At 37.0% G+C, this 72,089-nt stretch overlaps 1 long non-coding RNA gene across 1 annotated transcript; it reads right to left on the bottom strand.

The window, feature by feature from the left end:
• Positions 1-47,490: 47,490 nt before the first annotated feature.
• LOC122468018 lies at positions 47,491-59,977 on the bottom strand. The gene is made up of 3 exons (XR_006293130.1): positions 59,967-59,977; positions 59,378-59,383; positions 47,491-47,618 (listed from the first exon to the last, which is right to left on the bottom strand). It is a non-coding gene; the product is annotated as an uncharacterized LOC122468018 (long non-coding RNA).
• Positions 59,978-72,089: the final 12,112 nt, after the last annotated feature.

Genomic DNA, 72,089 nt, shown 5'->3' with positions numbered 1-72,089 from the left:
GATCTCGTGGTCCGGGAGTTCGAGCCCCGCGTCGGGCTCTGGGCTGATGGCTCGGAGCCTGGAGCCTGCTTCCAATTCTGTGTCTCCCTCTCTCTCTGCCCCTCCCCCGTTCATGCTCTGTCTCTCTCTGTCTCAAAAATAAATAAAAAACGTTAAAAAATTAAAAAAAAAAAGAATTGTTTGTTCTAGGTCTGTGAAAAATGCTGTTGGTATTTTGATAGGGATTGCATTAAATGTGCAGATTGCTTTGGGTAGTACAGACATTTTAATAATATTTTTTCTTCCAATTCATGAACATGGAATGTCTTTCCATTCCTTTGTATCTTTAATTTCTTTCATCAGTGTTCTATAGTTTTTAGAGTATACTTCTTTCACCTCTTTGATTAGGTTTATTCCTAGGTATCATTACTTTTGGTGAAGTTTTAAATGTGATTATTTTCTTAATTTCTCTTCCTGTTGCCTCATTATGGTGCATAACTGCAACATATTTTTGTACATTGATGTTGGTAACCTGCAACTTTGCAAAATCAGTTCTAGTAGTTTTTTGATAGAGTCTTTTGGGTTTTATATACATCATCATGTCCTTTGCAAATAGTGAAAATTTTACTAGTTTCTTGCTGATTTGGATGCTTTTTCTTTCTTTTGTTTTCTGATTGCTGTGGCTAGGATTTCCAGTACAATGTTGAAAAATGTTGTGAGAGTGGCCATCCTTGTCTTGTTCCTGACCTTAGGGGAAAAGCCCATTTTCCCCCCACTTAGGATGATGTCACCTATGGGTTTTTCATATATGGTCTTTATTATGTTACGCTCCCTCTTAACCTACTTTGTTGAGGGCTTTTATCATGAATGGGTTTTGTGCTTTGTCAGATCCTTCTTTCTGCATATATTGAAATGATCACATGTTTTTTATCCTTTATCTAAATTATGTGATTTATCATGTTGATTTGTGAATATTGAACAATGCTTGCAACCCAGGAATCAATCTCGATTGTGGTGAATGATTTTTTTTAATGTATTGTTGAATTTTGTTTACTAGTATTTTGTTGAGAATTTCTGTATCTATGTTCATTAAGGATATTGACCTGTAGTTCTCTTTTTTAGTGGTGTCTTTATCTGGTTTTGGTATCAGTGTAAAACTGGCTTCATAGAATGAATTTGGAAGTCTTCCTTCTTCTTCCATTATTTGGAATATTTTTAGAAGAACAGGTGTTAACTCTTCTTTATATATTTGGTAGAACTTATCTGTAAAGTTATCTGGTTCTGGAGTTTGCTGAGAGTTTTTTGATTACTGAGTAAATTTCTTTGTTGGTTATCAGTTTGTTGAAATTTCCCATCTCTTCCTGTTTCAGTTTTGGTAGTTTACATGTTTCTAAGAGTTCATTTCTTCTAGATAGTCCAATTTGTTGGCATAATTTTTCATAATCTAGTTATTTTGTGATATTGGTTGTTATTTATCCTCTCTCATTTATGATTTTGATTCTTGTCTCTTTTTTGTTCATATGTCTGCCTAGAGGTTCATTAGTTTTATTTTATTTTTTCAAAGAATCAACTCTTGGTTTCATTCATCTGTTCTATTATTTTTTAGTTCCTTTATCATTTATTTCTGCTTTAATCTTTATAATTTCCTTCTTTCTGATGTTTTTGGGTTTTTTTGTTATTTTTTAGCTCCTTTAGTTGTACGGTTAGGCTGTTTGAGATTTTTCATTCTTTTTGAGTTAGGCCTATATTACTCTAAACTTCTTAGAACTGTTTTTGCTGCATCCCAAAGGTTTGGACTGTTTTCATTTGTTTCCGTGTACTTTTTAATATTCTGGTTGAGCCATTTATTGTTTAGTAACATGTTATTTAACCTCCAAGTATTTTGTTCTCTCCTAATTTTTTATTGTTGTCGACTTCTAGTTTCATAATGTTGTCATCAGGAGAGATGCATGGTATGTTTCGATCTTCTTGAATTCACTGAGGTTTACTTTGTGGCTAATATGTGACCTACTCTGGAGAATGTCTCATGTGCACTTGAAAAGAATGTGTATTCTAATTTTTTAGGATAGAATATTCTGAATATATCTGTTATATACATCTTTTCCAGTGTGTTATTCAAAGCCACTGTTTCCTTGATTTGTCCATTGATGTAACTTGGCAGTTAATGTCCCTTACTATTATTGTATTACTATTGATTACTTCTCTTATGTTTCTTACTGTTTTTAGGTATTTGAATTCTTTCATGTTGGGTACATAAATAGTTACAATTTTTATATATATTGTTGGATTATCCCCTTTATTATTATATAGTGTCTTTGTCTTGTTACAGTTTCTGTTTTAAAGTCTACTTTTTCTGTGTAAGTATTGATACTCTGGCTTTCTTTTGACATCCATCTGAATGATAGATGTTTCTCCTCCTTACTTCCAATCTACAAGTGTCTGTAGGTCTGAAAAATGTCTCTTGAAAGCAGCATATTATAGATAGGTCTTGCTTTTTTACCCATCCTGTCACCCTATGTCTTTTGATTGGAGTAGTCTATTTACATTCAAAGTAGTTATTGATAGATTGTATTTACTGTCATTTTTTTTTTGTGTTGTGGTTATTTCTGAAGAATTTCTCTGATCCTGTTTGATGTTCTGATTTTCATTATTGATATATTTGGATTTTTCTCTTTATTTTTGCATATTTATTAGTGGTTTTAGATATATGATTACCATTAGGTTTGTATATAACTTCTGCATATAGCTGTCTACATTAAGTTGATGATCATTTAGGCTTGAACCCATTCTTTTCTCCTCCCTCACATTGTAGGAACATGCTGTTATATTTCAAATTTTTTTAACATATATTTAGAGAGAGAGAGAGAACATGAGTGGGGAGGAGGGGCAGAGAGAGAGGGAGACACAGAATCCCAAGTAGGCTCCAGGCTCTGAGCTATCAACACAGAGCCGGATGTGGGGCTCGAACCCACAAACTGTGAGATCATGACCTGAGCTGAAGCTGGATGCTCAACCGACTGAGTCACCCAGGTGCCCCATGCTGTCATATTTTATAGCCTTTTATTTTGTTCCTTTCTTGACTCATTTTTTACAGAAATATTCATTTTTACTGGTTTTGTGTTTCCTACCTTTATACTGTCACTCTGGGTCTCTCCTTTCCACTCAAAAGTCTCCTTTGTGGGGTGCCTGCGTAGCCCAGTCGGTTAAGCGTCTGACTTCGGCTCAGGTCATGATCTCACAGTCTATGAGTTCAAGCCCTGCAGCAGGCTCTGTGCTGACAGCTCAGAGCCTGGAGCCTGCTTCAGATTCTGTGTCTCCCTCTCTCTGACCCTCCTCCATTCATGCTCTTTCTCTGTCTCAAAAATAAAAATAAACATTAAAAAAAAATTTTTTAAGTCCCCTGTAGTATTTCTTACAGAGATGGTTTAGTGGACATGAACTCTTTTAGTTTTTGTTTGGGAAACTCTTCATCTCTTCTTCTACTCTTAATGATAGTCTTGCTGGAGATAGTATTCTTGACTGCATTTTTTCTTCCCTTTCAGCAAATTGAATATATCATGCCACACCATTCTGGCTTGCAAAGTTTCTGTTAAAAAATCTCCAGCAAGTTCTCCAAGGGAAAACCCATAAGTTAATGACTTCTGTCTTGCTGCTTTAATTTTTTTTCTTTATCACTATATTTTGTCAATTTAATTACAATGTATTTTGGTGTGGTTCTGCTTTTGTTTATTTTGATAGTTCTCTGTGCCTCCTAGATACGGATATGTTTCCTTCCCCAGGGTCGGGAAGCTGTTAGCTATTATTTCTTCTAATTCTGTACCCACTTTTCTCTCTTTTCTTCTAGGATTCCTATAATATGTTGTTATGTTTTATGGATTCACTGTGTTTCCTAAGTCTCATGTCATTTTATGTAATTCTTTTTTTTTTTGTATTCAGTTTATGTTCCTTTACTCTGTCTTCTAGGTCATTAATTTGTTCCTTTGTTTCTTCTATCCTGCTATTCATTGCACAAGTGTGCTTCTCATTTCATTTATTGAGCCCTTTATCTCTGCTATGTTATTCCTTATCTGGGTGTTAAGGGTCTGTCTCATGTCTTTCACTCTTTTCGCAAGTTCGAGTATCCTTATGCTCATTAGTTTCAATTCTCTATCTAGAATGTTACTTATATCTGTTAAACTTAGATCTCTGGCCATGACCTGTCCTTTTCTTTCATTTGGGATAAATTCCTTGGCTTTCTCATTTTTCCAAATACTCTGTGTCTGTTTCTCTGTGTTAGGAAAGTCAACTATGTCTCCTGAGCTTGAGAGTAATGGCTTTATGAAGAAGAGGTCCTGTAGTGCTCTGCGGTGCAGTGTTTCCCTGTTCCTTAGAGCCTGGTATTCCTGTAGTATCTCCATGGAGTGCTGTGTGGGCTCTGCTGTTTTGTCCTGGCTGCTTTATCCTTCAGGCCAGTTGTCCACAGAGGCTCTCTTTGCCTGCTGTTGCCAGTTTGGTCTGTGGCCTGAATGTAGCACATTTTAATTATGTGTCCTCTGGCGTATTTGTGAAATGAGACCGTTTGCCACCCTCACTGGAACTGAGGCTCCACAAAACTCCTCTGTTGGGAGACATGGTATGAGCAGGGGTATGGGCCATTCTTCTGGGGTTGGGGCCCACAGAGCTGGGACTGAGGCAAGTGTGACTAGCAAGGGTGGTCCTTCTTGGGGGGTCTTTGAATAAGGAATTTAAGTTACAAGTGTGGGTACTGTGGTGGTTCCTTCAGGTGGCCCTGTGCTTATACACAAGGGTAAAGGAGAAGAATGACACGGCCAAGTTCCTTTGATCCCAGAGACATCTCTCCATTAACACTGTCTCTGGGATATGCTCCCAGATAAGTGAGTAACCTCCCACCTGTGTGCCCTGAGAGCTCTTCAGATCACTGTTTCCATGCTGTATGTTCCCAGGCTGTTTGCCATTTTTCTCCAAGAGCAGCCTCAGAGCCCTCTCAGTTTTCCCCCAGGCGAGCACACGGATTTTAAAATTTCTGTCATTAAGCCCCTTTGGTTATAAGAACTCACAAAATTTGGCACCTCTCACTTTCCAAGCCAACTACTGCAGGGATTTGTTTTTCCTGTGCATTCCCATCTGTGTTAGTGTAGGTCACATGCTTCTCTGCAATTGTGGCTCCCTGCCCCTCACAGCAGTGGCCATGATCCATTTCCAACTTCTTACCTTCTTCCATGTGGCTTCTTCTCTCCATTTGGTTGTGGACTTTGTGCTGCTAGTCATCAGATTAATTTCTGGGGTATTTATGATGATTTGATAGTTGCCTAGTTATAGTCATGTGATGAGGTGAGCCTAAGGTCCTCCTACTCTGCCATCATCTTCCAACTTTCCTCTGGAACAAGAAACTTTTGAGAATGAAGGGTATGCTAGTTATCTTGATTATGGTGGTGGCTTCACAGGTATATATGCAGTTTATAATTTTTCATATCAATGAAAATACAAATACAGTAGATTCTAAATAAATTCTTAAAACATCATAGATTTTTATGGATTGCATCAATACTTCAACACTAGGTCACAGTAGTTATCAAATGAAAAGAGTAAAAAGAGTATTAGAACACAGGAAAAAATGAGAAAAGGAGAATTACAGGACAAATGTGAGCAGTATTAGAAAGAACAAAGTATTTTTTAAAGTGGGTTTTAAATGAATTTTTTATTAACAAAAAGATGTAAGAACATATCATACATTTTTATATGACCTTCAATATTCTTTGAAAAGCTTGCTGAGGAAAATTAAAAGTATTCCATATAAAATAATGACTTTTTTAATGAAAATGTGTTTTCCCATGATTAAAATTCTTTTTTTCTACTTCATTGATTTTCTTCTTGCCAACTGCTATCAATTCATTTTAGTCTGCAGTTAAAACTTTATCAAATGAGAAGGGCACAGTAGTTTCATAAGAAGTGCCAACTAAAAAAAATCATTTAATTACATTTTTGTAAATTTAAAAAATAAAACTATTTTCATTAAATTATCTTCAGACAGGTAATAGTATAAATCATTAAACATGCCAAATATTTGACTTCATTGCCTGTAGAACATTGCAACATCTTAGATGGAACCCATCAAAAAATATTGTGTCATTTAATATATACTTTGAAAATTTGTTAAACTGTTTACATTTGATTCAAAGTAAGATCAAATCAGAAAAAAAACTGTTCTTTAAACTATTTCAAGTTAAGGAAAAATTGTATTTTACATGGATATTTCATAGGAAAAATGTTGGAATTTGGGCTCCACATTGTGTTTTCAAATAATGGCCATGTCACTACTATGCCAAATTTGACTTTGGCAATGTACTTAATCCTTCTGCTGAACACTTTGTTTTTTGTTTTTGTTTTTTAACAGTAATCTGATTGACTTTACTAGTTTTAGGTTATGACTACATATAATTTTTTTAAAGCACCCTGCAATGATCATTTTATTCACTTAATATTTAACATATGGTATGTTTTGGAAGTCTTCTTAATCTTCACTTTCTTACTCAATTCATTAACTGACACTCTCCAATCTTCTGACAACAGCTCTTATGGCATTACTAGGCTATAATTTAACATCTAATATCCTTAAAAGTCTTCTTCCAACTATGCTCTTTATTTCCAAACTTGTTTTTAAATGTGTCAATTATATTTACTACATAAAGTGGTAAAATATGGCTGTAAAGAAGAAAAGGGTTTTGGCATTAATGAAAATTGTTTGGAAAAGCTACTTGAAAATATACATTATAGCATTAGGTGTGAACATGACAACTGTAAATGGGAGGAAGCTCTTTTATATATATAAATATATATATATGAAATTTATTGTCAAATTGGTTTCCATACAACACCCAGTGCTCATCCCAAAAGGTGCCCTCCTCAATACCCATCACCCACCCTCTCCTCCCTCCCACCCCCCATCAACCCTCAGTTTGTTCTCAGTTTTTAACAGTCTCTTATGCTTTGGCTCTCTCCCATTCTAACCTATTTTTTTTTTCCTTCGCCTCCCCCATGGGTTCCTGTTAAGTTTCTCAGGATCCACATAACAGTGAAACCATATGGTATCGGTCTTTCTCTGTATGGCTTATTTCACTTAGCATCACATTCTCCAGTTCCATCCACGCTGCTACAAAAGGCCATATTTCATTTTTTCTCATTGCCACGTAATATTCCATTGTGTATATAAACCACAATTTCTTTATCCATTCATCAGTTGATGGACATTTAGGCTCTTTCCATAATTTGGCTATTGTTGAGAGTGCTGCTATGAACATTGGGGTACAAGTGGCCCTATGCATCAGTACTCCTGTATCCCTTGGATAAATTCCTAGCAGTGCTATTGCTAGGTCATAGGGTAGGTCTATTTTTAATTTTCTGAGGAACCTCCACACTGCTTTCCAGAGCGGCTGCACCACTTTGCATTCCCACCAACAGTGCAAGAGGGTTCCCGTTTCTCCACATCCTCTCCAGCATCTATAGTCTCCTGATTTGTTCATTTTGGCCACTCTGACTGGCGTGAGGTGATACCTGAGTGTGGTTTTGATTTGTATTTCCCTGATAAGGAGCGACGCTGAACATCTTTTCATGTGCCTGTTGGCCATCCGGATGTCTTCTTTAGAGAAGTGTCTATTCATGTTTTCTGCCCATTTCTTCACTGGGTTCTTTGTTTTTTGGGTGTGGAGTTTGGTGAGCTCTTTATAGATTTTGGAGACTAGCCCTTTGTCCGATATGTCATTTGCAAATATCTTTTCCCATTCCGTTGGTTGCCTTTTAGTTTTGTTGGTTGTTTCCTTTGCTGTGCAGAAGCTTTTTATCTTCATAAGGTCCCAGTAATTCACTTTTGCTTTTAATTCCCTTGCCTTTGGGGATGTGTCAAGTAAGAGATTGCTACGGCTGAGGTCAGAGAGGTCTTTTCCTGCTTTCTCCTCTAAGGTTTTGATGGTTTCCTGTCTCACATTGAGGTCCTTTATCCATTTTGAGTTTATTTTTGTGAATGGTGTGAGAAAGTGGTCTAGTTTCAACCTTCTGCATGTTGCTGTCCAGTTCTCCCAGCACCATTTGTTAAAGAGGCTGTCTTTTTCCATTGGATGTTCTTTCCTGCTTTGTCAAAGATGAGTTGGCCATACGTTTGTGGGTCTAGTTCTGGGGTTTCTATTCTATTCCATTGGTCTATGTGTCTGTTTTTGTGCCAATACCATGCTGTCTTGATGATGACAGCTTTGTAGTAGAGGCTAAAGTCTGGGATTGTGATGCCTCCTGCTTTGGTCTTCTTCTTCAAAATTCCTTTGGCTATTCGGGGCCTTTTGTGGTTCCATATGAATTTTAGGATTGCTTGTTCTAGTTTCGAGAAGAATGCTGGTGCAATTTTGATTGGGATTGCATTGAATGTGTAGATAGCTTTGGGTAGTATTGACATTTTGACAATATTTATTTTTCCAATCCATGAGCAGGGAATGTCTTTCCATTTCTTTAAATCTTCTTCAATTTCCTTCATAAGCTTTCTATAGTTTTCAGCATACAGATCCTTTACATCTTTGGTTAGATTTATTCCTAGGTATTTTATGCTTCTTGGTGCAATTGTGAATGGGATCAGTTTCTTTATTTGTCTTTCTGTTGCTTCATTGTTAGTGTATAAGAATGCAACTGATTTCTGTACATTGATTTTGTATCCTGCAACTTTGCTGAATTCCTGTATCAGTTCTAGCAGACTTTTGGTGGAGTCTATCGGATTTTCCATGTATAATATCATGTCATCTGCAAAAAGCGAAAGCTTGACTTCATCTTTGCCAATTTTGATGCCTTTGATTTCCTTTTGTTGTCTGATTGCTGATGCTAGAACTTCCAGCACTATGTTAAACAGCAGCGGTGAGAGTGGGCATCCTTGTCGTGTTCCTGATCTCAGGGAAAAAGCTCTCAGTTTTTCCCCATTGAGGATGATGTTAGCTGTGGGCTTTTCATAAATGGCTTTTATGATCTTTAAGTATGTTCCTTCTATCCCGACTTTCTCAAGGGTTTTTATTAAGAAAGGGTGCTGGATTTTGTCGAAGGCCTTTTCTGCATCGATTGACAGGATCATATGGTTCTTCTCTTTTTTTTTGTTAATGTGATGTATCACGTTGATTGATTTGCGAATGTTGAACCAGCCCTGCATCCCAGGAATGAATCCCACTTGATCATGGTGAATAATTATTTTTATATGCCGTTGAATTCGATTTGCTAGTATCTTATTGAGAATTTTTGCATCCATATTCATCAGGGATATTGGCCTGTAGTTCTCTTTTTTTACTGGGTCTCTGTCTGGTTTAGGAATCAAAGTAATACTGGCTTCATAGAATGAGTCTGGAAGTTTTCCTTCCCTTTCTATTTCTTGGAATAGCTTGAGAAGGATAGGTATTATCTCTGCTTTAAACGTCTGGTAGAACTCCCCTGGGAAGCCATCTGGTCCTGGACTCTTATTTGTTGGGAGATTTTTGATAACCGATTCAATTTCTTCGCTGGTTATGGGTCTGTTCAAGCTTTCTATTTCCTCCTGATTGAGTTTTGGAAGTGTGTGGGTGTTCAGGAATTTGTCCATTTCTTCCAGGTTGTCCAATTTGTTGGCATATAATTTTTCATAGTATTCCCTGATAATTGTTTGTATCTCTGAGGGATTGGTTGTAATAATTCCATTTTCATTCATGATTTTATCTATTTGGGTCATCTCCCTTTTCTTTTTGAGAAGCCTGGCTAGAGGTTTGTCAATTTTGTTTATTTTTTCAAAAAACCAACTCTTGGTTTCGTTGATCTGCTCTACAGTTTTTTTAGATTCTATATTGTTTATTTCTGCTCTGATCTTTATTATTTCTCTTCTTCTGCTGGGTTTAGGCTGCCTTTGCTGTTCTGCTTCTAGTTCCTTTAGGTGTGCTGTTAGATTTTGTATTTGGGATTTTTCTTGTTTCTTGAGATAGGCCTGGATTGCAATGTATTTTCCTCTCAGGACTGCCTTTGCTGCGTCCCAAAGCGTTTGGATTGTTGTATTTTCATTTTCGTTTGTTTCCATATATTTTTTAATTTCTTCTCTAATTGCCTGGTTGACCCACTCATTCGTTAGTAGGGTGTTCTTTAACCTCCATGCTTTTGGAGGTTTTCCAGACTTTTTCCTGTGGTTGATTTCAAGCTTCATAGCATTGTGGTCTGAAAGTAAGCATGGTATAATTTCAATTCTTGTAAACTTATGAAGGGCTGTTTTGTGACCCAGTATATGATCTATCTTGGAGAATGTTCCATGTGCACTCGAGAAGAAAGTATATTCTGTTGCTTTGGGATGCAGAGTTCTAAATATATCTGTCAAGTCCATCTGATCCAATGTCTCATTCAGGGCCCTTGTTTCTTTATTGACCGTGTGTCTAGATGATCTATCCATTTCTGTAAGTGGGGTGTTAAAGTCCCCTGCAATTACCACATTCTTATCAATAAGGTTGCTTATGTTTATGAGTAATTGTTTTATATATTTGGGGGCTCCGGTATTCGGCGCATAGACATTTATAATTGTTAGCTCTTCCTGATGGATAGACCCTGTAACTATTATATAATGTCCTTCTTCATCTCTTGTTACAGCCTTTAATTTAAAGTCTAGTTTGTCTGATATAAGTATGGCTACTCCAGCTTTCTTTTGGCTTCCAGTCGCATGATAAATAGTTCTCCATCCCCTCACTCTCAATCTAAAGGTGTCCTCAGGTCTAAAATGAGTCTCTTGTAGACAGCAAATAGATGGGTCTTGTTTTTTTATCCATTCTGATACCCTATGTCTTTTGGTTGGCGCATTTAATCCATTTACATTCAGTGTTATTATAGAAAGATACGGGTTTAGAGTCATTGTGATGTCTGTATGTTTTATGCTTGTAGTGATGTCTCTGGGACTTTGTCTCACAGGGTCCCCCTTAGGATCTCTTGTAGGGCTGGTTTAGTGGTGACAAATTCCTTCAGTTTTTGTTTGGGAAGACCTTTATCTCTCCTTCTATTCTAAATGACAGACTTGCTGGATAAAGGATTCTTGGCTGCATATTTTTTCTGTCTAGCACCCTGAAAATCTCGTGCCAATTCTTTCTGGCCTGCCAAGTTTCAAAAGAGAGATCAGTCACGAGTCTTATAGGTCTCCCTTTATATGTGAGGGCACGTTTACCCCTTGCTGCTTTCAGAATTTTCTCTTTATCCTTGTATTTTGCCAGTTTCACTATGATATGTCGTGCAGAAGATCGATTCAAGTTACGTCTGAAGGGAGTTCTCTGTGCCTCTTGGATTTCAATGCCTTTTTCCTTCCCCAGTTCAGGGAAGTTCTCAGCTATTATTTCTTCAAGTACCCCTTCAGCACCTTTCCCTCTCTCTTCCTCCTCTGGGATACCAATTATGCGTATATTATTTCTTTTTAGTGTATCACTTAGTTCTCTAATTTTCCCCTCATACTCCTGGATTTTTTTATCTCTCTTTTTCTCAGCTTCCTCTTTTTCCATAACTTTATCTTCTAGTTCACCTATTCTCTCCTCTGCCTCTTCAAGCCGAGCTGTGGTGGTTTCCATTTTGTTATGCATTTCGTTTAAAGCGTTTTTCAGCTCCTCGTGACTGTTCCTTAGTCCCTTGATCTCTGTAGCAAGAGATTCTCTGCTGTCCTGTATACTGTTTTCAAGCCCAGCGATTAATTTTATGACTATTATTCTAAATTCACTTTCTGTTATATTATTTAAATCCTTTTTGATCAGCTCATTAGCTGTTGTTATTTCCTGGAGATTCTTCTGAGGGGAGTTCTTCCGCTTGGTCATTTTGGATAGTCCCTGGCGTGGTGAGGACCTGCAGGGCACTTCCCCTGTGCTGTGGTGTATAACTGGAGTTGGTGGGCGGGGCCGCAGTCAGACCTGATGTCTGCCCCCAGCCCACAGCTGGGGCCACAGTCAGACTGGTGTGTGCCTTCTCTTCCCCTCTCCTAGGGGCGGGATTCACTGTGGGGTGGTGTGGCTCGTCTGGGCTACTTGCACACTGCCAGGCTTGTGATGCTGGGGATCTGGCGTATTAGCTGGGGTGGGTAGGCAAGGTGCTCGGGGGCAGGAGGGGCAGGCTTAGATGGCTTCTCCTTAGGTGATCCACTTCAGGAGGGGCCCTGTGGCAGCGGGAGGGAGTCAGATCCACTGCCGGAGGTTTGGCTCCGCAGAAGCGCAGAGTTGGGTGTTTGCGCGGAGCGAGCAAGTTCCCTGGCAGGAACTGCTTCTCTTTGGGATTTTGGCTGGGGGATGGGCGGGGGAGATGGCGCTGGCGAGCGCCTTTGTTCCCCACCAAACTGAGCTCTGTCGTCAGGGGGCTCAGCAGCTCTCCCTCCCTTTGTCCTCCAGCCTTCCCGCTTTCCGAGCAGAGCTGTTAACTTATGACCTCCCAGAGGCTAAGTCGCGCTTGTTGTGGGAACACAGTCCGTCAGTCCCCTCCGCTTTTGCAAGCCAGACTCAGGGGCTCTGCTTGGCCGGTGAGCCGCCCCTCCGCCCCGGCTCCCTCCTGCCAGTCCGTGGAGCGTGCACCGCCTCGCCGCCCTTCCTACCCTCTTCTGTGGGCCTCTTGTGTGCGTTTGGCTCCGGCGACTCCGTTCTGCTAATCCTCTGGCAGTTTTCTAGGTTATTTAGGCAGGTGTAGATGGAATCTAAGTGATCAGCAGGACGTGCGGTGAGCCCAGCGTCCTCCTAAGCCGCCATCTTGCAAAAAAACCATCAACCAGACTTTTGCAACAGATTTCTGTACATTGATTTTATATCCTGCAACTTTGCTAAATTTGTGTATCAGTTCTAACAATTTTTTGGTGAAGTCTTTCTACATATAGGGTATCATGTTGTCTGTGAATAATGAAAATTTGATTTCTTCCTTGCCAATTTGGACGCCTTTTATTTATTTTTATTGTTGTTGCTGATTGCTGAGGCTAGGATGTCCAGAGCTATGTAAAATAACAATGTTGAGAGTGGACATCCCTGTCTTGTTCCTGACCACTGAGGAAAAGCTCTCAATTTTTTGCCATTGAAGATATTAGGCTTGGGTCTTTCATACATGGCCTTTATTATGTTGAGATATATTCCCTCTATCCCTACTTTGTTCATGGTTTTTGTCAGGAATGGATGTTGTATTTTGTAAAATGCATTTTTTAAAATTAAGAATGGATGTTTTATTTTAGGCTGCATATTTTTCTCCTTCAGACTGTTGAATATGTTATGCCACTTCCTTCTGGACTGCCAGGTTTCTATGGAGAGATCTACTGCTAACCTGAGTTGTCTTCCCTTATAGGTTAGGGATTTCTTTTTTCCTGCTGCTTTCATGATACTTTTCTTATCTCTGTATTTGAAAATTTTATTAAGATCTGTCTGTTTCCTTCCCCAGATTAGAAAAGTCTTCAGCTAGAATTTGCTCAAATAAAGCCTCTGTCCCTTTTTTTCCCTGACTTCTTCTGGGATTCCTATGATAAGAATACTATTACACTTTATGGAGTTGCTGAGTTCACTATGTCTACATGTACGCTGTAATACTTTTCTTCTCCTTTTCAGCTTCATGATTTCCCATAATTTTTTCTTTTATATCACTGATTTGTTCCTCCTATTCTTCCATCCTTGTTGTCATTGCCCCCAGTTTTGCATCTCCATTATAGCATTTTTTATTTCAGCATGACAAGTTTTTAGTTCTTTTATCTCTGCAGAAAGTGATTCTCCCATGTCTTCCATGTTTTTCTCAAGCCCAGCAAACATCCTTGTGATTGTTGTTTTAAATTCTGGTTCATATTTATGTCTATTCTGATTAGATCCAGGTTCATGACATCTTCCAATTCTTTCTTTTAGGCATCCATCTTGGCATTTTGCCTAGAACTCAGTGGACTGTGTGTTAGGAAAACCTGTACTGTTTCCTGCTTCTGAGAGTAATGGCCATATTAAGAAGAGGTCATATGCTGTCTAGGCCTGATGCTTCAGGAAGGTTTTTTTCTTGGTGTACACCGTGAGCACTCTGTTTTGGCTGCTCTTTTCCTCAGATGAGTCCTCTGCAGAGTTTCCCTTTCCTGCAGTGTCAAATGTTTGGGCTGGTCTAGCGTGTGAGCCAAATTTTTACTAGGCCTCCTTGTTTTAAAAGGCTAGATCCTATTTCCCCTAGAGTTGAAGCATTGTAGCCCTCTATGGTCAGTAAACTTGATGTGTGCAAGGGGGTGGATGGGTTTGTGCGGTCTTCTAGGGGAGGGGCTGGCTGCATTGATTCTCAGGGGGACTTGCCTAGGAAAGATTCACCAGCAGGATGGTGGGGCTTGGTGTAAGTCATTACAGCTTCTACTGAGGGTTCTGTGTTGCTCACTTAATTCTGGCTAGGTTGATAGGCAGAGGGAAAACAGTGTCACCCCACTCTCTCATCTTCAGAGAGGGGAGTTCATGTCCACTGTTGTCAGGAAGCTCTCACAGAAAAGCAAACACTCTCCCCTCTTTTGTCCCAGGCTTCCCTCAGAACCCTGCCTTCACTCTGTGTCCAAACCATTTGTCTGCCTTCGAGCACAGAACTCCTGTGTTTTATCTCAGGCATGAAGCTCCAGATTGTAGGGACCTAGTGCTACATAGGCCTATGCTGATCCTCTGGGGGAGAGTCTCACCATGCTATGGCTGATGCAGGTTTGTCCTAGAAATGGAGTTGCAGGATTCTGCAGGGCTAGGAGCTTACAGGAAAGCACAACCAAGTGCAGGTTAGCAGCCTTCAGCTGGTGCTTCAGCTGCTATGCTATTTAATGGTGCCCCTCAATGGTGCCTTACTTTTCTTGTCCTGAGAGGCAGTGCCATCTCTCCCAAATGCACTCCAAGAAAGAGAAATTTTTCTCCCCATGTGACGCAGGGAATTCTCAGAGCAAGCTGTTTGCTCACAGGTTCTGCCTCCCTTCCCCAAAGGAGCATCATTAAGCCTCCCAGGCACAACCCAAACAATGGCCAGCACTTCTAATACTCCAGACTTTGAGCTCTTCTGCTTATAAGAACTTGCAATAGTTAAGCCCTCTCCTTTTCCCAGTCAATAGTTGGGGAAGACTTTTTCTTGTACAATACCCTGAGTGGTGCTTTCTCTCTCTCCCTCTCTTTGTGATCAGGGATCTCTCCCCTCCACAGCACCTGCAATTCTTGTCTCCCCCTCATCAACTCTCCACAGCTCCTCCTACCTTCCACAATGTGGTCATTTTTCTTCATCTAAATATGCAGCTTGTTCTCTCAGTCCTCAGATCAAGTTCTTTGGTGTTCAGAACGATTTTACATTTACCTGGCTGTGTTCGAGGGATGAAGCAAACATAGGGTCGTCCTACTACTCTGCCATCTTAACTCCTGAGGTAGAGGGCTTTCTAAAAAAGAAAGCTTGTGGGAGAAGCAGAAATAATATTTAAAAAGGAAGAAATATGTAAGTTGTACATTATAGGCATGGGAATGAAAGACAGATAAACACACATTAATTTATTATGTTCTTGTTCTGTTTAAATTTGAGATTCACTTCAGAAACAATGAGGTACCTGGACTTAAGTAGCTTATAATGTATGTTACTCAGGCAATATACTATGATTTAATTGATTCTCAAAGATTATCCAGATATGTTGATAAATATTTTAAAACTGGCAAAAATAATTTTACAAATTTAAAAAATGTGACTGTCATAACATTAATATATGCATGTATCAAAAATTTAAACCTTTTAATGTTTTTTTTGGGGGGGGGCATGCAGAGAGAGAGGGAGAAAAAGAATCCCAAGTAGGCTCCACACTAAGTGTGGAGCTGGACTCAGGGCTCAAACCCACGAACTGTGAGGTCATGACCTCAGCCAAAATCAAGTCAGGCACCCAACCGACTGAGCCATCCAGACACCCCCAAAATTTAAATCTTTAATGAGACAACCAGCAGAATAATAAAGTTAGTTACCTGTGAAGTTTCATTCTTATATTTAGTCTTCTGAGTGTTCTGAGGTAGTGTTTTGAAGTCGCACAGCTTTAGAAAATGAGAAAGAATAGTATCAAGACAGATTGTTTTAGGTAAGATTATAAATACTGTATAATACTGAATATTCTCAAGTTACTGTGTATCAGAAACATTAGATTAACCAAATTCTCTTTTACAAATGCAACTTATTTCCTCATTATATATACAGTTATATATATATAAGTATTGTTAGCCCATGAATCATTTGTGTGGGGAAATGAAGAGAAACTGACATCTGACTGATGGAAGTTTAGAACATAACAATTTGTCAGTTAACAGCCTTTTTTTCCATAGAGATAAATGGATATAAATCATGACTAGTGCCATAAAGACCTAAGGTTTTACAGATAAAACTAAGTTTCAAGGGCTCTTTTTTCTTCTTCCCACATAACCTACCTTAATTTTCAGTATATGTATTTATAATCAGAAGGGAGATAGGCTCTTCTGTGTTTTCATAGACATTGTCATACAAAATATACTTCTGGTATTTCTGCTTTACTAATTTTCTATATTAGTTTAAACATGCAATGTCTCTTTGTTTCCATCATCTTTTTCTAATATGCAGATATATAATCTCATTTTAAAAAATGGTTTTAGAATTAGCACCAACACTTTTATTTGTAAATGTTAGTTGTTATAATAATCATAAGATTATGTATAAAGGTTGAAAAATGTTTTAATTAAAATCATCAATTTTACACTCCCAATGATGTTTTGCTTCGCCTTCCAGTTTTGGATACTTACAAATATGAAAGAAAGAGATCTAATTACTCATTACTATGTAGAAATGAGGAACTATACCATCCAGCTACTTTTAGAACGTTACACTGTGCATGTAATACAATTTGTTAAGAATCATGCATTTCATTTTTTAAATTTTTTTTAATGTTTATTTATTTTTGAGAGAAAGAGTGTGAGCGAGGGAGGGGCAGAGAGAGAGAAAGACACAGAACCTGAAGAGGCTCCAGGCCCTGAGCCGTCAGCACAGAGCCCTACGCAGGGCTCGAACTCACAAGCGGACAGATCATGACCTGAGCCGAAGTCGGACGCTCAACCGACTGAGCCACCCAGGCGCCCCAAGAATCATGCATTTCAAAGAGTAATGAGGTCTACATTGCATTTTCTTCATAAAATTTACATATTTTCTAAAAGTTATGGGATTCCTAGTAACAGGTGAGAAAAAACAAATGAACAGAATAGGAATATAGGATTTAGAGTTTTAATAGGAATATGTTTTCAGATTTACATACAATATTAATCTGATTCCTTCATTTCTGGGTTTTCAGCCCATTTTAGTGGGTGCTCTCTCATACTAATGGATGTTATTTAATATGACTTATTTATGAAAGTTGTGAGGCTGATACTTTACAATTTAAGGATCTTCTTTTCATAACAGGCACAATTAACCCAGAAACATAATTACTCTTACAAAAAGTACAATTTGAAAAAAATAAGTATTTAAAATGCCATATATTTTAGCATAAGGAAAACTATGATCAAAAAGTAAGCTTTGTTACCAAAAGCCTGAAATATACTTATTCACAATAATTCCATGGGGAAAATTAATATGGAAGAAAACCTTAACAGTACTATGAGCTATTCATTAATATGAAACATCTTTGGTATTTTGGCATCAAAAGTAAACTGAAATGACCCTTTCCACACATACCTTTTTCTTTCTGATGTGTAAGTCAATAACACCTAATATAGCAAAAATGTCCCCAGAAAATGTTTGAATTTTAGGAATAGAGCTAGACATATATTTGCTTTAAGAGAGGAGAAGCAGTTCAATTATTTCTCAGCACAATATGCAACAAGTATTTTAGAATGAAGTCAACTCAGTATTCACAGCAATTGTACATTATCAAAATATTTAAAAATTGATATATCTATTGGCTATATTAATAATTTTCAAATTTCTGGTAGTAATTTCATCATTATTCCCGTGAGTTCTATCCTTCCAAACTCAAAATTTCTATCCTGAGTACCAAAGTTTTAAAATACATTAATACTCAAATATCCTAATTTTCTCAAAGACATTGTGTAAGCATCTGGTCTCAAATCTACTAATGGTAGAAAGTGGAAAAAATTATTATGGAAAAAGTAATTATTTTTATCAATGCCAAAATACAAAGGAAGGAAGAGTAATTTCGCAATTCCTCTGATATCTTGTACTACTCAGAAAAAGTAAAATTTAAAGATCCATAATGACCATTAGTCTTTTATCAATGTGAAAACTATAGCTGAGAGAGGTTTGCTGATTTCTTTCCAGAAACATGAAGCTAACAGATTGAGTTTCCCAATGAAACACTTTTTCTCCCTTACACTATGTTTCCTTCCTCATCCCAGAGGTGTAACAGGGACAGCATCAGACAGCTAGGCCCTAGCTCTCAAATGCATATTCTGTGCATCTTCTAAGATACAATGAGACTAGCACCTACAAGTCACATACATGATGAGAAATTTCATAAAGCTCTGAAAAATTATCTTATAAGCTAGTGATAAAAAGAATAGTTGATAATGTAAAACATTTTAATACACTAGGCATGAACACTGAATTAACCGAAAAATTCTTAAAAAATGCTACAGTGACTAATAAAGAGTTTGGAAGATGTTTCATTACATATGAATTACAAGTGAAGTGATACCTATTTTCCCTTAAATGGCAGATATGCACTATACAATTTAAAATGAAATAAACATGGAGGAGCAACATGGAAGTTTTTTGTGTGTCTCACGTCCATGAAATACAGCCAGACCAACACTAAACCATCCTACACACCTAGAAAACTGATTGGAGGATTAACAACAATCTTCACAACATGAACCACAGAATTCAGCAGGAATTCACCCCAAAAGCAAGAGCACGAAGAAATGACAGCCAGGTTTTTAACCAACACAGATACAACCAAGATGTCTGAACTAGAATTTAGAATCACGATAATAAGAATTCTAGGTGGAGTCAAAAATAGATTAGAATCCCTTTCTGCAGAGATAAAAGAAGTTAAAAATGCTATAACTGAGCTGCAATCACAGACGGATGCAGCGGCGGCAAAGATGGATGAGGCAGAACAGAGAATCAGGGATACAGAGGACAAATTATAGAGAATAACAAAGCAGGAAAAAAGAGGGAGATTAAGGCAAAAGAGCACGATTTAAGGATTAGAGAAATCAGTAGGGGCGCCTGGGTGGCTCAGTCGGTTGAGCATCCAACTTCGGCTCAGGTCATGATCTCACAGTCTGTGAGTTCGAGCCCCGCATAGGGCTCTGTGCTGAACAGCTTAGAGGCTGAGGCCTGCTTCAGATTCTGTGTCCACCTCTCTCTCTGCCCCTCCCCCACTCTATCTCTCTCTGTCAAAAATAAACATTAAGAAAATTTAAAAAAAAAGAATTAGAGAAATCAGTGACTCATTAAAAAGGAAAAACATCAGAATCATAGGGATCCAAGAAGAAATAGGGGTAGAAGGGTTATGTGAGCAAATCATAGTGGAAAACTTTCCTAACCTGGGGAAAGACACAGACATCAAAATCCAAGAAGCACAGAGGTTCCCCATTAGATTTAACAAAAACCGACCATCAACAAGGCATATCATAGTCAAATTCACAAAATACTCAGGCAAAGAGAGAATCATGAAAGCAGCAAGGGAAAAAAAGTCCCTAACCTACAAGGGAAGACAGATCAGGTCTGCAGCAGACCTATCCACAGAAACTTGGCAGGCCAGGAAAGAGTGGCAGGATATATTCAGTGTGCTGAATCAGAAAAATATGCAGCCAAGAATTCTTTATCCAGCAAGACTGTCATTCAAAAAAGTTTATCAAACAAACAAAAATTAAAGGCATTTGTGACCACTAAACTAGCCCTGCAAGGAATTTTAAGGGGGACTCTCTGAGGGGAGAAAAGATGAAAATATTTCTATATATACATATAGAAATAAATGCATAAATAAATGCTAAAAGCAACAAAGATTAGAAAAGACCAGAGAACACCACCAGAAACTCCAACTCTACAAGCATCATAATGGCAATAAAGTCATATCTTTCAGTACTCACTCTAAATGTCAATGGACTCAATGCTCCAATCAAAAGATATAGGGTAACAGAATGGATAAGAAAACAAGATCCATCTATATGCTGTTTGTAAAAGACACACTTTAGACCTAAAGACACCTTCAGATTGAAAATAAGGGGATGGAGAACCATCTATCATGCTAATGGTCAACAAAAGAAAGCCAGAGTAGCCATACTTATATCAGACAATCTAGACTTTAAAATACTGTATCAAGAGATGCAGAAGGGCATTATATCATAATCAAGGGGTATATCCACTAAGAGGACCTAACAATTGTAAACATTTATGCACCAAATGTGAGAGAACCCAAATATATAAATCAGTTAATCACAAACATAAAGAAACTCATCAATAGTAATATCATAATAGTAGGAGACTTCAACACCCCACTCACAGCAATGGACAGATCATCTAATCAAAAAATCAACAAGGAAACAATTGCTTTGAATTACACACTGGACCAGATGGACTTAACAGATATATTCAGAACATTTCATCCTAAAGCAGAATATACATTCTTCTCCAGTGCACACGGAAGGTTCTCCAGAATAGACCATATACTGGGACACAAATCAGCCCTAAGTAAGTACAAAAAGATTGAGATCATTCCGTGCATATGTTCAGACCACAACGCTATGAAACTCGAAATCAACCACCAGAAAATATTTGGAAAAGTAACAAATACTTGAACATCCTACTAAAGAATGAATGGGCTAAGTAAGAAGTTAAAGAGGAAATTAAAAAGTACATGGAAGTCAATGAAAATGATAACACCACAACCCAAAACCTCTGGGATGCAGCAAAGGCAGTCATAAGAAGAAAGTATATAGCACTCCAGGCCTTCCTAAAGAAGGAAGAAATATCTCAGATACACAACCTAACCTTACACCTTAAGGAGCTGGAAAAGGAACAGCAAATAAAGCCCAAAACCAGCAGAAGACAGGAAATAATAAAGATTAGAGCAGAAATTAATGCTATTGAAACCAAAAAAACCAGAACAGATCAATGAACCCAGAAGCTGGTTCTTTGAAAGAATTAACAAAATTGATGAACCACTAGCCAGTTTAATCAAAAAGAAAACAGAAAGGACCCAGATAAATAAAATCAAGAATGAAAGAGGAGAGATCACAACCAACACAGAAGTAAAAACAATAAGAGAATATTATGAGCAATTATATGCCAATAAAATGGGCAATCTGGAAGAAGCAGACAAATTCCTAGAAACATATACACTACCAAAACTGAAACAGGAAGAAATAGAAAATTTGAACAGACCCATAACCAGTAAGCAAAATCGAATTAGTAATCACAAATCTGCCAACAAACAAGAGTCCAGGGCCAGATGGCTTTCCAGGGGAGTTTTACCAAACATTTAAGGAAGAGTTAACACCTATTCTCCTGAAGTTGTTCCAAAAAATAGAAATGGAAGGAAAACTTCTAAACTCTTTCCATGAAGCCAGCATTACTTTGATTCCAAAACCAGACAGAGACCCCACTAACAAGGAGAACTATAGACCAATTTCCCTGATGAACATGGATGCAAAAATACTCAAGAAGATATTAGCCAACTGGATCTAACAATACATTAAAAAAATATTCACCACAACCAAATGGGATTCATACCTGGGATGCAGGGATGGTTCAATACCCACAAAACAACGTGATTCATCACGTCACTAAAAGAAAGGACAAGAACCATATGATCCTCTCAGTAGATGCAGAGAAAGCATTTGACAAAATACAGCATCCTTTCTCGATAAAAACTCTCAAGAAAGTAGGGATAGATGGTGCATACCTCAAGATCATAAAAGCCATATATGAATGGCCCAATGCTACTATCATCCTCAATGGGGAAAAACTGAAAGCTTTCCTTCTAAGGTCAGGATCAAGACAGGGATGTCCACTCTCACCACTATTATTCAACATAGTATTGGAAGTCTAAGCCTCTGCAATCAGACAACACAAAGACATAAAAAGCATCCAAATCGGCTAGGAGGTGGTCAAACTTTCACTCTTCACAGATGACATGATACTCTATATGGAAAACCCAGAAGATTCCACCAAAAAACTGCAAGAATTGATTCATGAATTCAGCAAAGTTTAAGGATATAAAATCAATGCACAGAAATATGTTGCATTCCTACACACCAACAATGAAACGACAGAAATCAAGGAATCAATCCCATTTACAGCTGCACAAAAAAAACCACAAAATACCTAGGAAGAAATCTAGCCAAAGAGGTTATATACACTTTGTATACACTGAAAACTATAGAAAGCTTATGAAAGAAATTGAAGAAGACACAAAAAAATGGAAAAATATTACATGCTCCTGGATAGGAAGAACAGATATTGTTAAAATGTCAATACTACCCAAAGCAATCAACATATTCAATGCAATCTCTATCAAAGTAACACCAGCATTCTTCATAGAGCTAGAACAAATAATCCTAAAATTTGTATGGAACCACAAAAGACCCTGAATAGCCAAAGCAATCTTGAGAAAGAAAACCAAAACAGGAGGCATCACAATCCCAGACTATACTAGAAAGCTGTAATCATCCAGACAGTATGGTACTGGCACAAGAACAGACACTCAGATCAATGGAACAGAATAAAGAACCCAGAAATGGACCCACAAATGTATGGCCAACTAATTTTGACAAAGCAGGAAAGAATATCCAGTGGAATAAAGACAGTCTCTTCAGTAAGTAGTACTGGGAAAACTGGACAGCGACATGCAGAAGATGAACCTGGACCACTTTCTTATACCATACCCAAAAATAAACTCAAAATGGATGAAAGACCTAAATGTAAGACAGGAAGCCGTCAAAATCCTTGAGGAGAAAGCAGGCAAAAACCTCTTTGATCTTGGCTGCGGCAACTTCCTACTGAACACGTCTCTGGAGGCAAGGGAAACAAAAGCATAAATGAACTACTGGGACCTCATCAAAATCAAAAGCTTCTTCAGAGCGAACAAAACAATCAGCAAAACTAAAAGCAACTGACAGAATGGGAGAAGATATTTGCAAATGACATATCAGATAAAGGGTTAGTATCCAAAATCTATAAAGAACTTATCAAACTAAACACCCAAAAAACAATCCAGTGAAGAAATGGGCAAGATACATGAATAGACACTTCTCCAAGGAAGATATCCAGATGGCCAACTAACACATGAAAAAAATGCTCACCATCACTCATCATCAGGGAAATACAAATCAAATTCACAATGAGATACCACCTTACACCTTACACTATCAGAATGGCTAACTTTAACAACTCAAGCAACAGATGTTGGCGAGGATGCGGAGAAAGAGGATCTCTTCTGCATTGTTGGTGGGAATGCAAGCTGGTGCAGCCACTCTGGAAAACAGTATGGAGGTTCCTCAAAAAACTAAAAATAGAACTACCCTATGATCCAGCAATGGCACTACTAGGCATTTATCCAAGGGATACAGGTGTGCTGTTTCGAAGGGACACATGCACCCCCATGTTTATAGCAGCACTATCAACAATAGCCAAAGTATGGAAAGAGCCCAAATGTCCATCAATGGATGAATGGATAAAGAAGATGTGGTATATATATACAACGGAGTATTACTTGGCAATCAAAAAGAATGAAATCTTGCCATTTGCAACTACATGGATGGAACTGGAGGGTATTATGCTAAGTGAAATTAGTCAGAGAAAGAGAAAAATCATATGACTTCACTCATATGAGGACTTTAAGACACAAAACAAATGAACATAAGGGAAAGGAAACAAAAATAATATAAAAACAGGGAAGGGGACAAAACAGAAGAGACTCATAAATATGGAGAACAAACTGAGGGTTACAGGATGGATTGTGGGAGGGGGGATAGGCTAAATGGGTAAGGAGCATTGAGGAATATACTCCTGAAATCATTGTTTCACTATATTGTAATTAATTTGGATGTAATTAAAAAAAAATGAAAAAAATAAATTAAAAAAATAAAATGAAATAAACATTATAGTACAGTATAACTTAGTCTTTTATTAAATTTTGATTATGACTTATTTCTTCAATTTAACATCTTAATTAAATCTGCACCTATTTTCATTTTTAAAACCTATTCTTCATTTTGTAATATTGTATAACTAAATCACTAAGTGATTTTTTCATTCCGATCAATAATATCTGGTAATAATTTTAGTATGATTTCTAAATGAGTTAATTCTAGGATTCCATTTAAACTGTGGGAAGAATGAATGAATAAAACAACCTGAATCCCTGCCTGTAGAGTTTGGTATGTGAGAAAAAAACAGTTAAATGTATTTATACTTAGTTATCACATCTGTGAATACAAATGAGACAAAATAAAAAGTCAGAGAATGTTTGAAAAATCATTCTATTTCAGATACTTGGCTCAGTGAAGATGTCTGTTTGAGCTGAGGCTCATTCACTGCTGTGTTTCTATCACATAGTGCAATTCCTGGAATATATTAACTCACACTCATTGATAAATGCATGGTATGCCATGTAATATGCAGACTAAGCTGGATTGGCACAATTATTTTCTTTTTATTATTTATGAAAACATTCAATGTATTTGAAGTATTTCCTAATATACCAAAGCACTTTTAAACTTCATTAAAGGGGCACCTGGTTGGCTCAGTCAGTTAAGTGTCTGACTTCGGCTCTGGTCATGTCTCATGGCTTGTGAGTTTGAGCTCCGTGTTGGTCTCTGTGCTGACAGGTGAGAGCCTGGAGCCTGCTTTGGATTCTGTGTCTCCCTCTCTCTGTCCCTCCTCTGCTTGCGCTCTGCCCCTCTATTTCTCTCAAAAATGAATAAGTTCAAAAAAAATTAAATTTCATTACCATGAACTACCATATGAGAAAGTCATGGAGAATGATGTCACTAAGATGATGACACAGGTCATTCTTAAACACACTCCCCCTCACAACTATTCATGGACAAGGCACAACTGAGAGAATCCTAGAACATGGATGTGAGGCTGAAACAAATCTCTGCACTACAGAGGCCAACACAGGCTGCATTGGAAGGGTAAGAGGAACAACTGTGTGTTAACCATATTGTCCCTCCCCCAGGCTGGTACTGGCCTTTCTCTGGGGGGACATTTGCTCTGGGTGCAGCACCACATACGTCTCCTCTGAACTTAAATTTCCTCTATTAAGAATGAGAACCAAGGGTGACATCCAGCCCTACTTTAGTATCATGGATCACTTTGTGGGAGCCCCTACTGTGATCTAATCCGATGGACATTACATAAAAATCTGTAGTGCTCAACCACTGGGAATAAGATTGTGATGGAGAATGGAAAGGGGCTTCCATTAATCCTCACTTGGATCTTGGTAGACCAAATTCCTATCTTCAAAGCCCAAGTAGTAGTCCCAACCAGTGGCTTTGCACATCTGTGGAACCAAGGTGATAACACAGTCTGACCAGGGAATTTGACAGGGTACAGTGCTGCCTGTTTTGGGTCCACAAATGGGGAGTTTTTCTGCTCCTGAAATGTTGTCTGTCCAGGCAGAGAAACTGAGACATAGCTTCACCTACTGTGGACCATGGATCCCAGCTACATTTTACAGGAAGGACTACAAGAACACCTGGAAACTGCATAACTCAGCACCGAGTGAACAGAGCAGAGCTAATAGCAGGTGTACAGGGTTTCTCTTCCACCTCGAGGGAGTGGAGTTAATTTAGACATTCACTTCATGAGTGTAGCACCTAGCAATTACTAGCCAGAAAGCCTATTCTGAAAAATTTGGGCGTTGTCTGAAGTGGGCTCTGACAGTCCTACCCAGGCAGGAGAGTGGAGTCTTAACCCCTTGAGCTGGGGAACATAGCTCTGAGATTCATCTGACAAGGAGAGCTGAAGAGAACACCTGGAAGCTGCTGCATAACTCAGCAATTCTTATGCTGAAAGATGGATAGGCATACCTAATTGCTCCCCAAACAAAGCAGTGGTCCTATTCTTCAAGGGAACTTGAGGCACAGGTCAGCTTGAATCAAGACCACAAACAATAAACTTTCCTGATCTTGGAGCAGTTTTTATTCCACCTAGGGAGGGAAAACTAATTTGAAGCCCCACTCATGGTGGAATACAGCCTTCAGCCTGCCCAACCAGAAAACTTTACCAGAGCACAGGGGAAGCTGTGTAACCCATCCAAGATCCCTGTTTAGATTGGCACTTGAAAAGAGAACAGCCCATTGCTTTTGTCTGCAGAGCACAAATGATGGCCTCACCTAACCAGGATATTCAGTGCACACTCTTGCCTGATTCAGGTCTTTAAACAATGAGCTGGACAGGCCCTAGCACTCATCATGCTGCCCTGTCAGAGAAGGAAAATTAATTCTGAGCTCCAACTATCCTTCAGTATGGTACCCAGCCCTGATCATCTAGTAAGCAAAACCAGAGACTCCAGGGAACTATGGAACCAATCCTACTGCTTCAGTTGGACAGAGATCTGAGCTAGCAGTCCTATCCAACTGTTCTCAGCCAGTTTTACAATCCTGCCTCCCCCCCCACACACACACTTAGTTCTTACCTTGAACAGTTGCCTCATTTAAAAATAGATCTTAATAGCCAGCCCAACCTGCCCAATGACATTACCAGCATACATGTCCAAAAATACAAACTGGGCTGACTGATGATGAACCGTCTGACAAAATAAACCTGCAGGGTCTGAAAGAGAAGCCCTATTACTCACATGCACAGGTTCCAAGATGAGGAATCAAGGTTCACAAAAAAATCAAGTGAATACGATATCAGCATGGGAAACTAACAAGGCTACAACTGACCCTAGAGAAGTAAAGATCTATGAGTCATCCAAGAATTCAGAATAATCCTCTTAAACAAGTTTAGTGAACTACAAGAACATACAGACAACTGAATGAAACTAGGAAAACAGAAGTTCAACAAAGGTATAGCATAAAAAGAAAATTCTAAAACTGAAAAATACCACAACAGAAGAGTTCAACAGAGAACTTCAAAAGCACCCTCAGCCATGTAGAATAATAAAGCAGCAAACTGGAAGATGGGAAATTTGATATTATCCTGTCAGAGGAGCAAATGACAACTAAAGAGTGAGGAAAGTCTATAGTGCTTATGAGACACAGTGAAAAGAAACAATTATAAAAGGAGAAGAGGAATAGTAAAAAGATGCAAAGTATCTTTAAAGCAATAATGGGTGAAAACTCCCCAAACCAGGGTAAAGAAACAGACATCCAGATCCAAGAGGCCCAAAGGACCCCAAATCAATTGATCCTGAATAAGACTACATCAACATGCAATATTATTAAATTGTCAAAAGTCAAAGACAGAATTTTTAAGAGCGGTGGAAGAAGAGAATTTATATGCAAGGGGACCCCCACAGGACAGTCAGATTTCTTAACAGAAACTTTACACCAGGAGAAAATGGGATTGACATATCTAAAATATTAAAAGAAAGAAATTTCAAGCAAAAATACTATACTTGATGAAACTATCCTTCAAAAATGAAGGTACTCTCCCAAACAAACAAAAGCTGAGAAAGTTAATTACCACTAGACCAGTCTTATAGGATATGCTACAGGAACTTCTTTGGGTAGAAACAAAAGGTTGCTAATTATCATTAAAAAAATAAGGTAACATAAATGTTATTAGTAATGATAAATATGTAGCCAAAGCTAGATTCTGTAATATGGTAATGGTGGTACATAATTCTTTTATAACTCTAGTTTTAAAGTTAAAAAACAAATGTAAAATATCCATAACTATAATAGTCTGTTATTAGTTGCATAAACTAACATTGTAAGTGGTAACATCAATAACTTATAATGTGAGAAGGAGAAGTGTAAAGCTTAGGAATTCTATTAAATTTAGTTATTATTTTAAAATAGAGTGTTACAGGGACACCTGGGTGTCTCAGTTGTGTAAGTGTCTGACTTCGGCTCAAGTTATGATCTCATGGGTTCATGGGTTTGAGCCCCACATGGGCTCTGTGCTGACAACTCAGAGCCTGGAGGCTGCTTCCAATTCTGTGTCTCCCTCTCTCTGCCCTCCCCTGCCTCTGCTCATGCTCTGTTTCTCAAAAATTAATAAACATTAAAAAAATTAATAAAAAAATAAAATACAGTGTTATAAGTTTAAGATATTTTATGTAAGCCTCGTGGTAACCACATGGAAAAACATGTAGTAATTTCTAAAAGGACATGATAAAGAAGCCAGAGCATAATGATACTAACATACATCAAAACACAAATAAAAGAGAGGGTTAGAAATAAGGAAAAATAGATCTACAAACAACCAGAAAACAATGATAAAAATAGCAATAGTAAGTCCTTAACTATCAATTACTTCAAACATAAGTGAACTAAATTCTCCAAAAGACACAGAATGGATAAATAGACACAAAATGAGATCCAACAATCTGCTACCTATAAGAGACTCAAATAAGCCTTAGAGACACAAATAAACAGAGTGAAGGGATGAAATATCCATTTCAAGAAAATGATAAACAAATATAGTTATACTTAACTTAGATATAATAGACTTTAAAACTGGTGAAAAGAAACAAAGAAGCTCATTATATTATGACAAAGGGATCAATACACCAAGATTTAACAATTTTATATAATTTTATGCCCAACAATGGAGCACCTAAATATATAAAGCAAAAAATAATGAAACTAAAAGGAGACATAAACAATACAATACTAAATAATACAATAGTTGGGAACTCTAATATTTCACTCTCTGGATAGAGCTCATCCAGACATTCAAAGAAATAGGAGATTTGAAAAACACAAATGGCTTAAATGGACTAAACACACATATACAGAACATTCTATCTGACAAAACCAAAATAAAAATTCTTCTAAAGTGCACATGAAACATTTTCTAGGACAAAACATTTATTAGGCCACAAAACAAGTCAATAAATTCAAGAAGACTGAGATTATATGAAGTATCAGTTCTCACCACAACAGTATGAAACTAAAAATAGCAAGAGGGAATTGGAAAATTCATGAATGCTAAGCACTCTGCTAAACAACCTATGTGTCAAGGAAGAAATTAAAGGAAAAATTAAAGAAGCATATTGAGACAGCAAAAATCAAAGGGGAGATTCATAGTAATAAACACCTACATTAAAAAGCAGAAAGATCCCAAATAAATAACCTAACTCTACTCTTTAAGGAACTAGAAAAAGAATAAACTGAGCCAAAGGTTAGCAGAAGGAGGGGAATAAGAAAGATTAGAGCAGAAGTAAATAAAACAGAGAATAAGAAAACAATAAAAAAATTAACAAACTTAGAGCTGCTTCTTAAAGGCAACAAAATTGACAAAACTGTACCTAGACTAAAGAAGAAAAGAGGAGCCATATCAATAAAATTATAAATGAAATAGGGAACATTACAATTGACACCACAGAAATACAAAGGATTAGAACAGACTACTATAAACAACTATACTCCAATAAACTGGATAATGTAGAAGAGGTGAAAAAGTTCTTAGAAACATACAATTTACTAAAACTGAATCAAGAAGGTTCAAATAGACCAATTACTAGTAAGGAGATTCAATCCATAATCAAAAATCTTCCAATGAAGAAAAGCCCGCTACAGATGGCTTCACTGATTAATTTTACTGAACATTTAAAGAAGGATTAATACCAATATTTCACAAACTCTTCCAAGAAATCAAAAAGGAGAAAAACTCCCAAATTCACTTTGTGAGGCCAGCATTGTCCTAATATCAAAACAAGTAAAGGACACGATCAGAAAAGAAAGGTCAATATATCTGATGAATATATGCAGTTCTCAAAATACTAGCAAACTTAATTCAGCACATTAAAAGAATCATTCACCATGATCAAGTGGTATTTATACCTGGGATGAAAGGATAGTTCAATATATGAATTAATATAGTACATCACATTAACAAAAAGGAAAATAAAACAGGATATCTCAATGTACACAGGAAAAGTATTTGACAAAATTCAACATTCATTTATAATAAAAACAAATTATGAACAGAAGGAACTTAATAAAGGCTATATAGGACAAGCCAATATATACTATTCAATGATAAAAGGTTGAAAACTTTTCTTCTAAGATCAGGAATAAGACAAGGGTGCCCACTTCTCACCATTTGTTTCGACATAGTATTGGAAGTCCTTCTCAGAGCAATCAGGCAAAAAACAGATAAAAGGCATCAGAAATGGAGAGGAAGAAATAAAAATATCTGTTTGCAGATAACATGATTTTATATAGAGAAAATCCTAAAGACTACACCAAAAACTGTTAGACCTAATCAATTAAATTAGTAAAGTTACAAGGTAAAAAGTTAACATACAGAAATAAGTAGCATTTATGTACAAATAAAATAATACCATTTATAGTAGCATCAAAAACAATAAAGTACTTAGGAATAAACTTAACCAAGGAGGTGAAATTTTTTTACTCTGAAAACTACAAAACACTAATGAAATATGTCAAAGAAGACACATATAAATAGAAAGGTACCCCATGTTCATGGAAGGGAAGAGTCTGTATTATTAAATGTTAATACTACCCAAAGCCATCTCTAGATTCAATGCAATCCCTATCAAGGTTCCAAAACATTTTTTTACAAAAGTAGAGAAAACAATCCTAAAAATTTATATGGAACCACAAAAGACCTTGAATTGCCAAAGGAATCCTAAGGGAAACAAAGGAGAAGGCATTACACTTCCTGCTTTTCAAGCTACTATTATACTATAGTATTCAAAACAATATGGTCCTCACATAAAGGCAACAAAATGGATCAATTAAACAGAATTGAGACCACAGAAATGAACTCATGTACATTTGGTCAACTAGTAGTTGACAAGTGAGCTAAGAATACTCAATGGCATAAAGATTGTTTCTTCAATAAACAGTGCTTGAAAAATTGGATATTCACAAGAAAAAGAATGAAAATAGACCCACATCTTACACCTCAGAAAAATTAACTTAAAATGGATTAAAAACTTAAATTTAAGACCTGAAACCATGAAATTCCTAGATAAAAGCCTAATAAAAAAATCTCCTTAACATGGGTCTTGGCAATGATTTTTTTTTTGATATGACACCTAAAACACAAGAAATAAATTAAAAAAAATAGCATGACTACAAGTGGGACTACACAGAAAAAAAATCAACAAAGTGGAAAGACCACCTATAGAATAAGAAAAGTATTTTCGAACTTTATATCTGAAAAGGGGTTAATGTCAAAAATATATAAATAACTCATACAACTCAATATCCAAGCAAATGAACAAACAAAAAACCCCAAACAATTCAATTAAAAAAATAGGCAAAGGACCTGAATAGACATTTTTCAAAGGAGATATATGAAATTCCCACAAGGGTATAAGATGCTCAACATTACTAGTTATGAAAGAAATGCAAATCAACCACAATGAGATGTTACCTTATGCTTTTTAAAAATGGTTATCATCAAAAAGGCAAAAAATAAATAGGGGTAAGGATGTGAAGAAAATGTTATTCTTGTGCACTGTTAGTGGAATTATAATATGGCATAGCCACTATGGAAATATATGTGGAAAATTCTCAAAATATTAAAAGTAGAACTACCATCTAACACAGCAGTTCCACATCTGGGAATATTTCTAGAGCTGTTTCTGTCCCCATGTTTATAACAGCATTATTTAGAATAGTCAAAACATGGAAGCAACCTAAGAGTCTATCAACAGATGATTAAATTAAGCTGTATTTACATAAAATGGGATATTATTCAGCCATTAAAAGAGGGACATTTGTGACATAGATGGACCTTGGAGGCATTATGCTAAGTGAAGTAAGAGAAAGACAAATACTTTGTCATTTCACTTATATGTAGATTAAAAAACAAAACAAAACAAACCTGAACTAATAAAAAAGATCAGATTTGTGTTTACCTGAGGCATAAGGTTTGGGAGAGAAGGAATTGGAGGAAGTTGATAAAAAAGGTACAAAACTTCATTTATAGGATAAGTACTAGGGATGTAATGTATGACACAATGACTATGGTTAACATTGCTGTATAGTAGATGTGCAAGTTGTTAGGGTAAATCCTGAGTCCTCATCACAAAGAAAAAAAATATTTTATGTATCTATAGGAGATGATTTATACTAACTAAACTAATGGCTAAAATCTCTTTATAACATAAGCCAGTGTTATGCTAAATTAAACTGGTTAGATTAAACACCTTACACTGCTATAGTGTTCTATGTCAGTTATATCTCAATAAAACTGGGGGAAAATCATGATTGCTGACTACAATGTGAAACATGATTGAGCATGAAAAAGGGGGTTGTTGTGTTCACCCAGGTTTAAGGTTCTATAGTCACAGAATGGTGAGGTCTTGAAATTTTGGTTATAATGGAAGCAAAAAATATACAAAATAGCAAGAAAAGAGAGCAAATAAAAACCTGTAATGTAACAACAGTTCAAGTGAATAGATGGCGCTTTCTTTTTTTTCCAGACTAAATCTCTTAAAATAAGTATAATGGGATAGTCCCTTTAATGTGTACAATACATACTGAGTCAGTGGTATTACTAATGCTAGTACAGTCTTTAATGATAGCCATTGTTTATTGACTGCATATTTTATTGGTTATTGTTTAAGAATTCAAATGTATTAACTCATTATTGCCTTAATAACTCCATTACTCAGGGACTTTTTAAAATTAAAAAAAATAATATTTATCTTGAGACATAGAGAGAGTGAGCATGCACAAGTGGGAGAGAGCTGGAGAGAGACAGAGAAAGAATCCCAAGCAGGCTTTGTGCTGAAAGTACAGATCCTGAAGTGGGGATCAAACTCACGAACCATGAGATCATGACCTAAGCTGAAATCAAGAGTTGCTTAACCGACTAAGCCACCCAGGCACCCCTTCTTCAGGTATTTTTATTAACCATATGCTACAACTGAGGAAACTGAGGTTCCACAAGATTGATGACTTATCTAAAGTCATGCAACTAATCAGTGGCCCTATCATGAGTCAATCTCATGAAACTGGGCTCCAGAGCCTGAGCCAGAGCCTCTGGTGTCTTTTATACCATCTTACAGGCATGAGTCTCTTCAGTGTGTTATATATTACACATAAACGTATAAACTTTAACTCTCTTGTATACTTGATATCACTATTAATCGTGGAATCATTCATTCCTTTAAGAAATATATACTGTGTCTTCCTGCATACCAGAGGCTATTATAGATGCTAAGGATACAATGATAGAGAAGGTTGTTAAAGAGAAAAATTATTCTAACTCTTGTTAGAATTATAACATAGACTTTATTTAAGACTATTGCAATAGTGGTAAGATATCAAGGTGGGGGATTCTTGCTAGGCTGACCTAGCGTAATTCTTACTAAAACTGGAGGATATAGGTGAAGGCAAATTCTCAAGATTAGGTCTAGTCAAAAAGCATACTCAGAAGACACTGACTACAGTTTGGTCATGGAGAGAGTTTTTTGTTAAGACAAACAAGGGAGTACCCTTTGGAGCTCAAAATCTAGTAGAGAATAACAAAAAAAATTATCAAAGGGATAAAATACGGTAATTTTTGTTCCTATTAAGGAACAGAAAGAAAGTAAAGCCTTAGAGAGTTACTGAGGAGTTGCTGGTTATAAAGGAAACAAAAAATATATAAAATAGCAAGAAAAGAGAGCCAATAAAAACCTTTAATGTACCAACAGGTATGGGTTTAAGCAAGCTAGTGAGTGAGGAAGGTTATTTTGAGGATATGATATTTGAACTCAAATAAATCCTTCTCCTGTGATTTACGACACTAGATATTTCACTTATAATGTTCTGATATACTCTAAATTTAAATATATATGTAAAAGAATGGTGAGGGCTTCATAAATATTTTTCCACACAGGGGAAGAGTATAAAGAAAATAATCTTCTACTTCTATTTTGTAATTTAACTTAGTACTGTTCCTTTAAAAAGCAATATAAATTATATTTAAAAGTCCTTAGTGATAAATCTCTTCTCTCCCTCTAATATATCAAGAGAAGGTTTAGCTTATGGTAGGAAAAAAAAAAGAACTGAGAACATTTTCCTCATGAAAATCTTTTTTTTTAATTATTATTTTTTTACATTTTTATTTATTTTTAAGAGACAGAGAGAGGCAGAGCACAAGGGTAGGGGGCAGAGAGAGAATGAGACACAGAATCCTAAGCAGGCTCCAGGCTCCGAGCTGTCAGCACAGAGCCCTATGCGGGGCTCGAACTCACAAACTGTGAGATCACGACCTGAGCTGAAGTAGGATGCTTAACCGACTGAACCACCCAGGCTCCCCTCCTCATGAAAATCTTAAAGATTTTATTTTCTCAGATTTTATTTTCTCAAAATTTTAAGTTACATTACTAGAGAGAGAGAAAAAAAGGAGCACTTTGTGCTGACTTGTACTAACTTGTAACTGTTTTCTCTGCAATCCCCCCTTGCCCCCCCCACCCCACATAGGCTTACCTTTTTTTATACATTTTAAAATATCCCTTCATCGTGAGTGATAAAGCAATGCCATCTAAAAATCTGTATATAAAACAGATTACAATTACTCAATTACAATAGAGTATTTTACTTTGAAATTGGATTAATAAAAGGACTCTGAAGAGGGTAAGAGCTGAGAGAAACACCAAGTAATGCTATATCTTACTCGTATAAATACACTCACTCACCTAAGAGATAAGTTATACAAGGTAATACTACTATTATTAACTATTCACATGCTAAATAAGTTAAAATGTATTCTGGGTGAACAAAAATAAGTGGAGAATTATTTTAAGAAAAATGTAAATATTAAAAGCTCTTCAATGTGTTTTGTGATAGGATGACATGTTTACCGAGAATAGTTGCATAGTAAAGTATATTAGCCATTCCTTTCCTTGGTATCATTATTCAGTTTTCTAAGAAAATAAAATCACTTTCGGGGTGCCTGGGTGGCTCAGTTGGTTGAGCATCCAACTTTGGCTCAGGTCTTGATCTCACGGCTCCTGACAGGCTCTGTGCTGACAGCTTGGAGCTTGGAGCCTGCTTCAGATTCTGTGTCTCCCTGTCTCTCTGCTACTCTCTCACTCATTCTCTCTCTCTGTCTCCTGTCTCTCTCTCCCTCAATAATTAAAAAAAAATTAGTAAAAATAATGTCACTTTCATAAAAAATTATTCAAGGCATTGATATGAAATATTGGATTTTTAAAAATATTTTTGGATTAATACATTTCTGGTGTAAATGTAAATATTTCAAATTATTTTCTCGTATGGGTTTCTTTAAATGTTCTTCCTAAGACCCCAAAAGATATAGTTACTGATTAAAGTGCATAACGCTAACACTGAGAGTAACAGAGTTGTTTAGTAATAAATGAAATGGAAGAAACATTACTCAAACAATAGCTTTTAATGATTAGAAGAATACATGTCCCATTTTATATCAGTCTACTTTAAATGGTTTCTGAATCTTGAGACAATATTTTAAGTAATATAATGAATAGCTAATCAACCAAGAGATAATTAATTATATCTGCTGGATAAGAAACCAGTATGGACCCAATATTCAAAAAGTGTAAATCTTACATATTAGCTAGGTGAGAAGGTTTGCCATCCATTTCTTCTGGAATTTTCAGAGATAAAATTAACCGATAAATTGCATATTCTGTCGTAAAGACACAAGCATTATAAAAAGAATAAGAACAAACAGCTAGAGCAAGGCTATAAGGTGAGAGTTTGCCTAAAGTGCTCAAGAAAGAGCAAGGAAGATAGGAGGCTGGAATGACTGAGTGAAAGGAGAGACTAGAAGGTCTATGGTTGAAGCAGACAGTATGAGCCCACAGGCCACTATATGGACTTTGGCTTTTAGTCTCAGTGGAAATAAAAAGGAGAATCATTGCAGTTTTGAGCAATGGACTGACAAACTTTTATTATAAAAAAAAGTAAATAAAACAAAAAACAAAGCAAACAAACAAAAAGACACCCTACTATTTTGTGAAGAAACTGAGAGGACAGATGTAATAGCAGGAAGATCAGTTAAGAAACTAGTACAGGATCCCCAGAGTAGACTGGGGTGACAACAATTAAGGTAGTATACAGTGATCAGATAATGCATCTATTTTGAAGTTAGGGACAATAAATATTTCTGATGTACTGGGTAAGTGGTTTGGAAAAGAGTAGTTGGGGATGGCTCTATTTGCCTGTGCAATTGGAAACTATAGATCCCAATGGAGGTAAGGGGCCATGTGGAATATGTTTAGATATGATCAATTTAAATCTTCATTTCACATTCTAGAAGAGATGTCAAGTAGTCAGTTTGACATGAGTATGAACTTCAAGAGAGATATCTTGGCAAAGGATATAAATTTAGGAGTCTGTCAGCACATATATTAAAGATATGGGGCTGGTTGAGATCTACCAAGAGAATTGACAAATACTGAGACATAAGGTACCTCAGTGTTTAAAGATTATGAATATCTAAGGTTTCTCTGCCAGTAGTCACCTTTAAAAGGCAGGAAGTAGGTGGGATAGCAGGCTGTTCTAGAGCCTGTTCTAGAGGCTGTTCATGCCAGACCTGACCCTCTGAGGTGTGTGAGGTACAGTCTGTTGAATCCCCACTTATCTACAGGAATCTAGTTACTGGAGTGTTGCTACAAAACCTCAGAAAATATTAGATTTATGCATTGTATGAGAAATATCTGGAGAATTCAGATATAAAACTTGTAAATCCTACAAGTAAAGAATATAAAAAGGCAGTCAAAGATCTTAATAGGATTTTTTTTCAGAAGGCTGTTAGCCTGTAGAAATGATACTATGCCAAGATAACTGAAATATTTTTCAACATTTCCCTTAAGAATTTTTCAAAATGGAGACTATTTCACCATGGGAAGTGTTCCTGACTAATGGGAAGTTATGACTAAATTTGGCACATGGAATTCCACTGCACAGAATGTTCCAGCATTTTGGTAGTAAATTGCTGAACACAGTTGGCAACCAATGACTTTTAATTTTCATGGATGGATCATATCACTGAAATGTTTTATAAATAGTCAAGACTTGACTAAGTTTCCTGTTTCATTTTTAAATATGGATGTTAAGATAGAATGTATTTTTAAGTGAATTATATAAATACCAGTAAATGATGTCCAGTGTCATACAGACAAAACATGTTATGAGTGGGTAAAAGGCAAATATATTTCCCACTCATATAATGTTTTGAGAACATTATTTTATTGTTGATGAAGTACGGGAAAAGTCATTGATTTGATATTAAAAAGCAAAGCATTCAAGCCCTAATTTATCAATTCAACACAGGTTATACTGGAAATAGTTCTGGCATTTGATTGAATGACTTTGATGTGTTAATGGAACAAATATGAGTAACTCCATGATTATAATGTTACAAAATTAACTTTTTATTTAGGGAAATGACCGAAAGTCATAGAAATTCCTTTTCTAAGATAACATTTAGTTTTTTAACTCATAAATCTTGGCATGTTTTCATTCAATACATGACTGTTACTTTTGACCCATTAATTATACACATATTCACAGGATACTTCATGAAAATGATTATATTATCATCTCAGAAAAATATATTTATAGGAAACACATAAAAATGAAATATATCTAGGTAAAGGGGAGAATCCATAAAGAAAGTGGAGGTAGGGTGAATACTTAGACAAAGTGAAGCCAAGTAGAAAAATGGATGAAAGAGGAGGGAATGCCTAACTATTTTAAGTGCTGCCTATAGTTCAAACAATCTGTGATAATTTACTATTTGATTTTCCAAAATAGAGATAATTGTTGACCTCAACAATCTCTGTAGATTGATGAATAAATTAGGTTTGAGAGAATGAGATGAGAGGAATTAGAGAAACAATATGTGAAGAAAATCACTTGAGAAAAAGAGCCAAAAACAGCACAGTAACTGACAGGAGAATGTTATTGAGAGCTTATATATGCCGGTGTGCTTATGAAAAAGATATGGTAGAAAGTGAAAATTTCATATTGTATTAAAGAAAAGGAACAAGTCCTAAAGCATTGCCCTTAAGTGAGAGAAAATTGACTCTTATGTGCAAGTTGAGATATATATTTTTCCATTGGAGAATGGTAATTGCATGTACAGTCAAGGGCTGTAAGGCAGAGAGCACGGTTGCCTATGTTGGTAATTAGATAGTTGTAGTTATTAGAGTCTAAATTTCTTATGACTTCTATTTTTTTTTCCAGTGGAGTAGAAAGAAAAGCAATTGGTGAGTGACAATGGTTAAACAGCTAAAGTGGTTTGAATGGAGAGGAGGAAGTATAAAACGATCATGCAGGAGAGGGGTACGAGTGCACTAGCAAATTTCTGTATGTCTGTTGCACAGTTTAAAGGGTCCACTTGATGTTTGTAGGCAAGAAATGAAAATAAGAATTATTAGTGTGGCTTCATGTTTTTCTCCCATCACATTTTTTGGAAAGGATAGGCACAGAATATGGATGATGGCAGTGGCAGTACTTCCCAAAGTAACTCCACATTTTAGAATACTGTACTTGGTAAACACTGTTTAAATACTAGGTATGGGGGCGGGAAATAAGTGGTCAAGGGTGACAGCAAGACTAGTGGCTTTGGTTTCATGTGAATCAATTCACATTTCTAAGAAACGGAAAAGAGTATAGAGGTTGAGAAAACAGGATAACAAAGATTGTATTTTAGACATCTTCCTGTGTAATCCCACAGCGTATGTGCTTAGGTGGCAGTAAGACATAAGGATCTGGAGTCCAGGACTCAGGAAACAATTATACAGTAGAAATGGAAATTGGAAAATTTTTAGCACATAGAAGGAAATTGAATCCATTGGAAAGGGTTATATGATTCAAGAAGTCCATGTAGAATTAGAAGACAATGACCCAGAATCAAACTTAGCAGAATATAGATATTTATGAAACGGTCAGATAATAAGCAGCTGGCAGAGGACACCAAAAAGAAATCTTAAGAGCTGGGAGGAAAATTCTAAACACATAGAAAGTGACTTTCAAAAATTTAGATTATAATAAGGCCAACTCAAGATCAGTGTGTGGAAACAGATGGCCCAATGTACCCCAAAATGTATAGAATGTTCCAGGTCATTACGATATTTGAAGGTTACCAAATGTGCCAAATGTTAATTGATGGGGCCAATATCATGTAGCAGTATTAACAGCCAGATACTATGATAAAAAATCAATTCAAATATTTAGATCCTTGTTATTTATGGAATATCAAAAGTACTAATTGTTTTTAGTGATGTATACCTTGGAAATTTTAAGGGGTTTTAATTTAATACTTTTTGAAAATTTTTTTAAAAATTTTTTTTCAACGTTTTTTATTTATTTTTGGGACAGAGAGAGACAGAGCATGAACGGGGGAGGGGCAGAGAGAGAGGGAGACACAGAATTGGAAACAGGCTCCAGTCTCCGAGCCATCAGCCCAGAGCCTGACACGGGGCTCGAACTCACGGACCGCGAGATCGTGACCTGGCTGAAGTCGGACGCTTAAACGACTGTGCCACCCAGGCGCCCCGAAATTTTTTAAAATTAAAAAATCTTGGGTACAGTTGTGGGACTACTAATAAAATTTATTTTAATGAAGGATGACAATTTATTCATAAATATTTTTAGATTACAAGCTAGCTAACTTTATATGTATTTTAGCTTTCTGAAATTAAAATAATCTTATTTGAAAATAAAACAAAAGCCAGATTTCTGCAATTTCCAAATGGAGTAATAAATTTTTATTGTCAGATTTTGTATTGATTCAAAGGGAAAAATTACTATCATTCACTTTATGCATCTAAAAGTTTTCCTAAAAGTCCTGTTATTTGTTGATATTTTTTCAATGAAGTATGGATTTGATTTCCTTTCAGTCTTGGTCTTGATTTGAGAACTTAAGATCCAAGTTAAACTTTAAATAGTGACTAGATTCTGAAAAGTCCTTCTAAGAAAGCTTAGAGAGTATTTCATTGCTTTTGCTTATTGTTTTCTCAGGTCAGCTATGTTAAAAAAAAAATATATATATATATATATATATATTTAAATTGTTCACAGTTATAAGTGAAATAATGATGGAAGCACATTATAACCATAGCTAAGAAAATGCAAATGGCTATCCTTATATTACTTAGATTTTAATTGTTATTAGTTTATTATTACACAGTGCCTTAACTCCAAGTGAAGACTCCCTGGGATTAAAGTTACTAGGACATCAATGAGAGGCCTATTAAAGGAATGATATTTACTTGCAAACTATGAAATAATATGCATATTCCACATACTTTTCTGATAAGTGAAATATTTAAGAGACACATCAGGAGAAATTATGAGCTTCCATCCTTATGCCTATCATGTCCACTCCCCATATTTCACTAAAACCACTACTTTGAAACGTGAATACAGACCCAAGGTGGATTAAACCAGACTCACACATTTGTGTAACTTTAATAAAATATGTAAATAATATTTACATCTAACTAAAACACAAACAGAATCTTGATTTTGGAAGAGACTTGATGTAAAAATTTTCATACAAACTTTTCAGTCCTTCAAAAAGAAAATGAGTTAGGTTTATATAAAAAGCATGATTCTAGAGCACTTGGAGGAGTTAAGACGGCAGTAGTAGGAGGAGGACCTCATGCTTTCCTTGTCCCTTGAAATTAGCTAGATAATTATAAATCATTCAGAACAAATAGGAAATTGGTCTGAGGACTGAGAAAACAAATTGCACAACTAGAGGGAGAAAAGAGGCCACACTGCAGAAAGTAGGAGGTGTAGTGATGTGATTTGGGGGAGAAAAGAATCACAGGTGCTGCAGACGGGAAGGATCCCTGATCACAGAGAAAGGAGAGAGGGGGAGAGAAGGGGAGAGAGGGAGAGAGAGAGAGAGAGGGAGAGAGAGAGAGAGAAAGAGAAAATTGTGTACAGGAGATTACACAAGAAAAACACTTTCCTGAAACCATGACTGGGAAAACAAGAGAGGCTGGTTAAGCAGCAGAGCTGAAAGTCTTAGGTTTTAGAAGCCTGCACCATCTCCAGTGTCAAGCCTGGTGTCCAGAGAGGTGCTCCTGTGGAGAAAGAGCACAGAAGCCTGGGAATAGATAACATGCTCTAAGGATACCCTGGGTCGAGCTGGGAGAAATGGTGCCCCTTCTTAGAGCACATTTAGGAGAGGTAGCCCTGTCTCTCTGGGCACAAGAAGCTGTTGTATCATTGAGATGCCCCATTTATTAGCATATAAGCAGAGATGCCTGCTAAGGGCAGCTAACCAGGCTTTTTCTGTACTTTACCATAAAATCCAAACCCCTGCGTGGACATGCTCCTACTATTTCTGGGACACACTGGTACCAACAACAGCACAGCAAGACGCTCTTCCAGAGGATCAAGGCAGGTCCCCATAGTGCTGATTTCCTAAAATTTGGAGTTTTGAAACCTGCGTACCTGAGGTAAAACAAGGAACACTGCACCGCCAGGTGGACAGATGGCCTGGACACAGACAAGGTGAAGCCAGGGATTTTACAGAACCCTGAGACACAAGAGGGTACATTGTTTTCTCTACTGTGAGGGCTTCCTGATAGTGTGGGTTTGAATTCCCCTCTTCAGGGGACAGAGCAGGCCTATATACCATTTTCATCCCTCATCAGCACATATGGACTAAGTGAGTGGCACAGCACGCATTGGAGACTTGATCTGCTTATACCAAGCCCCCGCCCCAATATACCCTGACTTTTTTAATGAGACAAGTCTAATTGAGAGCCAGAGGACCAGCAGCAACCTGATTACCAGCACAAACCCCCACACATACCACGTACACTGACCTAAGAGTGCTGCAAAACTTCAGCTTTAGTGGAAATAGGACCAGGCACAAGCTTTCCTAACACACAAAAGACCAAGACCTAGACAAAATGCCAAGATGGAGGAATTCAATCCAAAAGAAAGAACAAGAAGATATCACAGCCAGGGAGCCAATCAAAATAGATACAAGTAATATGCCTGAATAAGAATTTAATACAATCATAAGGGTTCTAGCCAGGACTTTGAAAAGCATAGACAAAACCAGAGAGACCCTTACCACAGAGATAAAAGACCTAAAAACTAGTCAGGTCAGAATAAAAAATGTTATAAGTGAGATGCAAAACTGACTGGTGTAATGACCACAAGGATGGAGGAAGTAGAGGAATGAAAGAGTGATATAGAAGGTAAAATTATGGAAAATAATGAAGCTGAAGAGGGAAAGAAAAGTATTAGATCATACACAGACTTAAGGAACTCAGTGACTCCATAAAGCATAATAACATTCATGTCAGAGAAGTCCCGGAAGAAGAGACAGAAAAAGGTATATTTACATAAATTAGAGTTGAAAACTTCCCTAATTTGGGTAAAGGAACAGACAAATCCAAGAGACACAGAAAACTCCCATCAAAATCGACCAAAGTGGGCCAACGCCAAGACATATTGTAGTTCAATTGGAAAAATACAGAGGTAAGGAAAGAATCCTGAAAAGAGTAAGGGAAAAGAAATCCCTTAACCAACAAGGAAAGACAGGTCAGGTTAGTAACAGATATCTCCACAGTAACTGGGCAGGAGAGAAGGAAGAGGCATGATATATTCAATGTGCTGAAAAGGAAACATACACAGCCCAAATTACTTTATTCAACAAAGCTTCATTCAGAATAGAAGGATACATAAAGAGCTTTCCAGATGAACAAAAACTAAAGGAGTTCATGACCACTATACAAGCCCTGCAGTAAATATTATAGAGGACTCTTTGTAAAAGAAAGAGCAAAGTATCAAAGACTGAAAAAGGAACAGAGAATATCTCCAAGAAACAACAAATTTATGGGTAACACAGTGTGGCACTAAATTCATATCTATCAATAATCACTCTAAATGTAAATGAACTAAATGCTTCCAATCCAAAGACATAGGGTATCAGACTGGATTAAAAAAAAAACAACAAAACAAAAACAAGAGCCATCTATATGTTGCCTACAAGAGATTCATTTTTAGACTTAAAGATACCTGCGGATTGAAAGTGAGGGGATGGAGAACCATCTATCATGCTAATGGACATCAAAAGAAAGCCTGAATAGGGACTCCCTGTTGTCTCAGTCAGTTAAGCATCTGACTTCAGCTTAGGTCATGATCTCACAGCTCATGGGTCCAAGCCCTGTGTTGGGCTATGTGCTGATAGCCCAGAGCCTGGAGCCTGTTTCAGATTCTGTGTCTCCCTCTTTTCCCCTCCCCTGCTCATTCTCTCTCTCTCTCTCTCTCTCTCTCTCTCTCTCTCTCAATCTCTCTCTCTAAAATAAACACTAAAAAAAAAATACAGCTGGAGTAGCCATACTTATATCAGACAAACTAAAATTTAAACCGAAGATTGTAACAAGAGAAGGTGATGGGCACTATATAATAATAAAGGGGTCTATCCAACAAGATCTAACAGTTGTGAATATTTATTCCCCTACTTAGTAGCACCCAAATATATAAATGAGTTAATAACAAACATAAATAAATGCATTCATAATAATACAATAATAGCAGGGGACTTTAACACTTCACTTACAGCAACAAACATCATTAAAACAGAAAAGCAGCAAGGAAATGATGGCTTTGAATGACACCCTGGACCAGATGGACTTAACAGACATGTTCAGAATATTTCATCCTAAAGCAGCAGAAAACACATTCTTTTCCAGTGCACATGGAACATTCTCTAGAATAGATCATATACCTGGTCACAAATCAGGCTTCATAAAGTACAAAAATATTGAGATCATATCACACATGTTATCATACTGCAATGCTACAAAACTTAATGTCCACTACAAGAAAAAATTGGAAAAATGACAAATACATGGAGGTAAAAGAACATACACTAAACAATGAAAGGGTTAACCAAGAAATTAAAGAATAAATTTTAAAAAGACATGGTAGCAAATGAAAGTGCGTGCATTACAGGCCAAAAGCTTTTGGATGCAGCAAAAGCAATACTAAGAGACAAGTATATAGTAATTCAGGCCTACCTGAAGTAAGAAAAGTCTCAAACGAATAATCTAACCTTACACCTAAAGGAGCTACAAAGAAGCATCAAATAAAGCCTAAGCCAGCAGAAGAGAAATCATAAAGATTAGAGCAGAAATTAATAATATACAAACAAACAAACCAAACAGAACACAGCAACATACCTAAGAGCTAGTTTTTGAAAGAATAAAAAAGATTACCCCCTAGCTGGAATTCTCAAAAAGAAAATAGAAATGACCCAAATAAATTAAATCACAAATGAAACAGGAGAGATCACAACTAATAACATAAAAATACAAAAATTATCAGAGAATGCTATGAACAATTATATATCAACAACTGGGAAAACTGGAAGAAATGTATAAATTCTTAGAAACAAACTACCAAAACTTAAATAGAAAGAAATAGAAAATTTGAACAGACATATGACCAGCAAAGAAGTTGAATCAGTAATAAAAAATCTCTGAACAAACTAAAGTCCAGAGCCAGGTGGCTTCCTAGGGGAAGTCTACCAGTTGCTTAAAGACAAGTTAATTTCTATTCTCAAATTGTTCCCAAAATAGAAATGGAAGCAAAACTTCCAAATTCATTCTATGACTCCATCATTACCTTCATTCCAAAACCAAAACCCCACTAAAAAGGACAATTACAGGCCAATATCCCTAATGAATATGGATACAAAAATTCTCAACAAGATATCAGCAAATCAAATCCAATAGTACATTAAGATAATTATTCAACATGATCAATTGGGATTTATTCTGGGTTCCAGCAGTGGTTCAATATTCACAAATGAATCAATGTGAGACACTACATTAATAAAAGAAAGGATAAGAAGCATTTGACAAAATACAACATCCATTCTTGATAAAAGCTCTCAACCCAATAGGGGCAAAAGAAACATACCTCACCATCATAAAGGCCATATAGGAAAAAACCCACAGTGAATATTATCCTCAGTGGGGAAAAATAAAGAACTTTTCCTCTATGGTCAGGAACAAGACAGGGATGTCCACTCTCACCACTGTTCTTTGACATAGTATGTCCTTTAACATATAAGTCCTAGATTCAGCAATCAGACAAGAAAAAGATATACAAGGACATCCAAATCAGCAAGGAAGAAGTCAAACTTTCATTATTTGCAGACAACATGATATTCTATGTAGAAAATGTGAAAGACTCCATCAAAAAATTGCTAGAACTAATGCACAAATTCAGGAAAGTCACAGGATATAAAATCAAGGTACATAAATCTGCTGCATTTCTATAAACCAAAATTGAAGCAGCAGTAAGAGAAGTCAAGAAATTTATCCCATTTACAACTGCACCAAAACCCATAAAATACCTAGGAATAAACCTACCCAAAGAAGTAAAAGATCTGTACTCTGAAAACTATAGAAAACTTATGAAAGAAATTGAAGAAGACACCAGGAAATGGAAAAATATTCCATGCTCATGGACTGGAAGAACAAATATTGTCAAAATATGTGTACTACCCAAATCAATCTACACATTTAATGCAATCCCTATCAAAATACCACAGCATTTTTCACAGAGCTAGAGCAAGCAATCCTAAAATTTGTATGGAACAACAAAAGACTCCAAATTTTCGAAGTTATCTTGAAAAAGAAAAGTAAAATTGGAGGCATCATGATTCTGAACTTCAAGCTATATTACAAAGCTGTAGTAAACAAGACAGTATGGTACTGGCACAACAACAGACACAAAACCCAATGGAACAGAATATAAGATCCAGAAATGAACCCACAACTCTATGGTAAACCAATTTTGAACAAGTGAATAAAGAATATACAATGGAAAAAAGATAGTCTCTTCAACAAATGATATTACAAAAACTGGACCACTTTTTATATCATATACAAAAATAAATTCAAAATGGATGAAAAGCCTAAATGTGACACCTGAAGCCATCAAAATCATAGAGGAGAACACAGGCAGTTACCTCTTTGACATGAGCCATATCAACTTTTTACTAGACACATCTATGGAGGCAAGGGAAACACAAGTGAACTATTGGGATTTCATCAAGATAAAAAGCTTCTGCATAGTGAATAAACAGTGAACAAAAGTAAAAGGCAGCCTACATAATGGGAGAATACATTTGCAAATGATATCTATGACAAATAGCTAGTATCAAAATCTATAAAACACTTACCAAACTCAACACTCAAAGAACAAATAATCCAGTGAAGAAATGGGCAGAAGAGATGAACAGACATTTTTTTTTCCAAAGAAGACATAGAGATGGCCAACAGACACATAAAAAGATGCTCAACATCACTAAATATCAGAAAAATATAATTCAAAACCTCAATGAGGTACCACCTCACACCAGCCAGAGAGGCTAAACGTAACAACACAGGAAACAAAAGATGTTGTCAAGGATGCCAACAAAGGAGGGACCCTCTTGCACTATTAGTGCATATGCAAACTGATGCAGCCACCCTGAAGAACAGTGTGGAGTTTCCTCAAAAAACTAAAGAATAGAACTAGCCTATGATCCAGCAATTGGACTACTAGGTATATACCCAAAGGATAAATAAATACTGATTTGAAGGGGTACACACACCCCAGGGTCTATAGCAGCATTATCAGCAGTAGCCAAATTGTGGGAAAAGCCCAAATGTCCATCAATTTATGAATGGATAAAGATGTGGTGTATACACACACACACACACACACACGAGACTAATCCTCAGCTATGAAAAAGAATGCAATCTTCCCATTTGCAATTATATGACTGGATATAGAATGTATTATGCTAAGCGAAATAAGTCAAAGACAAAATTTCACTCATATGTAGAATTTAAGAAACAAAACATATAAACATAAAGAAAGGGGGAAAAAGGGAAGCAAACCATAATAGATTCTTAACTACAGCGACCAAACTAAGGGTTGTTTAAAGGTGGGTGGGAGATGGGCTAAATGGGTGATGGTTATTATAGAGAGTACTATGTGATGAACACTGGGTGTTATATCTAAGTGAGATATATATATATATATATATATATATATTACTCATATTAGCATTATTGTTTCTATTATGAAATAGATTAACCCAGTACTAGGTTAGGAGTTGGTTGCATATTTTTGGTATTAAGATATTTTAATTGTTGAGCTTGAACACCTTCTTAATTGATGGCTGCTTTTAAGGCAACTATGGTTGGTATTTAGGCTTACTCTCTAAAAAAGGCTGTATCCTAGTTCTAAAAACCTGTACTTTTTTAGATTATATTTTAAACTTGCATTAGAATTTTGAGGTTTTTGGGTAAGTTTAAAGTTGAACTAAAATTCTGTTCTGGGTAACCAGCTATCACCAGGCTCATTAGGCTTTTCACCTCTACCTACAAATCTTCTCACTATTTTGCAACATAGATGAGTTTATACTGTAAATATTGTTCATAGGTAGCTCATCTGGTTTCGGGGGGCCTATCTTAAGTTCTCTTTGTTAGGTTGTTCTAGCTAATTCATTATGCAAAAGGTACAAGGGGTAATCTTTGTTGTGTAGTGCTTCTAATTTTTCTTTCATCTTTCCCTTACGGTACTCTCTCTATAGTGCCAAGTTAAATTTCTATCTCCTATACTTTTAAGAATTGACTAAATGTTTTGATTTATTGTCTTGTATTAGTTGAACGTATAGTCGTTTGGGCTAGTTTTGGCTCAAGATGGTCAGTTTGATATGAAATCTTCTGGGTGTAAGCCAGATGTTTTGTTTAAGCTACATCTTGTTTATCCAAGCACACTTTCCAGTATGCTTACCTTATTACAACGTGTCTCCTCTTATGGTTTTTGTAGTTTGAATAGGTTGTCTTTGGGTTTTGTCACTTGAGGAGGGTGACTGGTGGTGTGTGCGTGCTTCATGGCCCAATTCAATTGAGGTCTCTGTTCTCAATTTACTACTAAATCCTCCTTAGTAGTTTCATAGGGACTTTAGTCCTTAGTTTCATAGGGACTTTGGTGGGGGAATGTTCTAATATAGAAAATGTAGCTCATTACTTCCCACCTCATGAGCTATACCTTGACCTAAGTTTTTTTTGTTTGTTTGTTTGTTTGTTTGTTTTTGAGATACTTGTGCTTACTTTTCTTCCTTTTTAGGGTTTGCTGAAGATGGCGGTATATAGACTGGATTAGCAAGAGGTGGTGAGGTGTATCAGGGTTGATAGATTATACAACAGGCTCCACTAGAGGGATATAAAACACCACCAAGTCCTGTGAGTTTTAAGCTGTTGCTAGTAGTTCTCTGGCAGATAAATTTGGTTAATTATCTAAATTTAAGGCTAAACATAATGGGGTATCTAATCCCAGTTTGGGTCTTAGCTATCGTGTGGTCGGAGATATTAAAGTTACTTTCATGTTGTATTTTTGTGTTAACTGTAGGTTTTTACAGCCTAAAGTTTAACTTTAGTGTGGGTATTTCTGCAACACGTTTTACACTGTGAGTCTATTAGTTTGGGTTAATTGTATGACCGCAGTGGCTGGCAAGAAATTTGCCAACCCTTATTTAATATGGCTTAGTCGAACTTTCAGTCATAGCTTAATTTTTATCACTGCTGTATCCCGTGGGGGTGTGGCTAAGGCATCATGAGCTACAATAGTTGTGTGCTTGACACCCGCTCCTTTAGATCATTAATGACTTAGAGGGCATTTTCACTGGGGTGCAGAGGTTTGCATGTGTAATCCTATTAATAGCTAATGGAAAGGCTCGGACTAAACCTTTGTGTTTATGGAGTCTGGCGACTCATCTAGGCATTTTCAGTGCCTTGCTTTGTGTGTTTAAGCTACATTAACAAGGAGTGTTGGATTAGTTAGTTGGTTGTGGAAAAATACTGCTCAATCGGGATGAATTAGAACTCAAGGTTGCCTGTCTACAGATAGCTGCGATGGAAGTGTAATACTGGTATTTGTAGCTAACGTTTAGTTGGGATTTCGGTGCACTTATAAGTATTAATCCTTAGGCCTTATGTTTGGCCTAGATATAACATTAGGAAAAAAACCCTAATCTGTTATATATATAACATTATGTTTTTAATGTCATATAAATGTATGAAAAAAATTATGTAAAAACATGTTTTTAATTCACATATATATGTGTATATATGTATACATGTGTATGTATATGTGTGTGTGTGTATACACACACACACACACACACATACATATATGGTTAGATTTTAGTTTTGTAATGTTCATAAAAAAATGTATGTATCTGTCAGAATGGCCCAAATCAAAAACACAAGAACAAATTTTGGCAAGGATGTGGAGGAAAAGGAACCCTCTTGTGTTGTTGATGGAAAGAGAATTGGTGCAGCATCTATGGCAAACAGTACGGAGGTCCCTCAAAAAAGTTAAAAATACAAGTGCCCTATGATCCAGCAATCACATGAGTGGATATTTACCCTCAAATTACAAAAACTCTGATTTGAATGGATTCATGCACCCCTATGTTTATTGAAGCATTGTTTACAATAGCCTAATTATAGAAGCAGCCCACCTGTCCTCCAGTAGATGAATGAATAAAAAGATGTGATATATATATATATATGTGTGTGTGTGTGTGTGTGTGTGTGTGTATATATATATATATGTGTGTAAATTGGAACACGACTCAGCCACAAACAGAATGCAATCTTGCCATTTGCAAGAACATGGAGCTAGAGTGTATAATGCCAAGTGAAATAAGTCAAAGACAAATGGTATGTGATTTCACTCATATGGGATTTAAGAAACAACAACAAAATAAGCAAAGGAAGAAAAGGAGATAGAGACAAACTAATAAACAACTCTTAGCTATGGAGAAAAAAAAAAAACATTTGGTTACCAGAGGGGGGATAGGTGGAGGGATGAGTGAAATAGATGATTGGAAATAAGGAGTATATTTGCTGCACTGGGTGATGTAGGCAGTTGTTGAATCACTATATTGTACACCTGAAACTAATAATAACACTGTATGCTAACTATACTGGAATTTAAAACAAAACAAAAAACAGCCCACACTTCTCTTAAAAAAAGAATAATGAAAAGAAATGACTCTAGAAGCAAACTGCCCAGATTCACACAACTATTCTGCTAACTGCATGTTAGGCAAATTTCTTTTTTTGCTTTTTTTGCTTTATCATCATTTGTTTGTGTTTAATATTTCTTATTTATTTGACACGTAGAAGATTCTGGAGAGGATGACATTGCATAATGATGAGTGGTTGTTATTACACATTTTCTTCATCTACCTCTGCATTTCATTTTGTTTTGTAGTGAGCATGTTACTTTTTAGAATTAAAAATTAAAGAATCACAATTCCTGTTTTACATGATATAAGTAATATATATTGCTAAATTCTAATTTTTATTTATAAAATACATATTTATTCAAATAATTTAAGAATCCAAAGTATTCCTAGATCATTCTACTGCTTTATTGAAGTACTCCATTGAAAATATTTATCTTTAGGGGCACCTGGGTGGCTCGGTCAGCTGAGCGTCTGACTTTGGCTCAGGCCATGATCTCGCCATTTGTGAGTTCAAGCCCCGCTTCGGACTCTGTGCTGACAGCTCAGAGCTGGTGCTGATTCAGATTCTGTGTCTCCCTCTCTCTCTCTGTCCCTCCCCTGCTCATGCTCTCTCTCTGTCTCAAAAATAAATAAAACATTTAAAAATTTAAGAAAATATTTATCTTTATGACCTATTCAGTGTTAGATAAATCTTATGGATTATTCTTTCAACATTTCTCCTGAGAATGGTCGGTATAATCACTACCTTATGGTGTTGTGATAAGTAAACATCCAAGATTTGGATACCTAATTCCACCACCAAAATGGATATACTAGCTTAAAACATTAGTCAAATATAGATATGAGGATGCCAAAGTCTTTGTCTGCCAAAAATCTTTTACTGACCTGACCCCCACTCTCTTGCAGTGAGAACCATCACGGTGGGGTTTTAATGCCTGAATTGGATTTTTTTTCAAAAATAAATGCTTACTTTTTAGCTATAACTTTTTTTATATACCAAGATAAGCCTTTGTAGAACATCATTCAGGCTAGCCTATATGAGATTATATGTTTCCAACAAATAATTCCATTACTTGTCGATACATATCTGCTTTAGTTTGACAATGTAGGCAACTTTGCCTAAAGTTAATTGAAAGTTTTTTTCATGCATGATGACATAAATTTTAACATCTCATGTATAGCAACACATATTTTATATTACTAAAGCATTCTTTTAAATTTATCCTCTTGGAAAAATTCCTCAGCCTTTCATTATCTCATTAGATTTCCAGTCAAACCAATGAGATTTATTTCAAACAACATTTAAAAAGTACTACCGCCAAAAATATATTGTCAGCTTTTTGCAAAGGTGAACAAAATGAACCCTGTTATCCTAAGGTAACATAGTTCAAAAAGTAATGTGTTATTTCTTTACTTTCACAGAATACTCAATTTGAATTCATGTATCCACAGGCTAATAATTTCATGAAATTTTATAAAGATTCAAACCAATTGGCAAAATAAACCTAAGCTGTAAAAATAAGAGAAAGAGTTGTTTTCAATGACTAGACAAGAAATCTTGTTTATGATTTTAAAAATAAGTTATAAGGAAGGCTCCATAACCATTGATTGTTTTTTTTCCAATAATTTATTTCTATTAAATTGTAATATTCTAACTTAAAAGTATGTACAATAAGAATTTGGGCAAATGTTTGACAACTTATGAATTCTTTATGTGTGAATTAAATACAGATCCAGAAATTATGGGAAAGTTTTTCACTGAGGACTACTTTTAACACTATACTTAGAAGTCAAGTTAATAAGCCCATCATTCTCATGAGTTGAAAAACAGGATTGTTTTATTCTGAGAGGCAGTGCCAAATGAATTATCTTTATAATCTTTTCTAACATGGAGCTTGCAATGTATTTTTCCATATCCATTAGAATATTTTGGAAATGTTTGTTAAAATAAACCCCAAACATCATCATTTTATATTGCTCATATATTAAAACCAATCATCAAGTACTGGGAGCCATATTTTGAAACCTCAGTATTAGAGCTATTTACACAATTTTGCTTTAAGAAGTAATATTAGGAAGCCATGGGAGGGAAGATGGCGGCATAGGAGGATGCTGGGCTCACCACGTCCTGCTGATCACTTAGATTCCACCTACACCTGCCTAAATAACCCAGAAAACCGCCAGAAGACTAGCAGAATGGAGTCTCTGGAGCCAAGTGCAGACAAGAGGCCCACGGAAGAGGGTAGGAAGGGTGGAGAGTCAGTGCACGCTGCACAGACTGGCGGGAGGGAGCTGGGGCAGAGGGGCAGCCCGCCAGCCAAGCAGAGGCTCCAAGTCTGGCTTGCAAAAACAGAGGGGCTGGACGGAGTGTGTTCTGACAGCAAGCGGGAATTAACTTCTGGAAGGTTATAAGTTAACAGCTCTGCTAGAGAGCAGGAAGACTGGAGGACAACGGGAGGGAGAGTTGTTGAGTCCTGGACGAGAGAGGTTAGCCTGGCGGGGAACAAAGGCGCTAGCCAGCGCCATCTCCCTCACCCATCCCCCAGCCAAAATCCCAAAGGGAACCAGTTCCTGCCAGGGAATTGGCTTGCACTGCGCAAACACCCAAAGTTGTGGTTCTGAGGATCCAACCCTCCGGGGGTGGGTCTGATTCCCTCCCAGTGCTGCAGGGCCCCTCCCAAAGCGGATCACCTAAGGATAAGCAAGCTGAACCTACCACTCCAGCCCCTCTGCACCTTGCCAATCCACCCCAGCTAATACGCCAGATCCTCAGGACCACAAGCATGGCAGTGTGCAAATAGCCGAGACGGGCCACGCCACCCCACAGTGAATACTGCCCCTAGGAGAGGGGAAGAGAAGGCACACACCAGTCTGACTGTGATCCCAGTGGTGGGCTGAGGGCAGACATCAGGTCTGATTGCAGCCCCACCCACCAACACAAGTTATTCAAGACAGCACAGTGGAAGTGCCCTGCAGTTCCGCAACACTCCAGGGACTATCCAAAATGACCAAATGGAAGAATTCCCCTCAAAAGAATCTCCAGGAAATAAAAACAGCTAACGAACTGATGAGAAAGGATTTAAACAATACAACAGAAAATGAATTTAGAATAATAGTCATAAAATTAATTGCTGGGCTTGAAAACAGTAAAGAGGACAGCAGAGAATCTATTGTTACAGAGATTAAGGAACGAAGGAACAGTCAGGAGGAGCTAAAAAATGCTATAAATGAGCTGCAAAATAAAATGGAAACAACCACAGTTCAGATTGAAGAGGCAGAGGAAAGAATGGGTGAACTAGAAGATAAAATTATGGAAAAAGAGGAAGCTGAGAAAAAGAGAGATAAAAAATCCAGGAGTATGAGGGGAAAATTAGAGAACTAAGTGATGCACTAAAGAGAAATAATCTATGCATAATTGGTATTCCAGAGGAGGAAAAGAGAGGGAAAGGTGCTGAAGGTACTTGAAAAATAATAGCTGAGAACTTCCCTGATCTGGGGAAGGAAAAAGGCATTGAAATCCAAGAGGCACAGAGAAATCCCTTCAGACGTAACTTGAATTGATCTTCTGCATGACATATCATAGTGAAACTGGCAAAATACAAGGATAAAGAGAAAATTCTGAAAGCAGCTAGGGATAAACACATTCTAACATATAAAGGGAGACCTATAAGACTTGTGATGGATCTCTCTACTGAAACTTGGCAGGCCAGAAAGGAATGGCAGGAAATCTTCAATGTGATTAACAGAAAAAATATGCAGCCGAGAATCCTTTATCCAGCAAGTCTGTCATTTAGAATAGAAGGAGAGATAAAGGTCTTCCCACACAAACAAAAAGTGAAGGAATTCATCACCACTAAACCAGCCCTACAAGAGATCCTAAGGGAGATCCTCTGAGACAAAGTACCAGAGACATCACTACAAGCATGAAACCTACACCATCACAATGACTCTAAACCCATATCTTTCTATAACAACACTGAACGTAAGTGGACTAAATGTGCCAACCAAATGACATAGGGTATCAGAATGTAAAAAAAACAAGACCCATCTATTTTCTGTCTACAAACAGACTCATTTTTGACCTGAGGACACCTTCAGATTGAAAGTGAGGGGATGGAGAACTATTTATCATGCTACTGGAAGTCAAAAGAAAGCTGGAGTAGCCATACTTATATCAGAGAAACTAGACTTTAAATTAAAGGCTGTAACAAGAGATGAAGAAGGGCATTATATAATAATCACAGGGTCTATCCATCAGGAAGAGCTAACAATTATAAGTGCCTATGCGCCGAATATGGGAGACCCCAAATATATAAAACAATTAATCACAAGCATAAGCAACCTTATTGATAAGAATGTGGTAATTGCAGGGGACTTTGACACTCCACTTACAGAAATGGATAGATCATCTAGACACATGGTCAATAAAGAAACAAGGGCCCTGAATGATACATTGGATCAGATGGACTTGACAGATATATTTAGAACTCTGCATCCCAAAGCAACAGAATATACTTTCTTCTCGAGTGCACATGGAACATTCTCCAAGATACATCACATACTGGGTCACAAACAGCCCTTCATAAGTATACAAGAATTGAAATCATGCCATGCACACTTTCAGACCACAATGCTATGAAGCTTGAAATCAACCACAGGAAAAAGTCTGGAAAACCTCCAAAAGCATGGAGGTTAAAGAACACCCTACTAAAAAATGAATGGATCAACCAGACATTAGAGAAGAAATTAAGAAATATATGGAAACAAACAAAAATGAAAATACAACCATCCAAACGCTTTGGGATGCAGTGAAGACAGTCCTGAGAGGAAAATACATTGCAATCCAGGCCTATCTCCAGAAACAAGAAAAATCCCAAAGACAAAATCTAACAGCACACCTAAAGGAAATAGAAGCAGAAGAGCAAAGACAGCCTAAATCCAGCAGAAGAAGAGAAATAATAAAGATCAGAGCAGAAATAAACAATATAGACTCTAAAAAAACTGTAGAACAGATCAACGAAACCAAGAGTTGGCTTTTTGAAAAAATAAACAAATTTGATAAACCTTTAGCCAGACTTGTCAAAAAGAAAAGGGAGATGACCCAAATAGATAAAATCATGAATGAAAATGGAATTATTACAACCAATCCCTCAGAGATACAAGCAATTATCAGGGAATACTATGAAAAATTATATGCCAACAAATTGGACAACCTGGAAGAAATGGACAAATTCCTAAACACCCACACTCTTCCAAAACTCAATCAGGAGGAAATAGAAAGTTTGAACAGACCCATTACCAGTGAAGAAATTGAATCAGTCATCAACAATCTCCCAACAAATACGAGTCCAGGAGCAGATGGCTTCCCAGAGGAGTTCTACCAGACGTTTAAAGCAGAGATAATGCCTATCCTTCTCAAGCTATTCCAAAAAATAGAAAGGGAAGGAAAACTTCCAGACTCATTCTATGAAGCCTGTATTACTTTGATTCCTAAACCAGACAGAGACTGGTTAAAAAAAGAGAACTACAGGCCAAGATCCCTGATGAATATGGATGCAAAAATTCTCAATAAGATACTAGCAAATAGAATTCAACAGCATATAAAAAGAATTATTCACCATGATCAAGTGGGATTCATTCCTGGGATGCAGGGCTGCTTCAACATTCGCAAATCAATCAACGTGATACATCACATTAAGAAAACAACAGAGAAGAACCATATGATCCTGTCAATCAATGCAGAAAAGGCCTTTGACAAAATTTAGCACCCTTTCTTAAAAAAAAAACCCTCGAGAAAGTCAGGATAGAAGGAACATACTTAAAGATCATAAAAGCCATTTATGAAAAGCCCACAGCTAACATCATCCTCAATGGGGAAAAACTCAGAGCTTTTTCCCTGAGATCAGGAACACAACAGGGATTCCACTCTCACCGCTGCTGTTTAACCTAGTGCTGGAAGTTCTAGCATCAGCAATCATACAACAAAAGGAATTCAAAGGCATCAAAAGGGCAAAGATGAAGTCAAGCTTTCGCTTTTTGCAGATGACATGATATTATACATGGAAAATCCGATAGACTCCACCAAAAGTCTGCTAGAACTGATTCATGAATTTAGCAAAGTTGCAGGATACAAAATCAAGGTACAGAAATCAGTTGCATTCTTATACACGAACAATGAAACAACAGAAAGACAAAAACTGATCCCATTCACAACTGCAACAAGAAGCATAAAATACCTAGGAATAAATCTAACCAAAGATGTAAAAGATCTGTATGCTGAAAACTATAGAAAGCTTATGAAGGAAATTGAAGAAGATATAATGAAATGGAAAAACATTACATGCTAATGGTTTGGAAGAATATTGTCAAAATATCAATACTACCCAAAGCCATCTACATATTCAATGCAATCCCAATCAAAATTGCACCAGCATTCTTCTCGAAATTAGAACAAGCAATCCTAAAATTCATATGCAACCGCAAAAGGCCCCGAATAGCCAAAGTAATTTTGAAGAAGAAGACCAAAGTAGGAAGCATCACAATCCCAGACTTTAGCCTTTACTACAAAGCTGTAATCATCAAGACAGCATGGTATTGGCACAAAAACAGACACACAGACCAATGGAATAGAATAGAAACCCCAGAACTAGACCCACAAAAGTATGGCCAACTCATCTTTGACAAAGCAGGAAAGAACATCCAATGGAAAAAAGACAGTCTCTTTAACAAATGGTGCTGGGAGAACTGGACAGCAACATGCAGAAGGTTGAAACTAGACCACTTTCTCACACCAGTCACAAAAATAAACTCAAAATGGATAAAGGACCTGAATGTGAGACAGGAAACCATCAAAACCCTAGAGGAGAAAGCATGAAAAGACCTCTCTGACCTCAGTCATAGCAATTTCTTAGTTGACACATCCCCAAAGGAACGGGAATTGAAAGCAAAAATGAACTACTGGGACCTTATGAAGATAAAAAGCTTCTGCACAGCAAAGGAAATAACCAACAAAACTAAAAGGCAACCTAGGGAATGGGAAAAGATATTTGCAAATGACATATCAGACAAAGGGCTAGTATCCAAAATCTATAAAGTATCCAAAATCACCAAATTCCACACCCAAAAACAAATAACCCAGTGAAGCAATGGGCAGAAAACATGAATAGACACTTCTCTAAAGAAGACATCCAGATGGCCAACAGGCACATGAAAAGATGCTCAATGTCGCTCCTTATCAGGGAAATACAAATCAAAACCACATTCAGATATCACCTCACACCAGTCAGAGTGGCCAAAATGAACAAAGCCCGAGACTATAGATGCTGGAGAGGATGTGGAGTAACGGGAACACTCTTGCACTGTTTTTGGGAATGCAAATTGGTGCAGCCACTCTGGAAAACAGTGTGGAGGTTCCTCAAAAAATTAAAAATAGACTTACCCTATGACCCAGCAGTAGCACTGCTAGGAATTTACCCAAGGGATACAGGAGTGCTGATGCATAGGGGCACTTGTACCCTATGTTTATAGCAGCACTCTCAACAATAGCCAAATTATGGAAAGAGCCTAAATGTCCATCAACTGATGAATGGATAAAGAAATTGTGGTTTATGTACACAATGGAGTACTACGTGGCAATGAGAAAGAATTAAACAGGCCCTTTGTAGCCATGTGGATGGAACTGGAGAGTGTGATGCTAAGTGAAATAAGCCATACAGAGAAAGACAGATACCATATGTTTTTACTCTTATGTGGATCCTGAGAAACTTAACAGAATCCCATGGGGGAGGGGAAGGAAAAAAAAGAGGTTAGATTGGAAGGGAGCCAAAGCATAAGAGACTCTAAAAACTGAGAACAAACTGAGGGTTGATGGGGGGAGGGAGGGTCGGGAGGGTGGGTGATCGATATTGAGGAGAGCACCTTTTGGAATGAGCACTGGGTGTTGTATGGAAACCAATTTGACAATGAATTTCATATATTGAAAAAAAGTAATATTATTCTCAAAGACAAAAATATTATATATTGACCCAAAGTGATAGGTTTAATGTACTCAAATACTAGCAATATTCCTGATATTTGAGCAACCACACACAGTCACAGAAATATATCAGTTATCTTACTTTTGACATTTCTCATCTCTCATTTACAAAATTGGTGAATTATTTTGTGAACAAAATGGTATCAGCATCTTTACATTCATCTTCACTTTTTATTTTTTTTAATGTTTATTTATTTTTGAGGGGCAGAGTGAGACAGTGTGCTAGTGGGGGAAGGGCAGAGCGAGAGAGGAAGAAACAAAATCTGAAACAGGATCCTGGCTCTGATCTGTCAGCAAAGAGCCTGATGCGGGGCTTGAATCCATGAACTGTGAGATCATGCCCTGAGCCAAAGTCGGATGCTTAACTGACTGAGCCACTCAAGCGCCCCTCATTTTCACTTTTTAATTCAACACCGAATCAGGATCAAAATGCTAAATTTTGACTAACAGTTGTTCCCTAAATAAACTTCGATTTCATGCATTTTGTTGCTGCATGCTTTGTTCAACACCAATAGTGTTCCCAATGTTCTGCTATCTAAAGAATAGCATTTAAAGAGTTATTAATAACACAAAATGAAATTTCAGTGGCATAAGATTTCAAAAATAATGACAAAAATAATGTAGCCTTCACACACACACACACACACACACACACACACACAAACACACACACACAGAGAAAAGCAGGGACACCTTGCTGTAGGTTGAGAGGGCTGTGGTGCCACAAATAAAAGGCTGATGGATTTTCACATGAACAGGAGAAGGCATTCAACTCTTGGCTTCAACATCAGAAGGGAAAGAGAAGAGTCAAGTGAACATCTTGTATTTCAGTTTTTCAGAAAGCTTCCCAAAGAATGGTATTTGTCTCACTTGTGTTGATGGGGAGCTAGCCTACTTTGGATATTTGGGGGCTGGTGCGAAGAAAAGCATGGCAACTTGTAGCTATATCATCAGAAAATCAGCAATACCACAGACAGGTATCAGACATAGCAACAGGTTGTGAGCTCCTGAAAAAGTAACTGGCAGAACTCTCTATTTGGGAAATTATATGCATGAGCCCAGAGAACTCTCATCTCTCCCCTAAAAAAAGGTCTCATAGGCCATCATAATTTCTAGTCAAGATATTAGTAAAGTTCACCCTGCATTAAGTCAGTCCATAACGGGTGCCTGGGTGGCTCAGTTGGCTGAGTGCCTGACTTCGGCTCAGGTCATGATCTCACAGTTCGTGAGTTTTAGCCCCACATCAGACTCTGGGCTGAGCCTGAAGCCTGCTTTGGATTCTGTGTCTCCCTCTCTCTCTGCCCCTCCCCCACTCATGATCTATCTCTCTCTGTCTCAGAAATAAATAAACATTAAATTTTTTTTAAAAAGTCAGTCCATAAAAACTGGAAACGGTGATTATTTTTACAAATGCATAAAACTAAACACAATACACACACACACACACACACACACAGACACACACACATACACCACAAATGAAAAAACAGGTAAACATGGCCAAAAAAAGGGGAAAAATAATGCAGTAATTAACTCTAAAGAAATGGAGATCTATGATTCCATGAAAAATTCAATATTTAAAAAGATTTTTTTAAATGTTTATTTTTGAGACAGAGAGACAGAGCATGAGCAGGGGAAAGGCAGAGAAAAAGGGAGACACAGAATCCAAAGCAGGCTCCAGGCTCTGAGCTGTCAGCACAGAGCCCGACATGAGGCTCAAACTCATGGACCACAAGATTATGATCTGAGCCAAAGTCAGATGCTTAACCAACTGAGCCACCCAGGAACCCTTTCCAAAAAAATATTTTTAAATGTTTATTTTGAGAGAGACAGAGCACAAGTAGAGGAGGGGAAGAGAGAGAGAGAGAGAGAGAGAGAGAGAGAGAGAGAGAGAGAGATACACAGAATCCGAAGCAAAAAATTCAATATTTTTAAAGGAGCTCAATGATCTAAAGAGAAATCAACTCATCAATTTTAAGGAAAGAAAGCAAGAGAGAACTAAAGGAACAGTGAGGAACTACAAAAACAACCAATAAACATGTAATAAAATGTCAATAAGCACATACCTGTCAATAATTAAACGTCACTGGTCTAAATGCTCCAATCAAAAGACATAGAGTGAAAGAATGAATAAAAAATAGACCTAGGCTGCCTGGGTGGCTCAGTCGGTTAAGTCTCACTTCAACTCAGGTCATGATCTCATGGTTCATGAGTTGGAGTCTTGCGTCAGGCTCTGTGCTGACAGCCTGCATCAGATTCTGTGTCTCCCTCTCTCTCTCTGCCCCTCCCATGCTCACTATCTGTCACTCTCTCTCAAAAATAAATAAGCATTAAAAAAATAAAAAATAAAGAAAAAAAACCAAAGACCCATCTATAGGCTACCTACAAGAGACTTATCTCAGACCTAAAGAAATTACAGAATGAGAGATTTTCGGAGGAAGATGGCGGTGTAGGAGGACTCTGGGCTCACCACTCCTGCTGACCACTTAGATTCCATCCACATCTGCGTAAATAACCCAGAAAACTGCCAGAAGACTAGCAGAATGGACTGTCTGGAGCCAAGCGTAGATGAGAGGGCCACAGAAGAGGGTAGGAACGGCGGAGAGGTGGTGCATATTACACAGACTGGCAAGAGGAAGCCAGGGTGGCAGAGGGGCAGCCAGCCCACCCAGCAAGGCAGAGCCCCCCGAGTCTGGCTTGCAAAAGTGGATGGGCCGGACACGGTGTGTTCTGACAGCCAGCAGGACTTAACATCTGGAATGTTATAAGTCACCAACTCTGCTCCTAGAGCGGGAGGGTGAGAGGACAACGGGAGGGAGAGTTGTTGAGCCTGGAGGAGGGAGCTCAGCTCAGCGGGGAACAAAGGTGCTGGAAAGTGCCATCTCCCTCACCGATCCCCCCACCAAAATCCCAAAGCGAACTAGTTCCCTTCACCGAACTCGCTTGCACCACTCAAACACCCAAAGCTGTGCTTCTGCGGATCCATCCCTCTGAGGGTTTGCCTCCCTCCTGGTGCTGCAGGGCCCCCCCTGCAGGGGACCACCGAAGGCAAAGCAAGCTGAGTCTGCCCCTCCCGCCCTGTGCACCTAGCAGATCCACCCTGGCTAATATGCCAGATACCATGGAAGTATCACCACAAGCCTGACAGTGTGCAAATAGCCCAGACAGGGGCCACACCACTCCACAGTGAGTCCTGCCCCTGGGAGAGGGGAAGATAAGGTACACTCCAGTCTGACTGTGGCCCCAGTGGTGGGCTGGGGGCAGACATCAGGTCTGACTGCATCCCTGCCCACCAACGCAAGTTACTTCTGACAGCACAGAGGAAGAGCCCTGCAGTTCTGTGCCACTCCAGGGACTATCCAAAATGACGAAACGGAAGAATTCTCCTCAAAAGAAACTCCAGGAAGTAGCGACAGCTAACGAACTGATCAGAAACGATTTAAGCAATGTAATAGAAAATGAATTTAAAATAATAGTCATAAAATTAATCGCTGGGCTTGAAAAAAGTATAGAGGACAGCAGAGAATCTATTACTACAGAGATCAAAGGACTAAGAAACAGTCAGGAGGAGCTAAAAAATGCTATAAATGAGGTGCAAAATAAAATGGAGGTGAACACAGCTCGGATTGAAGAGGCAGAGGAGAGAATAGGTGAATTAGAAGATAAAATTATGGAAAAAGAAGAAGCTGAGAAAAATAGAGATAAAAAAAATCCAGGAGTATGAGGGGAAAATTAGAGAATGAAGTGATGCAATGAAACGCAACAATATCCGTAAAATAGGAATTCCAGAGGAGGAAGAGAGAGAGAAAGGGGCTGAAGGTGTACTTGAACAAATCATAGCAGAGAAATTCCCAGATCTGGGGAAGGAAAAAGGCATTGAAATCCAAGAGGCACAGAGAACTCCCTTCAGACATAACTTGAATCCATCTTCTTCATGACATATCATAGTCAAACTGGCAAAATACAAGGGTAAAGAGAAAATTCTGAAAGCAGCTATGGATAAACATGCTCTAACATATAAAGGGAGACTGATAAGACTAGTGACAGATCTATCTACTGAAACTTGGCAGGCCAGAAAGGAATGGCAGAAAATCTTCAATGTGATGAACAGAAAAAATACGCAGCCAAGAATCCTTTATCCAGCAAATCTGTCATTTAGAATAGGAGAGATAAAGATCTTCCCAAACAAACAAAAACTGAAGGAATTTGTCACCACTAATCCAGCTCTACAAGAGATCCTAAGGGGGATTCTGTGAGTGAAATGTTGCAAAGACCACAAAGTGCCAGAGACATCACTACAAGCATGAAACCTACAGACATCACAATGATTCTAAACACATATGTTTCTATAATAACACTGAATGTAAATTGACTAAATGCTCCAACCAAAAGACATAGGGTATCAGAATGGATAAAAAAAAAAAAACAAGACCTATCTATTTGCTGTCTACAAGAGACTCATTTTAGACCTGAGGACACCTTCAGGTTGAAAGTGAGGGGATGGAGAACTATATATCATGCTACTGGAAGTCAAAAGAAAGCTGGAGTAGCCATACTTATATCAGAGAAACTAGACTTTAAATTAAAGTCTGTAACATGAGATGAAGAAGGGCATTATATAATAATCACAGGGTCTATCCATCAGGAAGAGCTAACAATTATAAGTGCCTATGAGCCGAATATGGGACCCCCCAAATATATAAAACAATCACAAGCATAAGCAACTTTATTGATAAGAATGTGGTAATTGCAGGGGACTTTGACACTCCACTTACAGAAATGGATAGATCATCTAGACACAGGATCAATAAAGAAACAAGGGATGATACATTGGATTAGATGGACTTGACAGATATATTTAGAACTCTGTATCCAAAGCAACAGAATATACTTTCTTCTTGAGTGCACATGGAACATTCTCCCAGATAGATCACATACTGGGTCACAAAATAGCCTTTCATAAGTTTACCAGAATTGAAATTATACCATGCATAATTTCAGACCACAATGCTATGAAGCTTGAAATCAACCACAGGAAAAAGTCTGGAAAACCTCCAAAAGCATGGAGGTTAAAGAACACCCTACTAAAGAATGAATGGGTCAATCAGGCAACTAGAGAAGAAATTAAGAACTATATGGAAACAAACAAAAATGAAAATACAACCATCCAAACGCTTTGGGATGCAGCAAAGGCAGTCCTGAGAGGAAAATACATTGCAATCCAGGCCTATCTCAAGAAAGAAGAAAAACCCAAATACAAAATCTAATAGCACACCTAAAGGAAATAGAAGCAGAGCAGCAAAGACACCCCAAACCCAGCAGAAGAAGAGAAATAATAAAGATCAGAGCAGAAATAAACAATATAGAATCTAAAAAAACTGTAGAGCAGATCATTGAAACCAAGAGTTGCTTTTTTGAAAAAGTAAACAAAATTGATAAACCTCTAGCTAGGCTTTGTCAAAAAGAAAAGGGAGATGACCCAAATAGATAAAATCATGAATGAAAATGGAATTATGACAACCAACCTCTCAGAAACAGAAGCAATTATCAGGGAATACTATGAAAAATTATATGCCAACAAATTGGACAACCTGGAAGAAATGGACAAATTCCTAAACACCCACACTCTTCCAAAACTCAAACAGGAAGAAATAGAAAGCTTGAATAGACCCATAACCAGCGAAGAAAGTGAATCAGTCATCAACAATCTCCCAACAAATAAGAGTCCAGGACCAGATGGCTTCCCAGGGGAATTCTACCAGACATTAAAAGCAGAGTTAATACCTATCCTTCTCAAGCTATTCCAAAAAATATAAAGGGAAGGAAAACTTCCAGACTCATTCTATGAAGCCAGCTTTACTTTGATTCCTAATCCAGAGACCCAGCAAAAAAAAGAGAACTACAAACCAATATCCCTGATGAATATGGATACAGAAATTCTCAATAAGATACTAGCAAATCGAATTCTACAGCATATAAAGAGAATTATTCACCATGATCAAGTGGGATTCATTCCTGGGCTGCAGGGCTGCTCCTAGCAGAACAAAACTCAAGGTTAGTAGAAGGAAAGAAATAATAAAGACCAGAATTAAATGAAATTAAGAATAAAAAATAGTAAAGATAAATGAAACCAAGATCCGTTTTTTTAAGATAAACAAAATTAGTAAATCTTTAGCCAGACTTGTCAAGTAAAAGAGAAGATACAAATAAAATCAGAAATAAAAAAGAAGTAACAAATGACACCACAGAATACAAAGGATTATTAAAGACTACCATAAAAATTTATTTGCCAGTGGGACACCTGGGTGGCTCAGTTGGTTAAGGGTCCTATTCTTCACTTCGGCTCACGTCATGATATCTTGGTTTGAGTGTTCGAGCTCCATGTCAGGCTCCATGCTGACATTGTGGAGCCTGCTTGGGATATTGAACCATATTTGCAAATTAATCAATATGATATGCCACACTAACACAACATTGATAAAAATCATGTTTATCTCAATAGATCCAGGAAGAGTAGCTGAAAAAAAGTCAACATCTTCTCATGATTAAAAAAACTCTCAACAAAATAGATTTAGAGGAAACATATCTCATTATAATACAAATCATATATGAAAAACCCACAGCTAACATGAATCATACTTAATGATTAAATACTGAAAAGTTTCCCTCTAAGATCAGGAGTAAGACAAGGATTTCCACTCTCAGCAGTTTTATTCAATATAGTACTGGAAGTCCTAGCCACAGCAATGAGACTAGAAATAAAAAGCATCCAAATTGGTATGAAAAAATTTAAACTGATACTACCGGCAGAAGGAATGATACTATACACAGAAAATACTAAATACTGAACCAAATAACTATTAGCAGTAATGAATAAATTCAGTAAAATTAATGCAAAATATTCAGATTGGTTGTATTTTAATTTACTACAGGGGTACTTGGGTGGCTCAGTTGGTCAAGCATCTGACTTCAGCTCAGGTCATGATCTCACAGCTCGTGGGTTCACGTCCTGCTTCGGGCTCTGTGCTGACAGCTCAGAGTCTGGAGCCTGCTTTGAATTCTGTGTCTCCCACTCTCTCTCTGCCCCTCTCCTGTTCACGCTCTGTCTCTCTGTCTCAAAAATGAATAAACTTAAAAAAAATACTCAAGTAGCAGAGAAATTAAGAAAAAAAATTCATTTATAATTGCACCAAAAAAAAAATACCTAAACATAAACTTATCCAAAAAGGTGAAAAACCTGTACTCTCAAAACCATAAACACTGATGAATGAAATTGAAGACAACACAAATATAACAACAGTCCTCACTCATGGGTTGGAAATATATTATTAAAATGTCCATTCCACCCAAAGCAATCTACAGATTAAGTTCAATCCCTGTCAAAATACCACAAGAATATTTCACAGAACTAAAATAATCTTAAAAGATGTATGGAATCACAAAAGACCTCATAAAGCCAAAACAAACTTGAAACAAACAAAAAGAACAAAGCTGGAGGTATCAGAATCCCAATTTTGAGACACACTACAAAGGTGTAGTAATAAAAGCACTATGGTAGTGGGGCGCCTGGGTGACTCAGTTGGTTTAGTGTCCAACTTCAGCTCAGGTCATGATCTCACACAGTTAGTGAGTTTGGGCCCCACATTGGGCTCTGGACCAACCGCTCAGAGCCTGGAGCCTGCTTCGGATTCTGTGTCTCCCTGTCTCTCTGCCCCTCCCCCACTTGCACTCTGTCTCTCTCAAAAACAAACATTAAAAAAATTATAAAAACAGGGGCGCCTGGGTGGCGCAGTCGGTTAAGCGTCCGACTTCAGCCAGGTCACGATCTCGCGGTCCGTGAGTTCGAGCCCCGAGTCGGGCTCTGGGCTGATGGCTCAGAGCCTGGAACCTGCTTCCGATTCTGTGTCTCCCTCTCTCTCTGCCCCTCCCCCATTCATGCTCTGTCTCTCTCTGTCCCAAAAAATAAATAAATGTTGAAAAAAAAATTAAAAAAAATTATAAAAACAAAACAAAACAGAAAAACACTATGGTAGTGGCAAAAAAAAAAAAAAATGGACACATAAGTCACTGGAACAGAATATAGAGCCCAGAAATAACTCATGCCTATGTAATCAATTAATCTATGACAAAAGAGTCAAAAATACAATGCAGAAAAGATTTTCTCTTCAATAAGTGGTGCTAAGAGAACTAGAAAGCTACATTTAGAAACATTAAACTGGAGCACTTTGTTACACCGCACACAAAAATAAACTTGAAATGGATCAATGTGAGATCTGAAACCATAAAATGCATAGAAGGAAACATAGGCAATAATCTCTTGGACATAGGCTTTATCAACACCTCTCTAAGATAAGTCTCCTCAAGAAAGGGAAACAAAAGCAAAAATATACTATGGGGGGATAAAACCAAAAAAGCTGTGCCATAGAAAGTAAACAATCAATAAAACAAAAAGGCAACCTACAGAATGGGAGAAGATATTTGTAAATGATATATCCCCTAAGGGGTTAATATCCAAAATACACGAAGAACTTATATAACTCAACACACACACACACACACACACACACACACCACCTTACTAAACATGGACAGGGGCTCCTGGATGGTTCAGTTGGTTAAGCTTCCAATTTCAGCTCAGGTCATGGTCTCGTGGTTTATGAGTGAGTCCCAAACAAGATAAACCCAAGGAGGTCCACACTGAGCTACGTGATGATTAAAAATGGCAAAAAAAAAAAAGTAGTGATCAAAAGAGAATTGTATAAGCAGTAAAAGAAAACAGTTATAAAGGAAATCCCTATCAGTTTATTTTTCAGCAGAAACCTTGCAAGCCCAGAAGGGAATGGCAGGATATATTCTAAATGCTGAAAGAGAAAAATTGTACAACCAAAAATATTCTACCTAGAAAAGTCATCATTGTGAATTAAAGAAGAGATAAAAAATTTCCCCAAGTTAAAGGAGTTCATTATCACCAAGCCAGCATTACAAGAAATGTTATAAAGAATTCATTAAGTGTAAAGAATAAGCCAAATCTAGAAAAAATTATGACAGGAAAACATTTCACTGGTGAAAGCAAATATATAATAAAGGTAGGTTAATCACTTGAAAAGCCAGTATTGAGGTTAAAACCCAACAAGTAATAAAATGAATACAAAAACTAATCAAGGGATACATAAAATAAAGCATGTAATTACAATATGACATCATATATATAATACATCGAGGAATAAAAATGTACTGTTTTAGAATGTGTTCAAATCTAAGTGACCATCCACTTAACATAGACTGCTATACACATAGATGTATTAACCCCAAAATAACTGCAAATCAAAAAACTTCATGTAACATAGACACAGAAATCCAAGCATTATACTAAAAGCAGCCATCAAACCACAGAGGAAAAAAGCAAGAGAAGAAGAAAAGAACAGAGAAGAACTACAAACAAACAAACAAACAAACAAACCTAGAAATGAAAAAAAAATGGCAGTAAGTACATACCTGTTGTGTAAGACTCAAAACCAAGAGTGGGCAATAACTTAGCAGGGCCAAAAGAAATGACGTGGGACAGCAATTGAGACATAGATTTATTAGGAGAAGTTATATACAGGGAGCTGAGGAGCGGCAGTCTGGACAAAGCATCCACTGCTGTAACCTACAGAGCAGGCATTTATTGTGTAGTAACTGGCCTAGTAACTATCTGTAGCCTTTTACCTCCTTTTTGGCCAGAGTTCCAAGATCAAGTCCCCTCATCCAGACATTCTTCATTACAAAGGAGATATTCCAGTTGGCCACCGCCGGAGCCCCTGACCTTGAATGCTGAACCATAGGTTTCTCTACATACCCTGCTTGATGGGAACACAGAGAGAAGACAGATCCGTACATTTTCAAGATAATGATTGACAAGGGCATTCAGGGTGGACATGTACAAACCAGCCATCCAGGATGAACCATTAATCTACTGATAATGATTGTAAATATAAATGGAGTAAGTGCCCTAATCTAAAGAAATTAGGACTAAACAGATACTAAAACCAGGGCCATCTATATACTGCCTGCAAGAGACTCACTTAAGACCTTAAGGCACATATAGCCTGAAAATGAAGGGATGGAAAAATAGATACCATGCAAATGGAAATTTAAAAAAAAGCCAGGATAACAATGCTTATATCATACAAAATATGCTTTAAAATAATGACAATAGCAAGAGTCAAAGAAGGGCACTACATAATAATAAAGCCACCAATCAATCCATAACAATGGTAAAATATAGGAATCCAACATAGGAACACATACATACATAAAGCAAATATTAACAGACATAAAGAGAGAAACAGACAGTAATACAATAATAGTAAAGGACTTTATTACCCCACTTACATCAATGGATTGACCATCAAGATAGCAAATCAACAAGGAAAGAGTAGCTTTGAATAACATCTTAGACAACATGGACATTACAAATATACATAGAACATTCCAAACAAAAACAATGAATGCACATTTTTTTCAAGTGTACGTGGAACACTCTCTGGGATATATCATATGTTATTCCACAAAACAAACCCCAATATATTTAAGATTACTAAAAACATATCAAGTATCCTTTCTGATCACAAAACTAGAAATTACAAGAAAAGTATCTGGAAAAACACAAATAAATGGAACTTAAACAATGAATGAGTCAACCAAAAAACCAGAGGAAATAAAAAATACATGAATATATATGAAAATAAAAGCACAATGGTCCAAAACCTTTGGAATTCAGCAACAGAATTCTAAGAGGGGAGTTTATAGTGATATTAGCGTATCTCAAGAAAAAGGAATAATCTCCAACAATCTCAACTTAAACCCAAAGGAGCTAAAAAAAGAGAATAAAGCCCAAAGCTAGTAGAAGGAAGGAAATAATGAAGATTAGAGAAGAAATTGAGAGATCAATAGAAATGATCAATAAAAGCAAGAGCTGTTTCTTTGAAAAGATAAAATTAATAAGGTCAGATCCATCAAGAAAACTCAAAATCAGAAATGAAGGAGGAGAAATAACCAACCCCAAAGAACTGAAAAGGATTTAAAGTCAATATTATAAAAAGCTATATACCAACAAATTGGATAACCTATAAGAAATGGAAAAATCCCTAGAAACATACAGTCTTCTAAAGCTGAATTGGAAAGAAATAGAAAATATGAACAGACTGATCACTGGTAATGAAATTAAATCAGTAAAAAACAAAAAACAAAAAACAAAAAACAAAACAAACAAACAAACAAAAAAAAAACTACCAACAGACAGAAGTCCAGGACCAGTTGGCTTCACAAGCAAATCTAACAAACATTTAAAGAAGAGTTAATATCTATTCTCTTCAAACGATTCCAAAAAACAAATAGAGGAAGAAAACCCCAAATTCATTCTATGATGCCAGTATTAACCTGATGCCAAAACCAGACAAAGACACCACAAAAAAAGGGAAATCATGGGCCAATATATCTGATGAAAGCAGACGCAAAAATCCTCAAAAAAAATGTTGGAAAACTTCATTCAATACATTAAAAGGATCATTCATCAGGATCAAAAGGGATGTATTTCAGGGACACAAGGGTGATTCAATATTTGCAAATCAATCAACATCAACAGGACATGCCACATTAACACAACAAAGGCAAAATCATGATCATCTCAATACACGCAGTAAAAGCATTTGACGAAATCCAGTATCTGTTCATGATAAAAAAAAAAATCTCAAAAAATGGGTTTAGAGTGAACATACTTCAACATAACAAAGACCATATATGAAAAACGAACAGCTAACATCATACTTAATGGTGAAAAACTGAAAGCTTTTCCTCTGAGCTCAGAAACAAGACACACATGTCTACTTTTACTACTTTCATTCAATATTGTACTGGAAATCTAGGTACAGCAGTCAAACCAGACAAAATCATTCAGTTTGGCAAAGAATGAAGTGTCACTATTTGCAGAAGACAGTATACTAACCCTAAAGAATCTACCAAAAATATATGAGAACTGATTAATGAAATCAGTAAAGTTGCAGAATATAAAAAATACAGAAATTAGTTGCATTTCTTTGTGCTAATAACAATGTATCAGAAACCCAAAGTAAACAAACAGCCACATTTACAACTGCACCAAAAAGAATTGGATGTCTAGGAACAGATTTAACCAAGGAGGTGAAAGACCTCTACACTAAAATGTGTAAAAGAGGGGCGCCTGGGTGGCGCAGTCGGTTAAGCGTCTGACTTCAGCCAGGTCACGATCTTGCAGTCTGTGAGTTCGAGCCCCGCGTCAGGCTCTGGGCTGATGGCTCAGAGCCTGGAGCCTGTTTCCGATTCTGTGTCTCCCTCTCTCTCTGCCCCTCCCCCGTTCATGCTCTGTCTCTCTCTGTCCCAAAAATAAATAAACGTTGAAAAAAAATTTTTTTAAATGTGTAAGACAGTGATGACAGAAATTGAGGATGACAGAAACAAACTGAAATATATATCCTGTTCATTAAGTATAAGAATTAATATTGTTAAAATACCTATTCTACACGAAGCAATCTATAAATTCAATGCACTACCCATCAAAATACAATATTATTTTTCACAGAACTAGAATAATCCTAAAATTTCTATGGAATCACAAATAACTTGAATAGCCAAAGCAATATTGACATGGCAACCCATGTTCCTCTATAGATGGGATTTAATTTTTTTTTTAACGTTTATTTATTTTTGAGACAGAGAGAGACAGACCATGAACGGGGAGGGTCAGAGAGAGGGAGACACAGAATCTGAAACAGGCTCCAGGCTCTGAGCTGTCAGCACAGAGCCCGACATGGGGCTCGAACTCACGGACCTCAAGATCATGACCTGAGCCAAAGTTGGCTGCTTAACCGACTGAGCCACCCAGGCGCCCCTAGATGGGATTTAAAGAGGAGTTACATATACATAATGGAATATTAGTTAATGGTAAAAAATAAGATATTGCTATTTGGGACATGGGGAGACCTAGAGTATATTATGCTCATATAATAAGTCAGACAGAGAAATAAGTCAGACAAAGACAAATACCATACAATTTTAGTTATATGTGGAATCCACAGAGTAAAACAAACAGACTCAAGTCCAGAGAAAAACTGGTGGCTACTGGAAAAGAGACACACAGGAAGATGGGTAAAATGGATAAAAAGGATTAAGGGGTGCAAACTTCCAGTTTTAAAATAAATCTCAGGGATGAAAAGTACAGTATAGAGAATGTAGTCAATATCATCATAATGTTTTATGGTGACTACCCTTATTGTGATAGACATTTAATAATGTATAGAATTGTCCAATATATAGTATATCTGAAACTAATATAAGATTTTATGCCCATTACACTATAATAAAATTATATATATGTATGTGTGTGTGTGTATATATATATATGTATATATATATATATATGAGAATATTATGAATAATTATGTCAACAAGTTGTAGAACCTAGAAGAAATAAAGTATAAATTTCTGGAAATATGCAATCTGCAAAGACTGAATAATAAATAAAAAATGTGAACAGACTTGTAACAAATATATAATTTGAATCAGTAATCCAAAACTAACCCACAGAAAAGTCCAGAACCAAATAGATGGCTTCAGAGAAGAATTATATTAAACATTTTAAGAAGAACTAACACCAATGCTTCTCAAATTCTTATCAAAAAATGAAGAAGAGAGAACATTTCCAAATGCATTTTATGAGACTGGTTTTACCCTGATACCAAAGCTAAAGACACCACAAGAAATGAAACAACAGACCAGTATCTTAGATGAGTATTGTTGAAAAGAACAACAAAATACTAGCAAACCAAATTCAACAGCACATAAAAAGACTATACACTATGACCAAGAGGGATTTATTCTTGAAAGGTAAGGTAGTTTAATGTATGAACATTTCTAATGTAAATAACACACCACATTA

Source organism: Prionailurus bengalensis, chromosome B1 (assembly GCF_016509475.1).
Source record: "Prionailurus bengalensis isolate Pbe53 chromosome B1, Fcat_Pben_1.1_paternal_pri, whole genome shotgun sequence".
Classification (NCBI taxonomy): domain Eukaryota; kingdom Metazoa; phylum Chordata; class Mammalia; order Carnivora; family Felidae; genus Prionailurus; species Prionailurus bengalensis.
The sequence above is the reverse complement of the archived record's forward strand: the minus strand, read 5'-3'. Positions and strand labels throughout refer to the sequence as shown.